General features: G+C 47.8%; 1 protein-coding gene and 1 non-coding gene across 4 annotated transcripts; both read right to left on the bottom strand.

The window, feature by feature from the left end:
* Window positions 1-32,895: 32,895 nt before the first annotated feature.
* On the bottom strand, window positions 32,896-71,178 carry ENO1 (enolase 1). Of its 3 annotated transcripts, none has more exons than XM_060259451.1 (12): window positions 71,113-71,178; window positions 62,366-62,459; window positions 56,747-56,842; window positions 54,179-54,237; window positions 52,310-52,379; window positions 51,790-51,923; window positions 50,492-50,714; window positions 43,831-44,028; window positions 42,082-42,283; window positions 40,041-40,149; window positions 37,822-37,880; window positions 32,896-33,484 (listed from the first exon to the last, which is right to left on the bottom strand). In XM_060259451.1, the coding sequence occupies exons 2-12, from the start codon at window positions 62,448-62,450 to the stop codon at window positions 33,415-33,417; spliced, it is 1,305 nt and encodes a 434-aa protein (XP_060115434.1). In that variant the 5' UTR covers window positions 62,451-62,459; window positions 71,113-71,178; the 3' UTR covers window positions 32,896-33,414. The 3 variants fall into 3 exon arrangements, with proteins under 3 accessions (XP_060115434.1, XP_060115433.1, XP_060115435.1); XM_060259450.1 differs by lacking the exon at window positions 54,179-54,237 and adding an exon at window positions 53,843-53,901; XM_060259452.1 differs by lacking the exons at window positions 32,896-33,484; window positions 54,179-54,237 and adding an exon at window positions 53,843-53,901 and having other exon boundaries at window positions 37,818-37,880.
* TRNAA-UGC (transfer RNA alanine (anticodon UGC)) lies at window positions 59,141-59,212 on the bottom strand. Its single transcript has one exon. It is a non-coding gene; the product is annotated as a tRNA-Ala (tRNA).
* Window positions 71,179-71,434: the final 256 nt, after the last annotated feature.

The raw sequence follows: 71,434 nt of genomic DNA, 5'->3' as shown, positions 1-71,434 counted from the left end.
AGGTAGTCCCCTGTGCAAGCACCAGTTGTTTTCGACTCTGGGGTGACGTTGCTTTCACGTTTTCACAGCAGACTTTTTACAGGGTGGTTTGCCACTGCCTTCCCTAGTCAACTACACTTTCCCCCCAGCAAGCTGGGTACTATTTTACCGACCTTGGTAAAGGATGGAAGACTAAGTCAACCTGGAGCCAGCTACCTGAACCAGCTTCTGCTGGGATTGAACTCAGGTCGTGAGCAGAGGGCTCCAACTGCAATACTGCAGCTTTACCGCTCTGCACCACGGGGCTCTTACAATATAAATAAAACATTATAAAAACTGCGATAAAAACAACTATTATAAAGCCCACGAAATTCACAATTTTTCCTTTCCAGCTTGTTATTTAATTATAAGCGTCCCTTCCACAGCTCAACACTTCTTGAAATTGTTCATCTCAACATTTCCACCCAAAACCATTATTATTTATTTTTAAACAAGGAGTCACTGTAAAGACAAACAGGCACAATTTTTAATATGCTGTCGAAGGCACAATTTTGATGCAACAGCACCATACTGCTATGAATGTTTTCAGCACAGGTAATGCAGGTGATCTGTGCTTTACAGATGCCTTGGTAATGATTAACACGAGGCGCATATGTGCCTTGCGAGACTGAGATCTGTCAACACTCAGGAAAGAGAATGGTGCAAGCCGCCATCTGGCACAGAGCAATGGGGTCAAAGCCAGAGAGCCCAAGGTTACCAAAACAACGAAGAGCAATCCAAGCACAGTTCAAGAAGGAGAAGGGGTCACTGCCAGGAAGTCAGGGGTCACCTCCACACTGAGAGATAATCCAGAGTCACAAGAAATAGGCATGGAAGGGTAAGCAAAACCACCAGGTCCAGGGAGAGCAGGGGCAGAGACTGGCAGGAAGCTGGCAGAGTGATGGGCAGAGAGATGTAAAACTTCCACAATTTCTGAAAGGATGGGGGGGGGGGGAGAGATTGTTTTTTTTCCTGAGGGAAAAATGGAAATACATTCAAAACCTAAGTTTCTCATCAAATCTAAACTTATTTTTACCAAACACATTATGGCTTATTAATTGTTGCCAAATTACACACATTTTAAAAAGTAAACATATCCTTGACAATATGCTGTATATGTCTGCAAAATACATAAGGGAGTATTTGATAATGCTGTATCAGAGGTGTCAAACTCATTTGGTACAAGGGCCAGACCTGACGTAAATGTCTTTTTGTCAGGCTGGGCGATGTGCGTCATATAATGTTATGCCAAGTATGGGAGATATAAATTCTATAAAGGACACAGCAAACCCAATTAACGATACTATTCTTTACTCAAAACACAAGCATGCTTAAAACATTAGCACTCTTACCGTATTTCCTTACCCTAGCTCCCTGCTGCTGCCCTCCCACCTCCACCGCCCATTACACATTAGCACTGGGACAGTATACAGGGGCATAATGCACAGCCTCTGTCATCTGGCATTAAAGGCAATGGCCAGTCGCTCACAGGCTGGATAAGAGCTCTAGATGGGCCAGTTCCAGCCAGCAGGCCATGTATTTGACACCCCTGCATAGACTGTCCCACATTAAAATTTTCAGGTTACACATTTAAAGACATTTCAAACATTCCAAGAGACAAAATATGGAATTGGAGTCTTTTTGGGGGGAGGGGGTTGCTCCCCAACATTTTCTATCTGATTGGAAATTGGAAACAGTCAGAGAAGGGGAGGATTCTGATTTTTCTCCAGGCCTTCAAATCTCTAGAATTTAGATATTAACATCCTAATAGTAGCGTGTCAGGATGTTCCTCAGCTCAACTGGAGTCAGTTTTGCATCTGTTGTTTTTGTACCCTTGCCCTTCCTCCAAAAAACCTCAGGGTAATGTAGACAAGATTTTCCTAATTTTATGCCAAGCCGTATTAGAGAACCCTCCCCATTCTGAACACCTGAGAGCAACCAAGTAAAAGTGAAGGGCTACAATCCACATTAGTACAACTTGCTATCTCCAGGAGGTGGGGGGAGAGAAAAGGCCACTAAGTGTGTCACAAAAATATTTCCTGGATTAGTCAATGACTGCTCCACTCGTGCACCCAGAATCTAAACCATCTTTATAGTTTCAACAATGTTCAAAGATTGGAAGAAGTTTTCTCAGCAACAAAACACATGGCCAAGCAAATCCAGGAGGAAAATGGAAGGACCCAAAGGGACATAAACCCACAGCCTAATGTCCACAAGGCAGATATAGATAGATGATAGATAGATAGATAGATAGATAGATAGATAGATAGATAGATAGATAGATAGATAGATAGATAGATAGATAGATAGATAGATAGATAGATAGATAGATAGATAGATAGATAGATAGATAGATAGATAGATAGATAGATAGATAGATAGATAGATAGATAGATAGATATGCATGCCCAGGAATTAAAAACTCCTGAATAAAACAGGCAATTGCTCTCAGCATCATTAGGCAAAGAAAGACTGCTCCTAAATGCCATAGATAAGTAAACCCAACTAATACAAGAAGACTCAACACTCCACCACGCTGGGACTGAATTGCTCTGGCTTCCAAATGCCATAGCTGAGACCATCAAAACAGGGGAGGAAGCAGCCAGACACTACACCCAGACCCAACTCAAATATGCACAGCACCTTGGTCCAAATCCAGCACATCTGACCCAATCACCCCCAAGCCATGCAATGTGCATGCTAACCCTATTCCAAACTCCCCACTGTACCCAGAAAACCCAGGGACACTACTGTTGTGGTGAAATCACTAAACAGTGGAGAGGCATGGAATATCAGTGCAACATGGCCATAGCTCATCTGCAGAAAACTGGCTTTGCGTACAGAAAGTCCAGAATTCCCTGTTGTTCCTGTTCAAGATTATCAGGCAGATGAGGTTGGGAAAGGTATTTCTTTCTTTGCCTGAGGTCGTGAAGAGCCATCATTGGTAGAACCATCGAATCACAGAGTTGGAAGACACCTCCAGGGTCATCTAGTCCAACCCCCTGCACAATGCAGGAAATTCACAAATACCCCTTCCCATACACCCCTAGTAACACCTGCTCCATACCTAGAAGATGGCAAAAAAAAAAAAAAACCCCTTCCAGGTCAATATATATATATCCCTGGCCAAAGTGGCCTGGAGAAAAACAGCTGCCTGACCCCAAACTGGCAAACAGCATTTCCCTGAGCATGCAAAAAAGGGCCACTTAGAAGAGTAAAAGCAGAAGGCACTCAGCTGAACGGACCAATGTCCTGAGTCTCTACAAGCTATCAGGGAAAGCAACATCTATTGCACCCAGGTGTACACCATGGAGCCAAGCGTGCAGAGCACTCTTGAGCAGGCACATCCTACAAAGGCAGCCAACTGCACCGGAAAATCTAGTTCCCTCTCCAGTGAAAAGGCAGTGCTTACACTTGAGTTGCTCAAAGCAAGGCAGCATCTGAGTACTAAAGCTGCTCTGAACCCATCAGCCTACATTCCACTGCCACCTCCTGATCTTCTTCAATCACCAAGCAAACTGAAAAATCTAGTTAAATGCAAAGATGAGACATTTTGATTGAAAACTGCAGATCAAAGTCATAACGATTAAAAGGGGGAAAGAAAGACATTGGGCATAAAGAGGAACAACAGGAAGAAATGCAAGTGTCAAAGCTGCAAAGACAATGATGCAAGGGAAAATACCTTACTTTAAAAAAAAATGAGAGCTGGAATATAAAAGAGTTACATAGAAGCAAGGAGAAACACTATTTTAAAGTCTAAAAAGAAAGGGCTGAAGCACTTCTGGAATATGAGGAACACCAATACAAAGTATTCATTTCTAAGGGAGGGTCTTTTAAAGCAGCTTGAGTGAACTGACATTCCAATTCACTTTTGTAGTCTCTAGCTCAAAACTGGCTGACTAACCATCCAAAAAACAAACAAATATGCATCCTTGATTGCAGTAACTCAGAGAATCAATTTAAAGAGTTTGCTTGCTCAGATAAGGGCCATTTTGGTGTGTGCCTATATCTGAAATAACGGCTGCACCACTTTACAGCAGAGTCAACAGATGATAGGCATTGCTGCTGGAGGAAGAGAAGGGGCATTCCAGAACCCAAGAGTCAATATTCACTTGGGCTGACCTCTCTTTCCCTGCTCTGTGGTACCTCTTCAACTAACCAATCCCCATTCTCTGTTGACACCTATCAGAACCGGCTATGCCCAGCAGGGTGGGGGCATTTGTTTTAAAATAAAGCATCCAAGACATCACATTACTTTCATTGTGAGTCCTTTAGGGACAGAAATACCTGCATTTGGGGAAACTGCCAGAAACTCCTGAGAGCAGAATCCATATAGTCAATCGCAGTAGGGTTTGTTTTCTTTTTTTTTTAAGGGCCAGGTTTTAATGAATACTTATTAAAACCAAAGGTGGCGGGGAGGCACATTTACGTTTACTGACATCCACACAGGAGAGAATGCTTATATAATGTTTTGAGGTTTTTTTAAAGCAGTAACCCATGAGGAATTTGTAGGGGAGTGGAAAACCCATCCACCACTCTTTCCCCTCTTTCTTTTTTCAGTCCTCCTCCCTGGGCAATGCAGCCTCCACCATGCCCTGCATGACAACTACTTCCCTCCTTCCACGTTTCCCCTTCTGCCACTACCACTCGCTCTCACTCAGTCACCACCACCGCCTCCCTTCACAGCTCCCTCTCCTCTCCCCCAACACCCACTCCCTGCAGCTACACCCACTTGCCACATTGTTTATGGAGCTGCTAGGGAATCCTCAAAATGGTGGCTGAGAGCTCTGAACTGACTTCGCAAGACCTCATTTTGGCCTATAAATTGTGATTGAGTTTCAGAGGTTTATAACCCCCTCCCCCTTTTTAATATATTTTCCTGCTAACCTGGGTTAGTAACAAACAGCCCCTTCATCTGCATATGATTCCAATGTGCTAATTTTTAAATACACACTTTGGTACCGTGTTCAAAATTAGATGAGATAGTTGTCCTTTCCCTGCTTTCAACATACTGCCCATTTATATGCAACCCGAGACAAATTCAGACTTCTGCTCAAACAGAGGTTTGCCTCCAACAGGTATTTATAGCAATGAAGCTTCCTCTTGTACCCTCCTCCCTTTGGTCCTTCTGTTACAGGCAGAGAATGACTGAAAGCTTCTGGGTTTGGGAAGCCTCGAATCAAGGCCCCAATTTGCCATGATATCGAAAAGCAGGCACCTGAGTAAACTGGAATTCTAAATCTCAACCGAATCCCGTTTTATAATTCTTAGCAATAAGTCTTTGACATGTTACAGATCTAGCCCCTTGCAAAGTCTCGTTCTAAGTTAAGCATAAGCATAGGCATTCATACTTTGAAGGTACATTCCCTGGGCATGACTGTAAAACTTTGCAATGGACAGGTAAGAACCATCTTATATCAAAAACCTACTGATGTCTAAACATACCTGCGTGCTCCCAGCTACCATCTGGCACATATTAAAAAAGAGTTTGCAGCCAAGCACTACATGACAATCACATCTGAGGCAGTCCTACAGGAAGTGACTCTCACCTTGATCATTTACAAACTCCTCTCTATCCCCTTTGGTAACTTTCTGTGTAAGAACGAGGGAAGTTGTTTCCTTTCTTTCTGTTGTATCTGAGGAAGCAAGTTCTGACTGACAAAAGATCGCATTCAAATGTTGTTACAGCTTTAAAATGCCATTAGAATGCTGTTTGCTTTTACGGTCGAAATGGCCTGCCTGAGAAGGTCAGGAAGGCTTCCACATTTCTGTCATGCCATAAAACAGAATTATTGAGGAAGGCATTCCTATAAAGAGAGTAAGGCTGTAGTATAATGTAATGGAGGTGGCGTTTTATAAAGAAAACAGTTTCCTGCATTCCTTATTATACATACTACTTTTGCTGCATATTTTTCTCTGTTTGTAATTCCTTCCTCCCCCCCGCCCCCCGCCTTTCTATGTCGTATCACGTCTGGGGGGGGGTTTGCATTTTTTCTAATTTTTGTGATCCTGGTCCTTATTCTTTCCTGTCGGCTCAAGGTGGCCATGCCCTGTTGTGTTGTTTGTTGGCTGTCTCATGCTATTTGACTGCATTCTCTTATACTCTATAATCCATCTTGAGTGTCAGTGATAACGGTGGACTATAAATAAAATACTTTTGCTAGAAGATCTGAAAGATAGTTTTAAGCCCAAGTACCCTTTCCTCTAACCCAGAAAATCCAGGGGTGGAGAGAGACTCCAGTGAAACAAAGCTGACAGCTCGTCACTGATGCGAGAGGCACCATCTTCACTAGAATCAAGCCGCTACGATAAAAGCATGCAGTCTGATAGGGGCTCTCCAATTCAGAGCAAATATTAGCCTTGAATTAGGCCCACTGCTTTTGTACCTGCTTGTTGACCAGTTCAAAGAATGCTATTAAAAGAGCTCTGGATTCTGGCTAAACCAGTTTCTAATGCAGTTTGTTTTAAAAACAAAGGACGGCTCTTCCCCCTCCACACACACAGTCACGCACCCACAGGCATTTTTAATCACACTACACAAGGAAGCAAAACTTCCATAAGTCCTTTGTAAACTCCCATCTATTAAAAAAGAAAAGAAAAGATTCTTAATCACTATGTCTTGGTATTCTTAGTTTTTGAACTCCCAATGTTTCTTGAAAGGAACTAAATCCTTTCTCCCCCTGATCACAACAATTAATGTTTTGGAATATAACAAATCGTAGCTGGCTACTTCTCAGTGACAAAACTACAAATCAAGGGAATGCATCAACATAACCTACCAGAAGGGAGTCGAACATGAAAAATACTTTCGGAGGGCAGCCAGGTAGAAGAGTCCAGTAGCACCTTAAGACCAACAAGAGTTTCGGGGGATAAACTTTCAAAGAGTCAAAGCTCCCTTGATCAGACACAGAAAAGTAGAAATGGAGATCTGAGTCCTTTTATCCTAGTCCCAACTCACAAAGTGGGATGGGTGTTGTAAAGAAGGCTTGCAAAGGATGCAATGGGAAAGAATCCAGGTTGTCGAGGAAATACACAGAGAAAAGAGACCTTCAGTCTACGAGCCATTAAAGTTATTATCCAAGCAGATAACAAGTTAAAGATCTTTTGTGTTATGTTGTTGTTCTCCCTCCCCTCCCCCCCCCCCACTTTACGAGGATAATCATCAACTGTGTTCCAGGCATTTCAAAGCAAAAACGCCAGGTGTTTTCCATAACTCTCTTCCCCGAAAGAACTCACAACTAATTTGATACAATCTCATAACACTAAATCAGTTCCATTTCCTAAAGCCTGAAAAACAGATGAGTCACATAGGTCACCTCTACAGGAAGAAAGCAACAAAGCATGTCATCAAAATTATACTTGAAAGTCAGTTTCCTTCTCCCAACTTCCACCACCAAAAAGGGGGGTGGGTGGGAGGGAGGAATCTGTTTTAAGTCAAACAGCAAACTTGCACACAATGAAGGGCTGAATCCATTAGGAGGAGATCTCAATGGTGTAGTAGCAAAGCACAACTTTTGCCTTTAGAAGACTACAAGTTCCTTCCGCAACATCGCCAATTAAAAAGGCTCTTTATTAACAGGCGCAGGAAAAACTGCCGCCCGAGTCCTTGGAGAGCTACAGAGGGCAATCTTGGCCGCGATGGGCCAAGTATCCAAATCAGCAGAAGGCTTCTTCATGGATCGAGAGTTTCTCAGCTCAGACAGCAGGCCGGGCATTACCTGCGCTTCTCAACACAGAGAGCAAGGCTGCATTCAAACATGCTTTTCAGTCCTTCTCACGACGTTGGCATGTACCGGAGGCGGGGAGACAGTTTAAGAGTACATGCTTGCAACAGATTTTTCTTTACTCAACCGAAGGCCACGCACAAAGACAGCCAGTGTGGTGTAATGGTTAAGAGTGTTGGATTCGATTCCAATGTTCCTTTTTGGTTTTGTCCCCAATGTTTAAACTTTTTACATCCCGTATATTCTCATTTGCAATTGTTACGGCATTAAAGGTTTGGCACTGGTATTGGTGACTCTGGGAGACCCAAGTTCAAATCCCTACTTATGCCAGGGAAGCTTGCCGGATGCCCTTGGGCCAATCACACTCTCACAGCCTAACCTACCTCACAGAGCTGCCGTCAGGATAAAAGGGAGGAGTGCGGAATGATGTAAGCGGCTTTGGGATATACACAAAATAACTTACAAACACATCTCAACCTCCTTGAGCTTTGTCAAGCTCAAGTGATTCTTAGCATTAGAAGTGAGAGTTTAAAGAGCACTGTTTTCCGTCATACTCCAATACTTTGGTCACCAAATGAGAAGGGAGCACTCCCCGGAGAAGATCCTGACGCTGGGAAAGATAGAAGGCAAAAGAGGAAGGGGACGGCAAAAGATGAGATGGCTGGACAGCATTACTGATGTAACTAACACAAATTTGAACAGACTTCGGAGGATGATGGAAGACAGGAGGGCCTGGCGTGACTTTGTCCATGGGGTCGCAAAGAGTCAGACTCAACTTTGCGACTGAACAACAACAACAAAAGTATTCCGTCATGTCCACGCAAACTCCATCAAAGCCAATGTTACTGTTTTGCCATTATATGCTACTTTACTGCAGGAAATATGCCAACTAACAAACCCATCTGTTACTTCTCCTTCCTCTTTCAGAAAAGTTATTTCCCCACTTCCCAGGTGTCTCTCTCACCTCTTGGCCACAACGACTCCTCTTGAAAACAGGTGGCAAACATTTCCTCAGCAGAATCCTCTGTATCAGTGCAACCTTTTACTGGTTGCTAGGAGTCCCACAATGTGTACAATGACAATCTGCACACAATCCAGCAATCCTACCCGATGAGCAATTGCAGAAATAGTCAATTACAGAAGAAGGGTTGTAACACTGGCAGAAACAAGAAAGCCACTGGATCCTGTACGAACTGGGCCACACTTCCAGAAGCAAAAATGGCAGGGGGCAAGCTACAGAGAAGGGGCTGGTGGCTCTTATTGGTCCCCAAAAGTGGTCTTATTTCTCAAAAAGGAACCCTCTCTCTCCATTATGCACCTCCGCTGCTTTCTCCTATGTCAGCTAAGGCACAAGATGCTTTTTAAATTGCTCTCACACTGTGTGAACAGCGACAGAGACTTTGGCAGAGCCCTAACAGCATTAGGTACCTCAGCTGCTCCTTCCCATTTGCTTATCTTTTTTTCTTTCATGCAGTGGAGGTGCAAAGAGAGAACAGAGCTCTGCCAAAACCTCTGTTGTTATTAATGCAGAGGAGCTGAGAGCTGAAGGACCCTTTGCCTCCATCCCTGCTTGCATGGGAATGTATCAGGACAAGGAGACAAGGGAGCACACATTTCCCCTCCAAAGTACACATCTTCTCCCACGGCAGGGGGAACCTCTCCTCCTCTTCCCAAGCCTGGACCTCAACAGGAGAATGGCCAAGGGCTTGCTCCTGACCTCATGCTGAGTTTCAGAAGCCACCCAAGTGCTTTCAAAGCTCAAGGTAACATTAGAGAGGTGTGGCTTGCTGGTGGCAACCAGAAAACCTACAACCCAGGCCAACCAAGAATTACGCCACCCTCCCCTCCTGGTGTGAAGCCCGCATTACTAACCTTTCAACTCTCGCTCAAACCAAAATAAGGTTCTTGTTAACACATATATACAAACACCAAACTGCTATTACCAGGGCTAGAAGGGTTTACTCATTTTATTGCAAATCACTTAAGCGAAGTACCCAGTCTCTTCTTTTTGGAGGCGGGGGCAGAAATCATGTCACAGAGATCCAAGTCAACTTGCGATTGCATTCATCAATTTGGAGTCCCAAAGGAGAAGGGCAAACTGAATTATGTTCCCTAAAGCACCATGACACAAATGTTAGCACAAATGGCCATATGCATCTGTAATAAGTGGGGCCTTTGTGCAAGGGATGCAGAATTAAGCCCAAATCAATTTAAGCTGTGCTACTGCACGTGCTTCCCCGCACCATTCTCTTCGTATTCAAGCTCATGGTCTGCTCAGGCACGCTTTAATTTCCTCTTATCACCTATGAACATCCAGTGGCACTTTCAAATCTGCACACAGCACAAACAGCTTGCGACAGCCATTAGCCCAACTTCTACTCGCCAAGTATGTCACTGCAGACCGCCCCCCCCCAAAAAAGAATATGTACCTTATGCCTCTCCGTATATAACTACAATGAGCAGAGGCCACATCAGGCCCGCAGTATATTTTGAGATCCCAAGAACAGCAACCCCCAAAAGGCAATTAAGAATTTATAAAACGTACAAGGTCTGCCCTCAAGCCATCAGCTGCATTCACACTGCAGCACAAAGCCCACAGTGTTTGGAGCAGCACAGAAAAAGTGGGATGGCAGTCAGAAGAAACGCATATCTCCCTGGGGAGGCATGCCACACATAGCTGAGAGTATTGTACTTACCTTAATAATTACAGTTTATTACGCCCTTCTCTCAAGGAGCTCAGGGTGGCAGACACTGTCCCCACACACATGCACACATACACTATACTAAACTAGGATTTACTCTTGGCCAAGTACCTTAACCTGCATTTTTTCCCACAGCATGTAATCCAGCAATATAAGTTTTGACAGCTCAGAGGATGTCCACCTAAGTATGGGAGATCAATACTGACAACACCAAAACACTTAGTGAGAGAGCTTCCATTTCCTACAAAGAGGTGCTATAATGAAACTACGACCACTAAACTGCCCCTGAACCAAGATAAAGATGGGTCTGTGTCTGGAAAGAGAGCAGCGGAGAGAAATTCTGAGACACTGAAAGTGGCACCATAAACGTAACAGTGTCAGGTGCTCAGCCACATCCCATGTGGAGTACTTTCTTTGAAGTGAAGAATAATCTTTTAGACTAAATGGGCCATTTTCCACTGAATGCCCATTCACACGGCAGACCTTCCCAGCCTGTCATCCCTGCATCCCTACGGGACTGCCTTTCCCCACGTATCTCCCAGCGGGTACTATGGATTGGTTCACAAAATCTTTTTGCTACCCCTGACCTAAAGGAGGCTAGGTCAGCAACAATGGGAGCGAGGACCTTCTCAGTCTCAGCTCCATGCTGGTAGAATGAGCTCCCTGAGGATCATTCTTCAGTTCCACAGGGCCTGTAAGACGGTGCTCTTCCATGAAGCCTTTAACAGCTAAATAGATTAAAATAGATTAAAATCAGAGACTGCTGCCTGGTACGATCTGACTAGCTTCCTGAAGCACAGACCTGGACCGTATCTTCCATCTAGAGTGCCTCAACATTCGGTCCCACCTCCACCTGGTGCATTGGACAGGACAATTATGAGTTAAATCTTCCAAAGAGCTGAATCAGGAAGAGCTGAATTACCGTAGTCTACTCGCCATTAGTAATGTACAGATAGCACTTAGTGTTTTATATTGTTATAGTTGGGTTTTTAATATTGATGTCTGCCAATTGGCCTGTAAGCTGCCCTGAGTCCGCTTCATTAGGGAAGAAGAAGACTGCAGATTTATACCCTGCTCTTCTCTCTGAATCAGACTCAGAGCGACTTACAATCTCCTATATCTTCTCCCCACACAACAGACACCCTGTGAGGTGGGTGGGGCTGAGAGGGCTCTCAAAGAAGCTGCCCTTTCAACAACAACTCCTGCAATAGCTAAGGCTAACCCAAGGCCATTCTAGCAGCTGCAAGTGGAGGAGTGGGGAATTAAACCTGGTTCTTCCAGATAAGAGTCCACATACTTAACCACTGCACCAAACTGGCTCTCTGAAGGTGGGGTGTAAACTATCTAAAATAAATTAGGGTCCCCTACTCCCCAGAACCAAAATTTCATGGAGATCAGTGCACTGCAGCGGGATGAGGGAGGCAGTAAAGTTTCATGCTGCCGTTGGAAAATTTCAACTGGATCCAACCTGAATTCTATAGCTGCTCACCTCGCTGAAAAACAAAAGGTTTATCATCAGTTTGTTAGCCATATAAAGTTAGCCCTGCTTTCTGCTCCCCATGGCTTTTTGCGATAAGCAGAATTTCAAAACAGCTAAACAGCAGCACCTCCTCCACTCAGCTCTTTTTCATGAAGAGCCATGAACTGCACCAAAATTCATGAAAGCTTGTTGTGGTTCTTCAGTTTGCGAACACTGCTGTGCGAGCCACGAATCAACCACATTTTGTGACAAACTTCAGTTCATCAGCCGGTTCGTGCCCATCCCTACAGAAGACATACCTTGGCTGGCAAAGCTGAGCCTCTGCAGTGAAGTAGAAAAGCCAACAGACATACAGGACAGATTAATCTAAATCTGCAGAAGGCTTGTCGAAGCTAGCCACTGCACCACCCACTACAAGTTTCAGGGTTTTGTTTTTTTTTTAAAAGGCACTCAACACATATTTGCATAAATTCCTCCACTGATCTGTTTCTTGGTCAAAGTGCCTCATAGACTGGCAACTCTACCAGTTAAGCAGCCATCTAAAAAGCAAGAAAGAGAAGCAAGCACAAAAAAAAAAAGAGGGGGGGGGGACTCAAAGCCAAGTGAATCTGGTTACTAGAGCAGCACAGACGGAATTTCATTACAAGGAGATTAGCTAATATTTGTCATAAACTGCCAAGGGCCTGAGAAGCAACAACATGCAGTTGAAGAAGTGCCAAGAATGTTCAGAAGTTAAGTAGTATGATGGGACATAAAAGCTAGCTAAGCAGAAGACCATTTTTTTTCCATCCTCAAGTTTTCTGCAGACAGGGGGAGGGAAGAAGATGCACCAGTGATCAACTGCCCAGTTTCTGCTGGACCACCTTTCGTGCCAGGTGGAACCTGGAATTCCTGCAAGGATTCTGGGACTAGAGGAACCTTGGCCTAATCCAGCAAGAGCACACACTCACTAACTCTGTCTTAACTGTGGCAAGATCCTATAAACACAGGACCATATGTAATCTAGTAAAAAGACTACACCTTCACAATGACAGCCAATCCCTGCTATAGGTAAAAAGGTAAAGGTAGTCCCTTGTGCAAGCACCAGTCGTTTTCGACTCTGGGGTGACATTGCTTTTACAATGTTTTCACAGCAGACTTTTTACGGGGTGGTTTGCCATCGCCTTCCCCAGTCATCTACACTTTCCCCCCAGCAAGCTGGGTACTCATTTTACCGACCTCGGAAGGATGGAAGGCTGAGTCAACTTTGAGCTGTAGGTAGACCTATGCAAATCTGTGTACTAATTGAGAAGTCATCCTTTCCTGGCTCACAAGGATCTGATGGTTCAGTTTCCCTTTGTGGTTCTTCAGAAATTGCTTTGGATCTGAACATCAGAATACCCAAATTCATGTTCACCATGGGGTCCCACCAGGTAACCCTGGACAAAGAACTATTTCTCTGCCCACCTTTCTTTGGAGGGCTAGTGGGATAAAATGAAGCAAGGACAGCTACCCCAAATCTTTATGGTAGGGTAGAAGAATCAACCATACTGCAAGTCAACACTGTCATCTGAATAGGAGAACACACTTCACAAACTCCAAGAATTCAAATCTGGCACATTTCATTGAAAAAAGGACAAAAACCTGTTTGCTCCACAGCGTTACAACCCAGAAGACTGGCTGAAGTTTCAAGTCTACTGTACATATCCCTTTAACAGGTCACCGCCTTGTCTTCTGTAAAATGTCAATAATTACTTCGCAGAGGGAAAATAAATGAAGAAGATAAGAGCACCGGCACAGTCAGAAGTACTATATAAATAAGAACAGTGGTTATTTACAACTTGTGCAAACCTCTATACCATTCTAATCTCACAATCATCCCTACACACGAACTCACCTGTCTGCACATACATGGTGGCTCAATCTCATCATCCCACAACCTTATAATTAGCCCCTTACAGCATGTCACTGTTAGCTCACAACTTCCTTCTCCATCCCTCTTCCACCAAGAGAGACCACTGTAACAATATCTAATTTTTTTAAAAAAAACTTTGTTACCAAAAATTACTTCCTTGCCCTGGCCTGAAGAGTTCTAGGTACTAGGGGAGAGAGTGTACTCCATGAGCCAGATGCCCAGAGTCGGCTATTTGCACAAACAAAAGCAACAACAGAAGATAAACTTAGGAAAGGGAAATGGAATGAAAAGGAAATACGTAGTGAATTATGTTCTGTTTGATTTTCTCCTCCTTCTTCATTTCAGATGGCCTGTCTATTTGGCTATCCAGACCAAATGGCCAAGCCACACTGTTGTATCATGTGACCGCAGCCACGATCCCCTCATCTGATGAAGTGTGCTTAGAGAGCACTCGAAAGCTTACGTTCTCAATAAAACTTGGTTGTTCTTGAAGGTAAAACTTTACTCCTGCTTTGTTCAGCTGCTTCAGACCAACACAGCTGCCCTCTTGGATCTCTCTACCCTAGTAAAGACAAAGGTTATGGGTAATGCTTCCCAGTTTATGGAGGGGAGGGGGAGAGGACTGTGTGTCTGTAAGCAAAGCATGGCCTCAAGTGTGGAAGTGAACAATGAGATCACACTCTGGGCATTGTGTGTATATCTCCCTCTCTTTCCTTCCATCACCACCAGCTAACCGATTAGCAAAACTGTTCTCCACCCACTCACAACAGGTCATTAAAAAAAAATCCTGTCCACAATCCTGGCAAATAAATTACAGGGCAAACTCCAATAGGAAAAGTTGTTCACTTTTTATCAACAGATTTCTTGATAACTTCAGATATATTCTACTATCTGTCCCAGCCTTCAAGTTCCCCACATCTTACAAAAACTACATATGCATAAAGGCACAATAATTTACCTTGTAATATATATTTAGCACCTAACAGAGCACACAGCTCACATTATATTAAGACAGAGAGGCAGCAATAAGAGTAACAGTTCTAACTCTCCAAATTGGTTAAATGCATATTAACAGCAGTGAATCATTTGTTTATTACACAACATGCCAATTCTTATGGGTTTTCTAAAATTCAAAAACTCAGAGATGCAAATATAAAACTAAAGAGACCAGTTTTTTAAAATTCTCAGCTATCAGTGACCCACAATCCCTTCCAATCCACATTTCCAGAAAAATCCCCCCTCCACTATGTTGAATCAGCTTTACTAGCTACAATTTACCAGTAGGACTTTCTTTAGAGTAAATATGCACAGGCTCACACTGTTAGTTTCCTTTTATGTCAGCTAAATAGATTAAAAACTAAACAAAAAACCACTCTTAATGTCACACAGCCAACCCTTCACAAGCGAGGAATCAGCTAAACCAGTCAGTACATTAAAAGTAACAGCAAGGCTGTGTTTAAAAATAAACCAAACTGAACCACATGCTCGAATGAATGAATGAATCATATTGTTTTCTTACTGCCAGCTTCTACGAAAGTTATAGTTTTCCAGGAGTTAAACCTGTGATTTCTCTTCTTCTTTTTTGACTCCCAACTTTCCCCCCTATTATCTTCCCAACCATTAAGAAAGAGAGAGGGGGAGAGAAGGAAAAGGGCAAAAAGAAAAAGCACACATAACATATCCCACAGACGTATAGACATTTCACACTATAATCTTCTTTAACGCTGATGAGGACAAGTATTTTTAAGCGCATTTCCCCTTAATGTGATCTCTGAAACAGAGCTCTCCACACAATTCATTCACAAAAGAGCATCAAAGTTAAAGCTTTTACCGATCCACCTTTCCTTATCTAGAGGATTCTTTCACAAGCTTCTAACACAGAGAGAGGGATTATTTGCTCCCAGGTAAAACAGTTCACATGCAGGTTGTCTTAAAGGAGAAAATTGGGAGGAGGGGCGCTACTTAGGTAAGTCTGAAGCCTTCCCCTACTCCAGATGAAGAGTTTCTCCTTGCCCCTTCACCCCAAAAGCCAATTATCTCCAAAACAACCTTCTAAAGTGGTCTCAGGTATACAATACTGCACTATATTTGCCCTCCACCCCCATCCCAAAAACCCTGTAAGTCAGGGGTGGCCAACGGTAGCTCTCCAGATGTTTTTTGCCTACAACTCCCATCAGCCCCAGCCATTGGCCATGCTGGCTGGGGCTGATGGGAGTTGTAGGCAAAAAAACATCTGGAGAGCTACCATTGGCCACCCCTGCTCTAAGTCATATATCTAGCCAGAGGTCAACAGTATCAGAAGGGGCAGACAACACAATGTAACAAACTGACATTTTAACTTTTGGGGGGGGGGAATGCATCCAAAGGACCTCTTTGGATTTATTCAAGAAGCATCAGAGGAAATGCCGATTTTAATTCATAACAAAAGCATGATTTCCTCCAAAGGTTCCACAGAATGGGGAGGGGCCACCGAACACCAAATTTAAGAGATCTGCACATGCTCATAACCGCAGCCCATAGAAACAAACAAACAAAAAGCCTCAATTTCCTGCCCCCCCCCTCCTCTTTTTGTTTTTGTGAAGCCACCAGACCGGATGTTTAAAGGGTCCCTTTCCCCTCCCCGACTCAGAGAAAATACAGAAAACCCTCTTGACATCCCCCACCACCCCTTCCTAAAGAAACCAACAGAAAAATGGGGGAACACCCCCCCCCAAAAAAAAACACCCCAAAAAACCAGGAATAACTCACAAAAGCAATCCAAGCCAACAACGTCCTTACCTTCCCCTGACGAATTACACCATCAGTCTGGTGGTTTGTCTGATGATAGAGGGAGGTGGGGAAATCCCAAAGGAGGTCTTTAAAAGGGGGGGGGCGAGGAGGAGAGAAAGAGACTATAGAAAGGAGGGTGTCTAAAATATATGTATTAACGACTAATGGAGGGGGGGAACAGAAGGAAAAAGAGCTCCAAGCAAGATAGGGAGACAGAGATAGGAGTGGGGGAGGGGCTTCTATTATGAATGAAAGCGACTGGGGGGGGGAAGGGGGGAAATGACCAAAATTGGCTCAGTAGGATGGTTTGATGCTCACGGGGCAAGGTTTCCAAGCATTTCAATACGGGGAAGCATTTAACCAAAAAAAGAGAGAGAGAGGAGGGGAGGTAAGAGTGGGAGCTTCTTGGGGGAGGAGACAATGTGCTCAGGGAAAGAGAAAGAGGGAGAAAGATTCAGGAGGAGGCAGGCACTGGAGGCTGAGGGGGAGAGCTGTAAAGGGGTTGGGTGAGCATCAAAGGAGGGGAGGGATAACCCAGCCAGAATTCGATGCACTCCCTCCTCTTTCTCTCTGTTGGGAGCTATGTATGCAAAAGGGGGTGAGGGAGACAGAGCCAGCAGCAGGAGTGGTGGTGATGATGGTGGTGGTGATAATAATAATAAGCAGCCACAGCTCCTGCTTCTCCTTCGCCTTCTTCCTCCTCCTGCTCCTCCTCCTCCTCCTCACACAACCAGAGACACCCAGCAACCACCCCCCAGACAGGCCAATGTCGCCACATGCCAACATCGCGCTTCCTCATTGGCTCCAGACCCGGTGCGGGCGAGGGGGAGAGACCTCATGACCCCGGCATAGGCGCCGGAGCCAATCAGGGAGGAGGACAGAAGTGTGAGGCTTTTTTTTTTTTTCCCTTTCCCCTCCCTCTCCCCCTTCTTCAAAAGGAGGGTGATGAGAAAGAGGCAGGGAAGGGAGGCGGGCTGTGATTGGGCGGGAGGAGGAGGCGCGAGGGGGAGGGGGCGGAGGGTCGTCATGGCCGCGCCGTCCTCGCGCCCGCGGCGGCGGTTGGCGCGCTCGGCTCCTGAGGGGAAACGTTGGGCGGGCGGGAGGGAGGGGGAGGGGCGCCTCACGAGCCAACATGGCCCCCTCCCCCCTCATGCATATATATCGATTTCCCTCAGAGGCTTCGTTTCCTGCAGTTTACATCAGCATTTCTTTGTATCCCAACAGAAAATAAAAATAATAATCCTATTCATAAGACACTGATAGGCACATCAGTCAAGGCTGTCTCCAATACGTTAAATTAGGGTTGCCAGGTCTGGGTTGGGGGTGGAGCCTGGGAAGGGCGGGGTTTGGGGAGGGGCCTCAGCATGGGACAATGGCATAGGCTCCACCCTCCCAAGCAGCCATTTTCTCCAGGGGAGCTGATCTCTGCCAGCTGGAGATCAGTTGTAAAAGTGGGAGATCTCCAGGCCCTGCCTGGAGGCTGGCAACCCTAAAACTAGACTGTGGTACAGGTTAAAATTAGGGTTGCCGGGTCTGGGTTGGGAAATACCTGGAGACTTTGGGGGTGGAGCCTGGGAAGGGTGGGGTTTGGGGAGGGGCCTCCGCATGGGACAATGGCATAGGCTCCACCCTCCCAAGCAGCCATTTTCTCCAGGGGAGCTGATCTCTGCCTGCTGGAGATCAGTTGGAAAAGTGGGAGATCTCCAGGCCCCGCCTGGAGGCTGGCAACCCTAAAACTAGACTGTGGTACGGGTTAAAATTAGGGTTGCCAGGTCTGGGTTGGGAAATACCTGGAGACTTTGGGGGTGGAGCCTGGGAAGGGCGGGGTTTGGGGAGGGGCCTCCGCATGGGACAATGGCAAAGGCTCCACCCTCCCAAGCAGCCATTTTCTCCAGGGGAGGTGATCTCTGCCAGCTGGAGATCAGTTGTAAAAGTGGGAGATCTCCAGGCCCCACCTGGAGGCTGGCAACCCTAAAACTAGACTGTGGTACAGGTTAAAATTAGGGTTGCCAGGTCTGGGTTGGGAAATACCTGGAGACTTTGGGGGTGGAGCCTGGAAAGGGTGGGGTTTGGGGAGGGGCCTCCGCATGGGACAATGGCATAGGCTCCACCCTCCCAAGCAGCCATTTTTTCCACGGGAGCTGATCTCTGCCAGCTGGAGATCAGTTGAAAAAGTGGAAGATCTCCAGGCCCCACCTGGAGGCTGGCAACCCTAAAACTAGACTGTGGTACAGGTTAAAATTAGGATTGCCAAGTCTGGGTTGGGAAATACCTGGAGACTTTGAGGGTGGAACCTGAAGAGGGCGGAGCTTGGGGTGGGGAGGGGCCTCAGTAGGGTACAATGCTTTAGAGTCCACCCTTCAAAGCAGCCATTTTCTCCAGGGGAACCAGCTGGAGATCACTTGTAAAAGTGGGAGATCTCCAGGCCTCACTTGGAGGCTGGCAACCCTATTTCACCATAAAAGAGTTAAGCCTCTCCCCCTCAGTCCCAAGAAAGGTGGATTTTTGCTCTGTTGGCACTGGTCCAGCAGATTTGAAGGCACCAGTGGACTCTTTGTGGGTTCTGCCGATGGCCCACGTCACGGGAGGGTGTTTTTACAGGGATGCCAGCCTCCAAGTGGGACCTGGGGATTCCCTTGGAATCACAGTTCATCTCCAAAATAGTAAAGAGCTCAGTAGCACCTTTAAGACTAACAAATTTTATTGTAGCATAAGCTTTTGAGAAGCATCTGATGAAGAGACCTGTCTTTCTCAAAAGCTTATGCTACAACAAAATTGTTAGTCTTAAAGGAGCTACTGGACTCTTTACTATTTTGCAGCAACAGACTAACATGGCTAACTCCTCTGGATCTATGACCATGAAAAGCAGTTCATCTCCAGACTGCACAGATCAATTCCCCTGGAGAAAATAGCTGCTTTGGAGGGTGGGTTCTTGTCCCCCATTGACCTGCCTGTCCTCCCTGGGCTCCACCCCCAAATCTCCAGGTGTGTCCTGACCTGGAACTGACAACCCAGCCCCACCATCTCCCTCCAGGGGAGACCTGGCAATCCTACCATGCACAACAGAACATTACTTATCTTAATAAATAGGACAACGTTTGAGTCCAATGGCACCTTTAAGACCAAGAAAGTTTTATTCTAGGTTAAGTTTGCATGCATATAAAAGCTTATACCCAGTATTAACTTTTGTTGGTCTTAGAGAGCCAGCATGGTGTAGTAGTTAAGTGCACACACTCTAATCTGGGAGAACCAGATTTGATTCCCTACTCCTCCACCTGTGCCTGCTGGTATGACCTTGGGTCAGTCATAAGTCTCTCAAAGCTATTGCTCTCAAGAGCAATTCTCAGCCCCGCCTACCTCACATAAGGTCTGTTTTGGGGAGGGGAGGGGAAGGGAAATAAGAATGTAAGATGCTCTGAGACTTTAGTGAAGGGCAGGATATAAATCCAGTCTCCTTCTCCTCATCATCCTCTTCTTAAAGGTGCCACTGGACTCCAACTTTGTTCAGACCAACACAGCTACCCACCTGAACTGATCTTAATAAATAATACCCATTCATTAAGAGTGTGATGGCCATGCAGCATTCATAAAACAAAACCACACACACACCCATTAAGATCATTTCAAGCCCACCCTGCAATTGTGAGAGATTCACTCCAATGTATTAATGAGTATGCTTTATTTTGATGCATGTGTACACACCCCCAAATTAAAATCATTTCCCTGGCACCTGATAATTGTGAGATGTGTGTCTGGGTAAATACACACATACACAATTATTGAGAACATTTTTGACAACTGGTCATTGTGGAATGTTCGCTAATACAAAAAGCATACACACCCTATTATATTTATTCGAATATAGACACATGCATATATATATATATATTGTTATATATATATTGTTCATTTATGCTGCCTTATAAGAACATTTCCACTTCACACCTGATAATGGTGGAATGCTCACTAATACAAAAAGCATGTGTGTATCTCTACACACCCTGTTGTTTACTAGAATTTCTATAAATACACCGGTGAATATGTATAGTGTCCATTTTGTACAATTTATATGTTGCCTTATAAGAACATTTCCACCTCACACCTGATATCCGTGGATGTTCACTAATACAAAAAGCATGTGAATATTTATACACATCCTATTATCTTCACAAGGGGCGGATGCCATGGGCAGCCTCAGAATCCGCTAGACAGCAGCTAGTCCTTAAACCCACAAAGGACTACAAGAGGCAGAGCAAAGTATGCATTCTCTCTTTCTTGCAGCGCTTCAGCCCCTTTTTCATGGATGTGTATATATCTCAAAATTGGAGGGATGGCCCCCAAAGCACAAGATATATCCATGTATCTCAGGAACCGGACTTTTCCCTACCACGACAGTGAGTCAAGTTCCAAAAGCTTTTGCTACTGAAGAAGGCACAGGTCACACACGAGTTTTGACAAGGGAACAAGTGACTTCACACAGACTTTTAAGATCTTGTTTAAGCTGCCGCCACCACCTGTACGAAGGGCCAACACACCCTTACACAAGCGCAGTCAGTATCTGCAAGGTGTGCAGATCACCAGCATACAAACAAAACACGCATCACTGCTTGAAAGCACAGTTCAAACGAGGCGCTGGCTGCATGCAGAGCTGCGTGGGGGATTTCTTTTCCTCTCCAACTGTCAGGGCCACATTGGGCATAACATTTCTACTTTTCCAGAAGTAACGTGTCAGTCCTACTGAGGAGCCCCAATTCAGCTCTGAGGGGCTTACTCTTAAACAATCACACAAAGGTCTGGGCTGCTTGTGTTGTAAAGTAAGCCGGTTAGGTTGAGGTTAAAATGAGCCGAAAGGAGAATGGGAATCGGTCGTCATGCATATTGACGTGTAAAATGCACCGAAACTGATTATGCTGAGAGGTAAGTCTGCACGAGGGTCGTCATCTCTGGGTTCAAAAGTACCAAGAGATTTGAGGGTGCAGCCCTGGGAAGAGGGGGGTTTAGGGAGGGGTGGGACCCTGGTAGGGTATAATCCCATCCCACCCACCACCCAAAGCAGCCGTTTAGTCCAGGAGTAGTGGAATGATTTTTAATAAAATAAATAATAAACAAGCCATGTTGTCTGAAGTCAACCGCAGAATCAGCTACCTGAGAAAGTGGGGAGCTTTCTTGAAGCAGCAGCTGGACAGTCTTGAAGCAGCAGCTAGACAAACGCTTGTTAGGGGAGGGGCCAAACTCGCTTAATGTCAGAGCCACATAGAATAAATGTCAGGCGTTTGAGAGCCACGAGGAAGGGAGGGAGGCAAATGGATGTGAGGCAGAAGGGAAGGAGAGGTAGAAAGAACTTGCTTCGGTGTAGTGGTGAAGTGTGCGGACTCTTATCTGGGAGAACCGGGTTTGATTCCCCACTCCTCCACTTGCACCTGCTGGAATGGCCTTGGCTCAGCCATAGCTCTGGCAGAGGTTGTCCTTGAAAGGGCAGCTGCTGTGAGAGCCCTCTCAGTCCCACTCACCTCACAGGGTGTTTGTTGTGGGGGAGGAAGGTAAAGGAGATTGTGAGCCGCTCTGAGACTCTGAGTGGAGGGCAGAATATAAATCCAATATCTTCATCTACCTCACAGGGTGTCTGTTGTGGGGTAGGAAGGTAAAGGAGATTGTGAGCCGCTCTGAGACTCTTCGGAGTGGAGGGCAGGATATAAATCCAATATCTTCATCTACCTCACAGGGTGTCTGTTGTGGGGGAGGAAGGTAAAGGAGATTGTGAGCCGCTCTGAGACTCTTCGGAGTGGAGGGCAGGATATAAATCCAATATCTTCATCTACCTCACAGGGTGTCTGTTGTGGGGGAGGAAGGTAAAGGAGATTGTGAGCCGCTCTGAGACTCTTCGGAGTGGAGGGCAGGATATAAATCCAATATCTTCATCTACCTCGCAGGGTGTCTGTTGTGGGGGAGGAAGGTAAAGGAGATTGTGAGCCGCTCTGAGACTCTTCGGAGTGGAGGGCAGGATATAAATCCAATATCTTCATCTACCTCACAGGGTGTCTGTTGTGGGGGAGGAAGGTAAAGGAGATTGTGAGCCGCTCTGAGACTCTTCGGAGTGGAGGGCAGGATATAAATCCAATATCTTCATCTACTTCGCAGGGTGTCTGTTGTGGGGGAGGAAGGTAAAGGAGATTGTGAGCCGCTCTGAGACTCTTCGGAGTGGAGGGCAGGATATAAATCCAATATCTTCATCTACCTCACAGGGTGTCTGTTGTGGGGGAGGAAGGTAAAGGAGATTGTGAGCCGCTCTGAGACTCTTCGGAGTGGAGGGCAGGATATAAATCCAATATCTTCATCTACCTCACAGGGTGTCTGTTGTGGGGGAGGAAGGTAAAGGAGATTGTGAGCCGCTCTGAGACTCTTCGAAGTGGAGGGCGGGATATAAATCCAATATCTTCTATCTTCTTTAAATGCATTTTCCTAGCTGCCGGCTGGCTTGGCTCGGAAAAGTGATTTAAAGAGAGAAATGCCTTCTCCAATCCAGCTGATGGGGTGGTGGGGGCTTGGAGAACCATACACTATGTGTGAAAGAGCCACATGTGGCTCCCAAGCTGCAGTTTGGCAAACCTTGCTCTAGGTTGATCCTGAATTGAGCAAGGGGCTGGATGAGATGGCCTGTCGGGGATTCTATGATTCTGTGAGATCAGGTGTAATTCCAAGACTTCTCCAGCCCCTACCTAGAGGGTGGCAACCCAGCTCTGCACATGGCTCAAGTCAAGATTGGTAATCTCCACCGGAGAGCATAGAATTTGAAGCACCCCTAGGCATTTCTATATGGCGCAGACAGTAAGCAAAAAGCCTTCATTTAAGCTGTCGCTTTGTCACATCCCTCACTGAATTCTACATGCGCCTGCGCGCCACACGCACGCTCAAGAAGGCCACGCTACCGAGTCGCACAGCCATTTCTGTTCCCCGTTCTATAGGCCCAAGAAGGAAAATCAAAGCAACCCGTTCGTCGCATCCAATTAAAAAGAAGACCATCCAAAATGCACTCTGCAATCAGGAAACTGCAAGTCAGCTTCCGATCGTGATGGATGAGTCACAGCCTTCCCTCCGCACGGCAGTGGCAGTAAAAGCAGCATGGCAGGCTAATTAAACAGGCAAATGTCAATATGGTGATTAGCTTACCGTATAATATTCTGATTGGCTTTCGTCAGATGACCTTCCTCCACTCCCTTGCCATTTGGATTGGGACACCCTTTTCCCCACCCCACTCCTTTCATTACGGCGTCTTGTTTGGGACTTGATAGCAACATGCTTGCTGACACACATAGATTTCAGCCCCCCCTGCCCCCCCCCCCAAGCTGCGGGTGTCTGTATCCAACCACCACCTCCCCCAGGGGCTCTTTAGACAATCAGTGCATCCTGAAATAACGGCCCTCAAACGCATCGCACCCTGTGATATATCTGCACAATGAATCTGTGGTCCAACTGAGTTTAGTCAGCAGCCAACGAGAAAACCGGCAGCGCTCGACTCGCCCCCCACTTTTGCGTTGCCACTGCCTTGTCTGGCAGGCAAGCCAAAATCAAACCAGTAAATATCTCCCGCCCCACCCCCAACATGGAAACGCCAAGCACGGTTGAAGCTTTTGTGGTTGGAAATTCCAGCACATCGTGGAGTTGATCAAAACCCAGGAGCTCTGCCACAGGGGAAATGTGGCAACTTGAGTCCAAGGTTGGTAATTATTGTTTTCGGGGTGTATGGGTAGTGCCTGGTGAAACGTCACGTACTACAATGCCAAGACCACGGCCAAACAGCCCAGGAAATCCACAACGAATTTTCCAATTCCAAAAACCTTTATTGGCATTGACATCAGGGCTTTTGCGGTAGAAAAAGCCCAGCAGGGACTCATTTGTGTATTAGGCCACACCCCCTTGATGTCACCATTGTATAACATAGGGCTTTTTGTAGGAAAAGCCCAGCAGGAATTCATTAGCATATTAGGCCACACCCTCTGACACCAAGCCAGCCAGAACGGCGTTCCTGTGCATTCCTGCTCAAAAAAAGCCCTGATTAACATAATCTACAACTAATGAACTCCGCCCATGAAAGTCTTCGACAACGTAAGAAGCGTTTATATTATATTCAAAGGTACAGTCAACAAAAAAGGTAGAGAGGGAAGACATTTTGCTGTCTGCAGCTTTGAGTATAAACACTTGCGCCGAATGGACAAACGCTCCATGCATCTGAGGAAGTGAGGTCTGACTCACCCAAAAATTGGGTTGGAATCAGTGTTGTTAGTTGCTAGGGTGCCCCGGGCTCCTTGACTTATTTTGCTGCCACAATCTGGCAGCAACCCACCTGGTTTCCTTATGCATTTCAGCTGTCAATCTTATCTTTTGTTCTAGCCTTCCTCCAGAGTGTTCGGGGTTGCCTCTTCCTCCTCCCACACACGTTATTCCCACACCGTGAGATAGCTAAGACAGAGCACTCAGCTCAAGGTTTCCTCATGATCTTTCATGGATAAGCAGGGATTTGAATCCAGGTCTCGCTGAAGTCCCACATTCAGCACTCTTCCCTAGAGCACAGATCCAAGCAGTTGCTTTGCATGTGCCAACTGACAGGTGATGTTTCAGCACTATGCCGATTCATGAAAGAGGTCAGGATAATTAAAAAGGAACAGCTGTCCTTCCCATAGTCCCGGGAGTTAGCAAAGCCTTTCTCTGGGTCACAAGAGGATACAAAGCAGAAGTCCCCAAACTGCAAAGGACACAGACAGAGAGGTCAGGAACGGATGGACTTTCCACAAGAGCTTCCTGCTCCACGCAGAGCGGTAGACAGTATTCTGTGAGAAGCAGAAGGTTGTGGTGGCCAAAACCACAATGCTAACGCTGGCTGTTCTGCAGAGAGCTTCTGGCCACAACAGCTGCTTCCCTCCTGACTTCCTTCCGCGTCTAGCTGGTTTTGGGAGATCCCCACTCTGACCTCTTTGTAACACCCATTTGTAGTCGGCATCCCAGGATTCTATGCTAAGCCCATCTTCCATTATATTTTAATATATTCTTTTTTTTTCTGATGGCAGACTTATAGTGTATGTAATATGTTAAAAAGTAAATAAGGTGGGCAGGAACATCTCTGAGAAAAACATGTCCTCAGTTTAACCCAGAATTGCAAGCAATAGAGCAATTAACAGTCAACATTTATTACCTCATTCTTCCATTCTGACATGTTACGGTTTGATGCGTTTCCCGTGCAAATGCTATCCAGACCAAATGTTCTTTGTTTGTTAATTTCACTATTTTGCCATTGGATTCTAAATTTGCACCACTTTGCATTCTTAATCAGAAGATGAAGATGAAGATATTGGATTTATATCCCGTCCTCCACTCCGAAGAGTCTCAGAGCGGCTCACAATCTCCTTGACCTTCCTCCCCCACAACAGACACCCTGTGAGGTAGATGAAGATATTGGATTTATATCCCGCCCTCCACTCCGAAGAGTCTCAGAGCGGCTCACAATTTCCTTTACCTTCCTCCCCCACAACAGACACCCTGTGAGGTAGATGAAGATATTGGATTTATATCCCGCCCTCCACTCCGAAGAGTCTCAGAGCGGCTCACAATTTCCTTTACCTTCCTCCCCCACAACAGACACCCTGTGAGGTGGGTAGGGCTGAGAGGGCTCTCACAGCAGCTGCCCTTTCAAGGACAACCTCTGCCAGAGCTATGGCTGACCCAAGGCCATGCTAGCAGGTGCAAGTGGAGGAGTGGCGAATCAAACCCGGTCCGCACACTTAACCACTACACCAAACTGGCTCTCCGGTGCCATATGTAGCTCTGCTCACTGTACCCCATTCCGTTGTCTGATGAAGTCTGCATGCATACCAAAGCTTACATTCTGAACAAAATTCTGTTGGTCTTCAAGGTGCTATTGGACTCCTACTTTGTTCTGCAGGATTCTTAAACACACAGAAGTGGACAGGTGATTGCTAGTGATTGCAGAATGTGGGTATGTTTCCTCAAATTCAAAAGGGCTCCCAACTCCGATTCTTCGTTTTTACACTTTTAAGCAGGAGAAACACTTAAAAGCTCCGGCACAGCTGTAGTTCCTTATGTAGCATCGAAGTGCATTGTACTTCACAGGATTTAAAAACTAGCCTCTGCCCCCAAAGTGTTTGCAATCAAACAAATACAAGGGAGATTACAAGAGAAGGTTGGGAATCATAGAGCCGGAAGGGGCCTCCAGGGTCATCTAGTCCAACCCCTTGCACAATGCGGGACATTCACAGACACCTCCCTCCACACACACCCAGCAACCCCTACTCCACGCCCAGAAGATGGCAAAAAACCTCCAGGATCCCTGACCAAACTAGCCTGGAGAAAAATTGCTGCCTGACTCCAAAATGGCAAACAGCATTCCCCTGAGAGTGTAAGAAGGGGTCATGAGAACGAAGCACCGATGCAGCCCTTCCTGCCCTCCTTCTCAAGTTCACAGGAGCAGCATTGCATCAACAGAAGAATGTGCATTGACTCCAGTTGTCGGCATTCCAGGTTAACTCAGTGTAATGGCAAATAAGGTACTGTGGTATATCTTGAGAATCTTTGTGGAAAGATTTCAAAGGAGATGGGAGAAGCAGCCAAGCCTGAGTAAGCAGCAGACCTTTTATCTGACTGAGGGCGGTGAAGCAAGAGGAGAGAAGGGCAAGGAGCATACAGGGATAGGAAAACAGAGAGATAAGATCGAAATATTGGAATAAAGCTCTCTTAAGGTGGCACCTCCCTAATTACACACCTATAGATCAAACACAAGTTTCTGTACAGGCTCTCTGTCTCCGATTCTCACAACTTATGTTGGCTCTCTATATGAAGCAAAAAAACCCAAACAGTTGACTTATGAACATACCACCCTGATTTCCCACCATATATCAACAATGCAGATTGATTTGAAATTGCTGATACACATTTTGCACAATCATTTCTGCTAGGCAATAGGGAAGGGCTAAAAGTTATGCAAGACACCCCACCCTCGATTGCCAGGAACCGTGCTGCAAGACTCCGCCGGCTCTCACCCAGCCTACCCTCAAGGTTATCTCTGCCGACTGCCTTAAGGACTAGCTACTCGTTGCATCAAAATGGACCGCTGAGAGACATTCAGGATCCTGATTTCTGCACGCAAGAGTCTTGACTTGCAAGTTTACATACGCTGGCAGGTTCTGCTTAACAAAGGAAGATTTACAACTACGCTTTGACGATTAGATCTCAGAACCATGTCATTTTTCTGGAGTGAAAAACACCGCTGTTCTTAAGAGGGAAATGCCAGGTATTGAAAAATGTACTTTGTGGCTCAGTGAGATCTTTTAAAAAGTTGTTTGTTTCAGCGGAAGATGTTTGAGCCTTTTTGTTTGCTGTCTTTATTCACACCATCTACTTCCTAACTATGACTAGAACAGTAAGGACTGTTATGTCCCTCACAGTCCACACGGGGGCACCAACACATTCCTCACCAACACAAATTGTAGTCACTGGGAAGAGATGTCACAACAAGCCACTTTGAACAACCAACCTGGGAAACAACACCCAGTGCTGAAACATCGTATGCAGTGTGTGAAGGATTCAAGACCTCTGTTTACTAAAGAATTCCATACGCAATTTTCTTTAAAAACTATTCAACTTTGATGCAACTTCATAAAGCAGCCGTAGCAAAATTTCATGCTGAATTAATATATTGCCTTATCGATTGTGCTGAACTCTGGAGCAATCTGATTTTAAGCAACCAGCTGGCCTGAACATGATATTTATGTGACTAAGAGTTATGAAAGAGAGTTTTTGCTACCGCCAGTGACTTGTTGGGAGAAGTTATTTTGTTTGTTGTGCATGCACACCTTTCTACTTTCTACAGAAATGTCGCACATCCTTGTTTCATATCAGGGTCTTTTGGCTCTGCTCATTTCTACAGCCATGTCCGCATAGCTTTAGCAATTACAGGAATTTTTGTAACATTGGTCAACTGTCTTTCTGCCTTACAGGACTCTTACAAGGCTGATAACAATGTAAATAAAACTATTTAAAAAAGGATTCAAAATTTCCAAATTAGGGCTGCCAATAAACTAACTAAATTAATCAAAAGCAGTTCTAAATTACACTACCTTCAACCGCCTCCTGAAGAGAGCCAGGCTGCTGTAATGGTTAATGTCAGACTAGGATTCTGGGAGAAACAGGTTCATATCCTCACTCTGCCATGGAAGCTTGCTTGGTGACCATGGGCCAGTCACATACTCTCATGCTAACCTGCCTCACAGGGATGTGAGAATAAAATGAGAACGATGTAAGTTGCTTTGGGAGAAATGTGGGATATAAGGAAAGCAAATAAATAAGACTGAAAGTGAGGGGGCCAGACACACCTCCCTGAGGAGACTGTTCCATAACTGTGGGGCTGCCACCAAAAAGGCCTTTGGGAGGGACAGTGCCTAAGTGGCAGAGTATCTGCTTGGAAAGCAGAAGGCCCCAGGTTCAATCCCCGGCATCTCCAACTAAAAAGGGTCCAGGCAAAGGGTCCAGCTTGGGATCCTGGAAAGCTGCTGCCAGTCTGAGTAGAGAATACTGACTTTGATGGACCCAGGGTCTGATTCAGCATAAGGCAGCTTCGTATGTTCTTTTGTGTACTCATCAAATGAGCTTTGGTTGATGGAACAATAAGATTAGCTTCTGTGTGTGATCTTAATTCCCAGGCAGGAAAATATGGTGAAAGATGGTCCTTAGGATATTCCAGTCCCACACCAAATCAGGCTTTAAAGGACGAAAGCAACATCTTGAATTGCGCTCCAGAGCCAGTTTGGTGTAGTGGTTAAGTGCACGGACTCTTATCTGGGAGAACCGGGTATGATTCCCCACTCCTCCACTTGCACCTGCTGGAATGGCCTTGGGTCAGCCGTAGCTCTGGCAGAGTTGTCCTTGAAAGGGCAGCTGCTGGGAGAGTTCTCTCAGCCCCACCCACTTTACAGGGTGTCTGTTGTGGGGGGAGAAGATAAAGGAGACTGTGAGCTGCTCGGAGTCTCTGATTCAGAGAGAAGGGCGGGGTATAAATCTGCAGTCGTCTTCTTCGGAACCGGATTGCCGGTGCAACAGCTGCATTGGGGGTTATGTGCTTCCAGCAGCTGGCCCCAACTAGCAATCTGAATTGCAGCATTTTGCACTAGCTGTAGCTTTGGAGCACTCACAAATAAACAAAGCAGGCCACAAAAGTTTACACTGGTCCTAAAGCTGGTAGTCTTGAAGGGGCCTCTCGCCGATTAACAGGAGGCACCACTCTGGAATCGGCTAAGGGCAGTGAAGCCAAATGGAGACTCCTACCCAAGAGCCCTCCTGCACCTCAGTGGCTGCTCAGAGGCACAGCTGCTCTGCCACAACACAACCAGCCAAAAGAGGGCTGCAGCAGACCCGCTGCCGTTACAGCACAGTTGCTCTGAGGAAACACGTAACAGCGCCAAGCGGCACTCTCAGTAAACAGCTTGCAAGCAATGGGTATTTTAAATGTGCTGAAACTGAAAGGCTAGTAAAAACAGTCATTAAAGCAAATCAAGGAGGTGGTTTGTCTGCTTTCCTCCCTCTCCCTGTAAAAGCAGCCACCGGGGATAAAATAAAAGCTGCACGAGGCAGAGGCTGCTGGAAGCCATCCCTCCCTCTCCCCTCCCCACCCCCTCAAGCAATTTTCTCACAAGCTAAGGGGCTGCTATTTGTCAAGGGCTATAAAAAAAAAAATTAAATACAACTCTTAAAAAAAAAAAACCAACCAGCCACTACCGCAGCCATCAGCGAGCAACAGGATCCAAGCTACCAAACCGGGTGGGGGGGGGAGAGAGAATTCCAAGTCAGCCGTGTAGACTTGCCGGAATTTTAAACAATGAACACAACCTGTGAGCAAAGGATTCGGTGAACGTGATACTGGATTTATATCCTGCCCTATACAATGACTCTCAGAGCAGTCACAATCTCCTCTACCTCCCCCACCGCAACAAACACCCTGAGAGAGCTTTTACAGCAGCTGCCCTTTCAAGGACAACTCCTGTGAAAGCTATGGCTGACCCAAGGCCATTCCAGCAGGTGCAAGTGGAGAAGTGGGGAATCAAACCCAGTTCTCCCAGGTAAGAGGCCACGCACTTCACCACTACACCAAATTGGCAGTATGAGAAGTCATGTTGGATCAGGTCAATGGCCCATCCAGTCCAACACTCCATGTCACAGTGGACAAAAAACCCCAAGTGCCATCAGATCCCACCAGTGGGGCCAGGACACTAGAAGCCCTTCCATTGTTGCCCCCCACAAGCACCAAGAAGAGCATCACTGCCCCAGGGAGTTCCATCAATACGCTGTGGCTAATAGCCACTGATGGACTTCTGCTCCATGTTCATCCAGTCTCCTTTTTACGCAGTGAGGACACAAATCTTCCCCGTGCATCTGTGCATGAAGCCAAGGAGACGAACATGTATGAAGCTGTGTTATATTGAATTAGACCACCTGGCCATCAAAGTCAGTCTTGTCTACTCAGACTGGCAGCTGCTCTCCAGGGTCTCAGGTGGAGATATTTCCCCATCACCCGCTATCCAATCCTTTTCAACTGGAGCTGCGGGGGATTAAATCTGGGATCCTCATGAGCCAAACAGAGGCTCTACCACTGTGCCATGGGTCACTCCCCAAACACATACATGGACGCATAAAGCTGCCTTTTGGTGTAGTTAGATCCAAGTAGGCAGCTGTGTTGGTCTGAAGTAGTAGAACAAAATAGGAGTCAATTTCACCTTTAAAACCAACTTAGTTTTATTCAGAACGTAAGCTTTCGTGTGCATGCAGTCCGGTTCCGAAGATTGCAGATTTATACCCCACCCTTCTCTCTGAATCAAAGACTCAGAGCAGTTTACAATCTCCAATCTTCCCCGCCCCCAACAGAAACCCTGTGAGGTGGGTGGGGCTAAGAGGGCTCTCATAGCAGCTGCCCTTTCAAGGACAACTCCTGCCAGAGCTATGGCTGCCCCAAGGCCATGCCAGCAGCTGCAAGTGGAGGAGTGGGGAATCAAACACGCTTCTCCCAGGTAAGAGTCCGCACACTTAATTAACCACTATACCAAATTATAGTTTTGTACGGGAGATTTCTGAATAGTCCCTACCCTTAAACAGGGTTGATACATTCTTTCATGATCTACTAGAATGCTTTTTTTAAGATTATGAAGGATTACCACATTAAGCCTTTATTCAACCAACCGTCCCGCCACTCTCCAGAAACCCTGGCCTTTTCCCAGGGATGATCCTAAGATCACTCTAGCAATCACAAAATTAGGTGGGCAAGAACTAGGAAATGAATGTCCTATTGTTTTACCTAGGCTTTCAGCAACAGCAATTAACAGGTAAATTATTACCTTTTACTGCTGTTCAGACCAAATGGGTCTTCCAATTCATTATACTATTTTGCCGTTTGACCCTATCAGTTTACACTCTTAACCCACCAATTACATGCATTTCAGCCCACTGTACCCTATCCCCTCACCTGAAGAAGTCTGCCTGCACACGAAAGCTTACATTCTGAATAAAACTTGGTTGGTCTCAACGGTGCCACTTGACTCCTACTTTGTTCTACTGCTTCAGACCAACACGACTGCCCACCTGGATCTAATCACAAGGTTTGTTTCAGTCCTTGCATCAAAGAAAAACATCTGCTGCTGCTCTAAGATCTGCGGAACAATGAGCTTCTAAGAGTACAAAAGGAAAAAGAAAGCTGCCTTATAGCGACTCAGGCCCTTGGTCCATCAAGGTCAGTATTGTCTACTCAGACTGGCAGCTGCTCTCCGGAGTCTCAGGCAGAGGTCTTTCCCATCAACTGGAGATGCCAAATGAACCTGGGACCTTCAGCATGCCAAATAGAGGCTCTACCACTGAGCCAGTCACTCCCTATGAAGGGCTCCCTCAAATCTGTAGTAAGAAAGTCTGTGGCCCCTGCCAAGCAACGTACACTGGAGTGTCTGAGACTAGGAATACGGAAATTGCTGGTTCAGGTGACCACTCCAGCCTCAGCCCCTGGTTCAAGTCCTGGCCTACCTTTCAGGGCCGCTGTACAGATTACTGAGGTCACACATGTTAATTTTGAACACTCCAATCATATCTCCTCACATCATCCCATTATTTGGTGAGCAAGCCGAAGCATGTTGAGGGGAGAGCATCCACCATTTTGGCTTCCGTCTTCTGACTGGGCTTCACACGCTTGGTACCTCAGGGACAAGGAAAAGACAATTTCCCTCAACCCCACCATTCCAAAAAGAACTCCAAGCCAACACAAAGAGGTTTCTCTTTTTTTTTATTTACCTCACATGAGAACTAATGTTTTCGGTCTGCAGGTACCTCAGGCTGCACTGCAAGTGACAGGGCCTCACACACTAACGGGGGAGGGGGGGGGAGAAGGAGAGTGCCCCCCTCCCCTCAGGCATGGGAGAAAGAGGGTAGCAGCCTTACAGAGCTGTGGTCCAGCAACACCTGGGATTCTCTCCCTCCTCCTGGGTACCATCATGAAACCCTCTGCAGGGGCGGCGCGATGGGGGCGAGAGAGCTGGGTCTGTCCGCAAAACCACAAAGCAGCCAAGCGCTTTGAAAAGCCGCAGGGTGGAACTCGAAAGGAGCGGTGGGGGGGGGGGGAGAGGTGAGGAAGACAGGCACCAAGTTGTCAACTAGCGAGGGGACCTGCAAATGGGTCTCGATCCATCCGCTGCCCTTCTTGTCTAGCGGTGGGGGGGGCGTCTCTAATTAGGTGACTAGTGCTTTCAACTGCAACCGCTGAAGGGGGGAGGGGTGCCTCATCTGAGAGCATTAGTTGACACGGGGGTTCCTGAAGTTCCTGCCGGCAAAACGGGCCTTGCTCCCCAGTTCCTCTTCAATCCTAAAAAGAAAAGGGAAGAGCAAAAGAAGAGTTTGAGGGAGGGGGCGTCTCTCTCCCATGCTGCTGCTACAAACCTCCGAGAAGCAAGCACATGAGGAGTCAATGGGCCAGAGGGTCAGGACAGACCAAGGAAGTGTTTCCTCATACCACCTACCAGGGTTCCCTCTAAGCTGAGTTAGCGTGAGCCTCCAGCTCACACATTTTTGTCTTACCTCAGGAAGGATGACCCCAGAGCACACTAATCGATGCAGCAGCTCACAAGACTCTGATTGTTAGACGGAACATTGCCATCTACCCACCCTTTGGATCCCAACGGATGCAATTGTGGCCCTAGCTTCAAGTCAACTCAGGATGGTGGCTCAGTGGTAGAGCCTTTGCTCGGGAAGCAGAAGGTCCCAGGTTCAATCCCCGGCATCTCTAACTAAAAAGGGTCCAAGCAAACAGGTGTGAAAAACCTCAGCTTGAGACCCTGGAGAGCAGGGGAGGGATGGTGGCTCAGTGGTAGAGCATCTGCTTGGGAAGCAGAAGGTCCCAGGTGCAATCCCCGGCATCTCCAACTAAAAAGGGTCCAGGCAAATATGTAGGTGTGAAAAACCTCAGCTTGAGACCCTGGAGAGCAGGGGAGGGATGGTGGCTCAGTGGTAGAGCATCTGCTTGGGAAGCAGAAGGTCCCAGGTGCAATCCCCGGCATCTCCAACTAAAAAGGGTCCAGGCAAATATGTAGGTGTGAAAAACCTCAGCTCGAGACCCTGGAGAGCAGGGGAGGGATGGTGGCTCAGTGGTAGAGCATCTGCTTGGGAAGCAGAAGGTCCCAGGTGCAATCCCCGGCATCTCCAACTAAAAAGGGTCCAGGCAAATATGTAGGTGTGAAAAACCTCAGCTTGAGACCCTGGAGAGCAGGGGAGGGATGGTGGCTCAGTGGTAGAGCATCTGCTTGGGAAGCAGAAGGTCCCAGGTGCAATCCCCGGCATCTCCAACTAAAAAGGGTCCAGGCAAATATGTAGGTGTGAAAAACCTCAGCTTGAGACCCTGGAGAGCCACTGCCAATCTGAGTAGACAATACTGACTTTGATGGACTCGGGGTCTGATTCAGTAGAAGGCACCTTCATACGTTCGTATGTTCAAATTATTGGCATAAAGCCTCTAGCTTCAATGACTTCTAGGCAATGTATGGATCAGAAGGGGAAATGAAGGAGATTAGATTTATACCCCACCCTTCACTACCAGAAGGAGCCTCAGAGTGGCTTACAATCTCCTTTCCCTTCCCCTCCCTGCAACAGACACCCTTGTGAGGCAGCTGGGGCTGAGAGAGCTCTGACAAACCACTCGAGAGGAACAGTTCTGTGAGAACTTGTGACTTGACTCAAGGTCACACCAGCAGGCGCATGTGGAGAAGTGGGGGGGGGATCAAACCCGGTCCCTCTCAGACTAGAGTCCATGTGCTTCACCACTGCACCAAATTGGGCCTCAGCAGCTGAACAAAATTTGCACTCTGCATGGATCTGCCTCTGGAGAGTTTTGGAAAACTTCAGCTGGTCCAGAATGCTGCAGCCAGGATGTTGACTGGAGTGGGGGCATCGGGACCATATTCTTCCAGGCTTGGTCCAGTTAGAGGGGCTCCCAATTTAACCGAGGACCTGCCTACCTGAGGGACCGTCTCTCCCCATATGAGCCCCAAAGAGCACTGAGGTCAGCAGGGAAGAACACGCTGACTATCCCTGGGCCAAAGGAGGCAAAATTACAGAGTACACGGGCACGGGCCTTCTCTGTTATAGCCCCGTGCCTTTGGAATCAACTTCCGGAGGAGGTACAGGCCCTGCGGAATTTGGACCAATTCCGCAGGGCCTGTAAGACCATCCTTTTCAAGCAGGCTTTTGTAGACGTTGATAGGATGGCTGTTTAATCCACCGATGGTTTATCTAGTGACCCCTGCCATAATATAAGTGTACAGAATAACATCAGGAAGATCACCGCCGTTTAAATTATGGAATGACCCAGACATTCGAACTGGTTTTAGATTGTTGTTTTAAATTAATGTATAATTTCAACGTTGTTTTAAATCACCTTATATTGTATATTCTATATTGTATAATTTTATTGAACTGTTGTTAGCCGCCCTGAGCCTGCCTAGGCGGGGAGGGCGGGATATAAATAAAATTTATTATTATTATTATAACGCCAAAGCTCTCTATGGCTTGGGACCGACATGCCTGAAAGACCACCTAACCCTTTAAGAACCTGCTCAGCCACGATGGTCATCTTCGGAGGGCCTGCTTCAGGTGTCCCCCCCACACACACACACACCTTCTGAGATCAGGGAGGGGGGAACCTGGGAGAGGGCCTTCTCCATTGTGGCACGAAAGCTTCGGAACTCCCTCCCCTGGGAGACTGGTCTGTCCTGCTCTGCTACAGCAGGGGTGGCAAAACTGCAATTTGGGGGCCACGTGTGGCTCTTTCACACATTCTGTGTGGCTCTCAAAGCCCCCCCCTGCCCCATTGGCCAGCTTGGAGAAGCCTTTCTCTCTTTAAATCACTTCTCCAAGTCAAGCCAACCGGTGGCTTGGCAAACGTATTTTAAAGTTAAATTTGTTTTCTTTCCACCTCCCCATCCCTATTTCCTTCCTTCCTTCCAACATCTGATGTTCATGTCTCGTGGGTCAAACATCGGACATGTATTCTATGTGGCTCTTTTGTTAAGCATGTTTGGCCACCCCTGTGCTACAGTCTTCTCGCAGCGGGTGACAACTTTTGTTTGGCATTCCTTCAATGACCCTGCCTTCTGAACCAATGTTTCAATGTTCTGTATGTATTTTATCTGTTTCATGTGTATTTTAGCGCCTGTGGTCCAGTGGTCACAGTGCTGGAGTGCCCCAGGTTCAAATTCATGAAGAAGATGAAGATGATATTGGATTTATATCCCGCCCTCTACTCCGAAGAGTCTCAGAGCGGCTCACAATCTCCTTTACCTTCCTCCCCCACAACAGACACCCTGTGAGGTGGGTGGTGCTGAAAGAGCTCCCACAAGCAGCTGCCCTTTCAAGGATAACCTCTGCCAGAGCTATGGCTGACCCAAGGCCATTCCAGCAGGCGCAAGTGGAGGAGGGGGGAATCAAACCCAGTTCTCCCAGATAAGAGTCCGCACACTTAACCACTACACCAAACTGGCTCAGTGAGTAACCCAGGCCCATTCTCTCTCTGCCTAACCCACCTGCCAGGATTGTTGTGGGGCTGGAATGAAGGAAAGGGACAACCGTGAACTCCTTGGAAGGGGGGGATGGGTTGACGGGGCAGACACATAAGCTTGGTTTTGCCCCCTTTTTCCTAAGCAGAACTGCCCACTAAAGGTTTGTATGACCATCTGTCCTCTCTTACTCCACTTTGAGATGATGATATTGGATTTATATCCCGCCCGATACTCAATCTCAGCAGTCACAATCTCCTTTACCTCCTCCCCCCCCCACAGACACAGACACACTGTGAGGTGGGTGGGGCCGAGAGAGCTCTTTCAGCAGCTGCCCTTTCAAGGACAGTCTCAGAGTGGCCCACAATCTCCTTTATCTTCCTCCCCCACAACTGATACCCTGTGAGGCGAGTGGGACTGCGAGAGCTCTCCCAGAAGCTGCCCTTTCAAGGACACCTCTGTGAGAGCTATGGCTGACCCAAGGCCATTCCAGCAGCTGCAAGTGGAGGAGGGGGGAATCCAACCTGGTTCTCCCAGATAAGAGTCCGTGCCCTTAACCACTACACCAAACTGGCTCTCTAGGTCAGGGAGGAGAAGCCTTTAAGGGTGGGGTGGTGGGGAGACAGTTCCTTTATGATTCACAGCTGGCCAGCCAGCACTGTGCAAGCCCAACATATCTTCAAAGAAAGGGGTGAGGAGGGGGTGCCGGGCAGATGCTTTTTAACATGTGCTGTAACTGTAAGAGCCCCATGGCGCAGAGTGGTAAAGCTGCAGTACTGCAGTCCGAACTCTCTGCTCACGACCCGAGTTCGATCCCAGTGGCAGCTGGGTTCAGGTAGCCGGCTCGAGGTTGACTCAGCCTTCCATCCTTCCGAGGTCGGTAAAATGAGTACCCAGCTTGCTGGTGGGAAAGTGTAGATGACTGGGGAAGGCAATGGCAAACCACCCGTAAAAAGTCTGCCGTGAAAACGTTGTGAAAGCAACGTCACCTCAGAGCTGGAAACGACTGGTGCTTACACAGGAAACTACCTTTACCTTTTTTTTTAAACTGTAGAGGGGAAATCCTCTCCCCCACCCCAGGGGCCCATCACCACCCAGCTGAAGGATAAATCATCAGCTAACTACCTCAGTCTTCATGTGGGAACTCAACCCTTACCTCAGAAGCTGGTTGTATTTGGCTAGACGCTCAGATCGGCAAGGCGCACCAGTCTTGATCTGGAAAGAGAAGCAAACCCCTCAGTCACAAGAAGCACCAGGAGAAAGGAGTGAGGAATGCTTGCAAGCAAACCCCATCTTTGCCACAAGCACATACAGCATTAAAAAGGATTAGACGGATTTGTAGCCTCTTATCAGCGGCAAGTAGCCATGGTGGCTAAAGGGAACCTCCACATTCAGAGGCAGTCAACCTCTGAATACCAGCATTGAATACTTCAACCTCTCTGCCCTGTTGCTGGCCCTTCAGAGGAACTGGCTGGCCACTGTGAGATAGGATGCTGGACTGGATGGAACCCTCACTGGTCTGATCCAGCAGGGCTCTTCTGATGTTCTTCTCAGGGGAAGGCCTCAGCCTCTCTGCCCTGCTGTTGGCCCTCCAGAGGGACTGGCTGACCACTGGTCTGATCCAGCAGGGCTCTTCTGATGTTCTTACGTCTTGTGCTAGCATAATACTTTGCATATAAACCTGCACATGCACATCAAACAAGGCTCTGCACTGCAAATCCCAGCCTTTGGAGAAAAAGCTGGTGATACTTTTCATGTGGGGACACTCCTTACATGGACTTCTGATAACTTTTTACTTTTGAGGATGACATCTTCTCCCAGGAAATTCCTGGAGAACAAGCAGCCTCCATAATTTGACCAGCTTACTGCCATCTGTGTTGTATCAACTGTAAAATAAATCTGTTTTTGCTTTCTTTACAGTAAGGATTCTTTACTACAGAGCCACTTCCCAGGGCTGTTCTGAGGATAATGACGACATGTAAGTGGTGCTCTGAAAATACCAAGCGCAAACAAGCACTGTAAAAGAAGTGTAAAGCAGTGCCTTCTCGCACCAAATCCTTCTCTGTGGTGGGCCCTACATTTATTTTAGCTATTTTGATCCTGCTCTACCCCCACGAACTGTCTCCAAGGTGAACATAACATAAGAACATAAGAGAAGCCCTGTTGGATCAGGCCAATGGCCCATCCAGTCCAGCATTCTGTGTCACATAAGAACATAAGAGAAGCCATGTTGGATCAGGCCAATGGCCCATCCAGTCCAACACTCTGTGTCACATAAGAACATAAGAGAAGCCCTGTTGGATCAGGCCAATGGCCCATCCAGTCCAGCACTCTGTGTCGCATAAGAACATAAGAGAAGCCATGTTGGATCAGGCCAATGGCCCATCCAGTCCAACACTCTGTCACACAGTGGCCAATATATATATATGTGTGTGTGTGTGTGTGTATACACACACACATATATACATACACACACACAAACATATATACATATATATATATATATACACACACATACACACACACACTGTGGCTAACAGCAACAGGAGGTGGTGGTGGCTACAAGCATAGCCAGCTTCAAGATATATATATATGTTTTTGGCCCCTGTGTGACACAAAGTGTTGGACTGGATGGGCCACTGGCCTGATCCAACATGGCTTCTCTTATGTTCTTATGTGACAGAGTGCTGGACTGGATGGGCCATTGGCCTGATCCAACATGGCTTCTCTTACGTTCTTATGTGACAAAGAGTGTTGGACTGGATGGGCCACTGGCCTGATCCAACATGGCTTCTCTTATGTTCTTATGTGATGCAGAGTGTTGGACTGGATGGGCCATTGGTCTGATCCAACATGGTTTCTCTTATGTTCTTAATAGCCACTGAAGGACCTCTGCTCCATATTTTTATCCAATCCCCTCTTGAAGCTGGCTATGCTTGTAGCCACCACCACCTCCTGTGGCAGTGAATTCCACATGTTAATCACCCTTTGGGTGAAGAAGGACTTCCTTTTATCCTTTTTAACCTGACTGCTCAGCAATTTCACTGAATGCCCACGAGTTCTTGAAACAGTGTTAAGAGAAGCCTCCACATATTGGCTTTACGCAACTATGTTGGAACAGGCCAATGGCCCATCCAGTCCAGCACTATCACACAGTGGCCAAAAAAACCCAGGTGCCATCAGGAGGTTCACCAGTGGGGCCCGGACACTAGAAGCCCTCCCACTGTCTTCCCCCCACCCCCACAGCACTAAGAATACAGAGCATCACTTGCTGCAGACAGAGAGTTCCATCTGTACCTTGTGCCTAAATAGCCACTGATGGACCCTGTCTACCAGAAAACAAAAAGGAACCTGCCCAGCAAGAAAAGCACCCACCTGCCCAGTGCAGAGTCCAACCACCAGGTCTGCAATGAAGGTGTCTTCGGTCTCTCCGGAGCGATGACTCACCATCACGCCCCAGCCGTTGGATTGGGCAAGCTTGCAGCTGAAGCAAGAAGAGAAACGAGAGGAAGTCAAGAGTTGTGCGCCTGATTTCAAGAAAGCAGCCAAGCCCCAGAATAGGCAGCCACTGCATGTAGGAAGTCAGTTCCAAGCACTGTGTTTGGAAAGGATATGAAAAATTCTGGTCACAGCCATCTGACCTGGCGGTAGAAAGTGTAGTTAGGTCACAGCCAAGTTATGGAGACCCTGCAGGGTTTTAAAAGCAAGGGATTTCACAGCCTCTGCCTGCCTCCACATAGTGACCCTGCACTTCCGCCTCCTTGGTGGCCTCCCATCCAAGTACTGGTCAGGCTCGCCCCTGCTGGCTTCGCTTCCCAGAGCTGACAGAACTGAACTAGCCTGGACAAGCTAGCCTCGCCAGCAGTAGCCCATTCATACATATGAAGCTGCCTTCTACTGAATCAGGCCCTCGGTCCACCAAAGTCAGTCTTGTCTTCTCAGACTGGCAGCGGCTCTCCAGGGTCTCAAGCTGAGGTTTTTCACGCCTATTTGCCTGGACCCTTTTCTGTTGGAGATGCCGGGGATTGATCCTGGGACCTTCTGCTTACCAAGCAGATGCTCTACCACTGAGCCACCGTCCCTTCCCCACAATGTTGCGGAACCTGCAGTGCGCCACAACACTGCACTCGCTCACTGACCAAAATGCACATGGGAACCAAACACCAAGAACCAGTTTGGTGAAGTGTGCAGACTCTTATCTGGGAGAACCGGGTTTGATTCCCCACTCCTCCACTTGCACCTGCTAGCATGGCCTTGGGGCAGCCATGGCTCTGGCAGAGGTTGTCCTTGAAAGGGCAGCTGCTGTGAGAGCCCTCTCAGCCCCACCCACCTCACAGGGTGTCTGTTGTGGGGGGGAGAAGGTAAAGGAGATTGTGAGCCGCTCTGAGACTCCTGAGTGGAGGGCGGGATATAAATCCAATATCTTCATCTACCTCACAGGGTGTCTGTCGTGGGGGGGGGGGGGAAGGGAAAGGAGATTGTGAGCCACTCTGAGACTCTTCAGAGTAATTAAACATAATTAAAACGTTCTGAGCTACTAAAATTGTATTGGGGAGGGACGGTGGCTCAGTGGCAGAGCATCTGCTTGAGAAGCAGTAGGTCCCAGGTTCAATCCCCGGCATCTCCAACAAAAAGGGTCCAGGCAAGTAGGCATGAAAAACCTCAGCTGGAGACCCTGGAGAGCCGCTGCCAGTCTGAGTAGACAATGCTGACTTCGATGGACCCGGGGTCTGGTTCAGTACAAGGCAGCTTCGTATGTTCGTATCGCTCATAGATCACTCAAAAAATGGTTGGGGTTTTTTTTGTCTTTGAAGTTAACTTGCAAGCATTACACCAACTTCCTCCTGAGAACTTTTGGCTGCCTAAGGTCACTCCAGCAGGTGCAGGTGGAGCAGTGGGGAATCAAACCTGGTTCTCTCACATTAGAGTCCGCGCACTTAACCACTACTCCAAATTGGCTCCAAGACGACATTGGATTTATATTCTGCCCTCCACTCAGAGTCGTCACAATCTCCTATATCTTCTCCCCCCCACAACAGACACCTTGTGAGGAGGGTGGAGCTGAGAGGGCTCTCACAGCAGCTGCCCTTTCAAGGACAACCTCTGTCAGAGCTGTGGCTGACCCAAGGCCATTCCAGCAGCTGCATGTGGAGGAGTGGGGAATCAAACCCGGTTCTCCCAGATAAGAGTCCGCACACTTAACCGCTGCACCAAACTGGCTCTCAAAAAACTTCTCTCAAAACAACATCCATCGATGCTTTTTGGTGCAACACCATGAAGGTGTCTCGTCTTCGCCCAGAGCCTCTTATGACCAAAGATAACCAGGACTCCGATCACCCGGCTGCAGCAACCCAATGCCACATTCCCGACCCCCCCACCCCCTGCCGTTTCCCCTCCCTTCCTCAGGGAGACTTACGCCTGGAGAGCCTCCGTGACGGAACCGATCTGGTTCACTTTGAGCAGCAGGCAATTGCAAGACTTCTCTTCCACGGCTTTGGCGATGCGCTTGGGGTTGGTCACCGTCAGATCGTCCCCAACCACTTGGATGCCCACGCAGGCCGTGAACTTCTTCCAAGAGTTCCAGTCGTCCTGGTCAAAGGGGTCTTCGATGGAAACCACTAATAAACCGGGAATGAAGTAGAAACCGTGACTAGGGACGCTGGCTGGGTGTACCAGAATGGCATAACTTTTTCTACCTAGCTCGGTATTTTCTGACTGGCAAAGGCATGTCAAGGTCTCAGGAAGAGAAGAATCTTTCCTGACACCATCTAAGGAGTTCATTCAACTGAAGATGCTGCGGACCAGTGTTCCCTCTGAGTTAGCGTGAGCTAGCTCACAGATTTTAGTCCCCAGCTCACACATTTTTGTCTTAGCTCAGGAAGGATGATCCCAGAGCACAATAACTCATCCAGTAGCTCACAACTTTAATACCGGTAGCTCACAAAGTAGAACTTTTGCTCACAAGACTCTGCAGCTTAAAGGGAACATTGCTGAGGACACACCCTTCAAAGTAAGTACTCTACCGGCAAGCTACAGCCCCTTTATGGCCCACCAACGAACTGAATTAGAACCACGGTTTTGATTGGGGACTTGGGGTACAGGCAGGCTTCTTGCAGCCACCTTGCTGGAACTAAGCAGGTCTGGATGGGAGACATACTGGGAATACCATAGAAGCCACTCCATGAGGAGGATAGGTCTATCAGTGGCCACAAGCCACAGTAACTAAAGGGAACCTTTATATCCAAAGTCTGTAAAGCTCAGAATCCCAGAGCCAGGAGGCAACATCGACAAAGGCCTCGGCCTCTCTGCCCTGTTGTTGACCCTCCAGAGGAACTGGTTTGTCCCTGTGTGAGACAGGATACTGAACTAGATGGACCCTCCCTGGTCTGATCCAGCAGGGCTCTTCTGATGTTCTTATGAAGGCCTCGGCCTCTATGCCCTGTTGCTGGCTGTCCAGAGGAACTGGCTGGCCACTGTGTGAAACAGGATGCTGGACTAGACGGACCACTGGACTAATCCAGCAGGGCTCTTCTGATGTTTCTATGAAAAATGCCAGGTATATGCAATACAAGAACTCCAACTAATTATTTCTGTTTCTCCCAGATTTGGTTTACAAGACAGCCCTTTCAGGAGTGCACTGCTACAGATAGCAGCGGCCAGTATGCAGAGAAGAATGCTCCCTTCCTCAAGAATTCCCCGCTGTCAATGATATCTTCACACCCGACACTCTACATCAGGAGTGGCCAAACTGAGGCTCAGGAGCTACATGTGGCTCTTCCACAGATACTGTGTGGCTCTTGAAGTCCACTGCCCAGTTGACTGGCTTGGAGAAGGCATTTCACTCTTTAAATCACTTCTCTTAAGCCAAGCCAGCTGGTGCCTTAGACAATACCTTTAAAGTTGCTTTCTTTCCACCTCTCCCTGCCTCATCTGTTTTCCTTCCTTCCGGCTCTCAAACGTCTAACATTCACTTCTTGTGGCTCTCAAACATCCGACGTTTATTTTATGCGGCTCTTAAGCAAGTTGCACCACCCATTCTCTACAGTAAAGGCAGCAGCAACGGAAGACTGCACAGTGGCAAGCGGTCTTTATACCGCAGTCACGTGCAGAAGGCCAAAAAACTTTACAGCCACGCACTCACACAAACCCCCCCCTCTGCACTCACCTGGGTAGCTCTTGACAAAGCCTTTGTAGATATCAGCCAGCTGGTCAGGAGTGATGTATCTGCTGGCATCATCGGGGGACTTGAAGTCCAGGTCGTACTTGCCGTCACGATAGAATTCGGAAGCTGCCACATCCATCCCAATCACTATCTTGTCAGTGTACCCAGCCTTGCTGATGGCCAGCTTGAGCAGCTCCAGAGCTAGGAAGAAAGAAGGGGGAAATGGAGCTGCCACCAGGGAGACCTCCTTGGAATACCAGCAGTCGGGAGGGCAGAGGCAGGCTTTTGTTCAGTCACCTCCCTGAGTATCCTCCAGGCCCCCAGTAGGGGTCAGTCCCCAGAGGTTGCCATGACTTGCAGTGCATGCACGCACACAAACGCCTTTGTGTTATTTTGATTGACAGTTTACTTTTTCATAGAATCATAGAGTTGGAAGGGACCTCTAGGGTCATCTAGTCCAACCTCCTGCACAATGCAGGAAACTCACAAACACCTCCCCCTAAACTCACAGGATCTGCATTTGTTGTCAGAAGGCCATCTAGCCTCTGTTTAAAAACCTCCAAGGAAGGAGAGCCCACCCCTCCCCAGGAAGCCTGTTCCACTGAGGAACCACTCTAAACTCACAAATACCTCCCCCTAAATTCACAGGATCAGCACTGCTGTCAGATGGCCATCTAGCTTCTGTTTAAAAAACCTCCAAGGAAGGAGAGCCCACCACCTTCTGAGGAAGCCTGTTCCACTGAGGAACCGCTCTGGCAGGAAGTTCTTCCTGATGTTGAGCTGGAAACTCTTCTGATTTAATTTCAACCCATTGGTTGAAAAACATATGAACCTGCCTTATACTGAATCAGACCCTTGGTCCATCAACGTCAGTATTGTCTACTCAGACTGGCAGCGGCTCTCCAGGGTCTCAAGCTGAGGCTTTTCACGCCTATTTGCCTGGACCCTTTTTTGGAGATGCCAGGGATTGAACCTGGAACCTTCTGCTTCCCAAGCAGATGCTCTACCACTGAGCCACCATCCCTCCCCACTCTCCAGGGGTGGCCAACGGTAGCTCTCCAGGTGTTTTTTTTTTTGCTTACAACTCCCATCAGCCCCAGCCAGCATGGCCAATGGCTGGGGATGATGGGAGTTGTAGGCAAAAAACATCTGGAGAGCTACCGTTGGCCACCCCTGGTCTGGACAATAAGCGTGGCTTTTTTGTGTGTGAGGTGAAAGCAGGAAGATGAAATGCTTTATCAAAAAGAACATACGAAGGAAGACGGCTGGGGCTTTCTGAATTTAAGCCAGCGTTCAGAGAATGGAGGCAACCCCCAGCTGTCCTGTCCTGGATTCATGGCTAAGGGGGGGAAATGAAAGCAGCGGGAAGTGCTCTTTCTGAGGCTGAGAGTGAAGTCGCTTCTTCTTCCATCCCATGAGCTCATACCCCGGCAGGAGGGGGATGCATCACAGGGCTGCCAAAACCTCACCGGTTGAATCAAAACCTCACCGGTTGAATTATCACTCACACACAAAAAGTGTGCAAGCAAACATTTCATGCACAGTTCATAGTAAGTCCATACAGCAAAATAACAGAACGAACACCTGCACGACACTCCCCCAGACCGTTTTCTAAAGTCACGTCTCAGAGGCACTGCCTTCAGCCGCTTCTTGCGGTTCGGAATCTGGGTGGAGACAGGGGCGTCGTTCTGCGCGACTTCTCACAAAGAGATCACAAGGCCGTATTCCCCGGATTTCCCACGTTGGTTTCACACCCTTCGTCAATCTCTTCTCAATGCTGTTTTGACCGGAGCCACAGTACAAAGAAATCAATCACGGATCTACGCGTGCCCGCTCAAGTCTCTGCTACTGGCTCTCCTCGTCTGAGCGTTCATTCCATTGTTTTGCTGTATGGACTTATTATAAACCGTGCAGTAAATGTTTGCTTACACACTTTTTGTGTGTGAGCGATAATTCAAGCGGTGAGGTTTTGAAGGATATATTGCGCTTAATACACCGGTACCTGTGCTATCGTATAGCGTCCAGGTGGTGGCTGGAGAGCTCCTGGATTTACAACTGACCTCCAAGCGACAGATCAGTTCACCTGGAGGAATGGTCACTTTGGAAGGTGAAGGTGATGCCGTTATACCCCAATGAGGTCCCTCCCTTCCCCAATCCCCATCCTCCCCAAATACTGCAAACTGGAGTGTCACAGAATCACAAAGTTGGAAAGAACCTCTGGGATCATCCAGGCCAACCCCATGCCCAATGCCCAGGGAGGGACAGTGGCTCAGTGGCAGAGCATCTGCTTGGTAAGCAGAAGATCCCAGGATCAATCCCTGGCATCTCCAACTAAAAAGGGTCCAGGCAAATAGGCATGAAAAACCTCAGCTTGAGACCCTGGAGAGCAACTGCCAGTCTGAGTAGACTTTGATGGACCGAGGGTCTGATTCAGGATAAGGCAGCTTCATATGTTCATTGCTTGCCTCATCTAATAATTTAAATTTGTATTGTTTGGAGAGGGACGGTGGCTCAGTGGCAGAGCATCTGCTTGGGAAGCAGAAGACCTCAGGTTCAATCCCTGGCATCTCCACTAAAAAAGGGTCCAGGCAAATAGGTGTGAAAAACCTCAGCTTGAGACCCTGGAGAGCCGCTGCCAGTCTGAGTAGACAAGACTGACTTTGATGGACCGAGGAGGGTCTGACTCAGTAGAAGGCAGCTTCATATGTTCATGTTCAAATGGCAAAAAAACCCCTCCAGAATCCCTAGCTGAACTGGCCTAAGGAACAACTGCTTCCTGACCAGTGTTCCCCCTCTAAACTGAATGAGTGTGAGCTAGCTCAGTTTTTTTAGCCTCCGGCTCACACGGTTGTGTCTTAGCTCAGAAAAAACGGCACTGGAGCAAACTGATTTATGCAGCAGCTCACAACTTGAATGACAGTAGCTCACAAAGTAGAATTTTTGCTCCAAAGACTCCACAGCTTAGTTCCTGACCCCAAACTGGCGATCAGCATTTACCTGGACACATAAGGGCCCATGAGTCCCCTAGAGATTGCAGGAGAAAGACAACAAGTCCCTTCGGCTTGCTCACAGCTTGCCAAGACAGTGGGCAGGTCTCAAAAGCAAGAGACAGGAGAGGGAATCTCCGCAGCCCCTCCCAGGGCTGCTTTCCTCATTCTTCCCAGTAACTAGAAGCTATTTCAGACAGAGACCATCTGGCTGCAAGAACATCGACACAAACACACACACACACCCCTTGGTTGGGCAAGGCAGGAAAGGCAACAGGAGCGTGAGGCCAGGGGCCCGGCCATTTTTACAGTAGCTAAGAGCTTGGCTGGGTGGTGTTAAAAATAACTCATAAGTGGCCATCAGCAGAATCCCACATTGCTCGAAAGCAATTCAGCCTCCCTATCTTCTGCACCCTCAGCTGCTGAAGCAGCTCAAGCCCCGCCCCCACCCCCCTGCTGCAGATGGGAGGAGCCGACGCCATTCCATTCCTCTGGGCAGTTCTGGGCAACAGCTGCTCCCGTCTGCCTTAGGATGCTAAGGAAATCATACCATACCATACCATAGACCCTTATTGGCATTAATACAAGAATACAGTATACTTTAAAACCAACAGTGGCACTATAGAATATAATAAAACCTTAAAAAAACAGCAAAAGTTAAATGACATAAAATAGCAGTAGGCTATGCATGAGTAAAAGCCTCTCTGATTTGGATCGCAACCTGTAAAAAGCAAGCAACGTGAGTAGTGACAAAATTGTGTTTCCCATGGAGTAAAAAACGAACCTTGGCATTGTCAGAAAGGTCTTTATGGTCAGAAAGCAGTGCATCTAGATATCTTGCACGTGGACTGCTATAAAAAGGGCAGTCCAAAAGAACATGAGGGACCGTTTCGATGACTCCTTGACTACAAGGGCATCGTCTAAGAATGCGGGGGATTTTGTGGTATCTTCCGAAAAGGATGGCCCATGGTAATGCATTAAATCTAGCCAGTATGAATGCTCTTCTTTGGTGAGGATCAGTTAAAAAGAGGAAATAGGGAGCTAAAAGCCCAGGAATCTGGGATAAACCCAGATAGCTTGGGGAGCAAGTTTTCCAAGCTGCCTCAGTTAGACGTTGCAACTGGATATCTAGTAGTCTACGTTTGATGGATTGAAATACCGCAGAAGCAGAGGATAGATAAAATGCATCCAAGGAAATTCCTATGGATGTGATTTTCTTTTTGATTAGGGTCAACCATTTGGATGCATGATGGTCCATCAGCATCAAAAAGGTGAAAGAATTCTGATCAGAGTTAAATAAAAAGCGCAGCCAAAACTTAAAGGTCAAAAGCTAGGCGCGAGTTTCCAGTAGCAACAGTCCAGTTTCCATGCAAATTGCAGCATAAGGAACACAGTTGGGTAGTCCCAGAATTTTCCTCAAAAAGAAGGATTGTAGGCCTTCAGTGGTGTGATCAAAGGCACTGATCCATATAGGGGCACCATATAAAAGTTGGGGGCTAGATTTCGCATTAAAAGCTCTTAGGGCCAAAGGGACATATCGGTTCCCTTTCAGATAAAAGAAACGGGCAATAGCCAAGGCACTAGTTCTTGCCACTGTTAGAGCGCACTTGCGATGGGTTGCCCAGCTCCCATTATAGGAAAAATTAATCCCCAGATATTTGGTAGTTTTGACCTGTTCAATAGGGTTTCCCTGGAATGACCATGATTGTTGCTTCCAAGATTTAGAGAAAACTAAAATCTTTGTTTTCCCATAATTCAGGGATAACTCGTTGTTATTGAGATAGGTCATAACTTGGTATAATAGACGCCTCAATCCAATTTGGGAACATGACAATAAGACGGAATCATCCGCATATAAAAGGATGGGAACGTGACGGTGAGCAATTTTAGGGGCCTGCCCATCGATTGCATATAAAACAGGGACTAGATCATTTTAAAAAAGATTAAAAAGTGCTGGGGCAAGGATACAGCCCTGCTTCACACCCTTACAAATTGGAATTTCCGAAGTTAGAACTAAGGAAATCCAGGAAGGGAAGAGTCTCCCTGCAGAAGACACAGTGGTCCTTGAGAGGCAGTTTGGTGTAGTGCAGGGGTGGCCAACAGTAGCTCTCCAGATGTTTTTTGCCCACAACTCCCATCAACCCCAGCCATTGGCCATGCTGGCTGGAGCTGATGGGGGTTGTAGGGGGGGAACATCTGGAGAGCTACCGTTGCCCACCCCTGGTGTAGTGGTTAAGTGTGCAGACTCTATCTGGGAGAACCGGGTTTGATTCCCCACTCCTCCCCTTGCAGCTGCTGGAACGGCCTTGGGTCAGCCATAGTGGTGAAGTGAGTGGACTCTTATCTGGGAGAACCAGGTTTGATTCCCCACTCCTCCACTTTCCCCTGCTGGAACGGCCTTGAGGCAACCATAGCTATCGCAAGAGTTGTTCTTGAAAAGGCAGCTGCTGCAAGAGCTCTCTCAGCCCCACCCCCACCTCACAGGGTGTCTGTTGTGGGGGAGGAAGGTAAAGGAGATTGTCAGCCGCTCTGAGACGGAGATTGAGAGTATAGGGCAGGATATAAATCCAATATCATCATCTTCTTCCACATGCTTCAGGCTTGGAAGGAGACGCAAACCCCGTCTCATCCCGCTTTCAGTGCAGTGCTTTCTACTTATGCACTCTCATTTTCTCTGCTAACATATATCTAAGGCTTGTTTCAGACTTCTTTAACTGTAGTCCTATTACATTGCTTATTAGATACCTCAGCCTATTGACTGCACCGACTTGCACAGTGTAATCTGCCTGCAGCCTCAGTGACAAAGCCGTTTATAAATAATGTCACTTGCAGAACTGGCACTGGCCTATTATCTGTAGCAGGTGGAAAGGAGTCAGTGCCCGGCTTGATTCTGAAGCACTCCTGTGCAGTGTTCCCTCTAAGCTGAATTCATGTGAGCTAGCTCACAGTTTTTTAGCCTCTGGCTCACACACTTTTGTCTTAGCTGAGCCTGCTCAGGGAGTATGGCCCCAGAGCACACTAATTCATGCAGGAGCTCACAATTTTAATGCCAGTAGCTCACAAAGTGGAATTTCAGCTCACAAAACTGCACAGCTTAGAAGGAGCCTTGCCTCCTGTGAAGGAAACTGAACATGGATGTGATCTGTAACAATTTATGTAGGCTACAGAAGAATCTTGAGAGTCCCTTGGACTGCAAGAAGATCCATTCAGTCAGTCCTAAGGGAAATCAACCCTGACTGCTCCCTGAAAGGTCAGATGCTGAAGCCGAAGCTCAAATACTTTGGCCACCAAATGAGAAGGGAGCACTCCCTGGAGAAGACCCTGATGCTGGGAAAGACAGAAGGCGAAAGAAGGAGAAGGCAAAAGAGGAGATGGCTGGACAGCGTTACTGATGTGACTAACGCGAATTTGAGCGGACTTCGGAGGATGGTGGAAGACAGGAGGGCCTGGCGTGACTTGGTCCATGGGGTCGCAAAGAGTTGGACTCGACTGTGCGACTGAACAAATAGAACGAAAAATCTCTCCTGTGCATGATTTCCACCCCCCACCCATCCCCAAGTCTTGTGGCCAATACAGGCATACCCAAATCCTTCCTGTGGGGATGCTACATACAAATTCACACTGCTAACAGAGAACCCATTAACTCATCGCCCTCCTCTGCCTTGATCTGCTCTTACCTTCCTTGTTCTCCAAGATGTTGGGAGCAAAACCACCTTCATCGCCCACGTTGGTGGCATCCTTCCCGTACTTCTCCTTGATCACATTCTTCAGGTTGTGGTACACCTCGGCACCGATGCGCATGGCCTCCTTGAAGTTCTCGGCCCCCACAGGGAGGATCATGAACTCCTGCATGGCCAGCTTGTTCCCAGCGTGGGAGCCCCCGTTGATGACGTTGAAGGCCTGGGACAGGGGGAAAGAGAACACCCAAGGTGGGTTAGCGAGCTCTAGGAATGAATGCAACAGTCTCCTCTGCAGTGCCATGGGCCAAGCGGAGATGTGAACCTGATCTCTCCTCCATCTTATACACTAACAACTGCATCTGCTCCAGTGCTGTTGTTTAAAACAAGGGTGTCAAACATGTGACCTGGGGGTCGAATCAGGCCCCCAAGCAACTGGCTCTTTGCTTCCTTCTCCCTCTCTCTCTCGCTTCGTTCTGCATCGCTGCTTTTTGCAAGGCTTGCTCAATTCCACAGGAGCTACAGAGCAATATTTTCTCCATTGATTGAGGCTCCTCCCCCTCCTGGTCCCCTGGGGAAGGAGGGAAAGAGCCGAAGTTTCCTTTGCCTAGTTCCCCAGGTCCCATGGGAGAAATACAGCTGGGCCCGACGAAGTCTCATTTATGTCAGATTCAACCCTCGTAACAAATGAGTTCGACACCCCTGGTTTAAAATATGTTTATGCCACCTCTCTACCCACTTGGGGTCTACAATCAGGATCTAAAATGTCTGAGCAATTCAAAATATAGTTGAAACGATTTGATTAAAAACCCAAACACTAGAAGGAGGGCAAGTAATTGTTACTGTGGGAATACCAGGCAAAACCAAAGAAGTCTTCACCCACTGGTGAAAGGCCCCAATAGAGGGAGACAGATGTATCTCTCACAGAGGAAGTTCCAACGTTTTGGTGCCATGACCAAGAAGGCCCTTCAGATGGCAGACACAACCAATGCAGGGTCTCTGAAAATGACCACAGTGTATGCATAGGTTCATATGTAAGGAGACAGTCCTTGAACTATTAAAGGTTCCATGGAAAGTAAATACCTTCAGCAGTTACATGCAAGGAAAGTGCATCCCACTGTGTTTGTTTCATTCACATTAGAGGCATTAAAACGGCATACGCCCAGCATAGTTGTAGCCTGGAATGGTACTGCCTATCCTACACACTGGGACCAACTCTTTCTACTTACTGCCTTCCTGTTTCTACTGCATGCCTAGACCAGAGGCCTCATCCCCAACACAGAACAAAGAAAACTTACAGGGACTGGCAGAATGACTTCCTGGTTCCCAGCCAAGTCAGCAATGTGGCGGTACAGGGGGACGCCCTTCTCTGCAGCACCAGCTTTGCAGACGGCCAAGGAGACACCCAGAATGGCATTAGCACCAAACTTGGCTGAAATGCAAAAAGGGAGAAAAGACACTTTTGCCTGCTTTGTTCACAGAAGAGGCATTCTCAACATTGTTCTCACTGGAGACGGAATGCTTCTTCCAGCGTGCAGCACCTAATGAAACCAACGACGAAGGAAGGACTCTTCCTGTCTTGAAAATGTTTCATTCATAAGCCTCTTTGGGCAGACTCAGTCAAAATGCACCCCACTGGTCAGCTGAGAGAGGGGTCTAACATCTTTGGACAGACAAGAATTCCATCTAGGCAATGTGGCCGGGGGAAGGGGGAGAAGCTTTATTTTCAAGAGGAGCTCCAACCCACTGATACGAGATCCTCTTTATCCACACCGAACCCCCGGACAAAGATTTGCAGCCCAGAGACTTGGGACTCACACTTGTTCTCTGACCCATCCATCTCCAGCATCAGCTTGTCAATCTTCTCCTGCTCTATGACGCTTATGTTCTGCAGAGGGGGAAAGAAGAGGGATCAGGGGCGGGGAAGGCGCCACACCGTGTGAAGATCCAAGTCCATCTCCCGAGCTCATCCTGGCCTGGAGCCACTCACCTCCGTCTCAGCCCTGGTTCTTTTTTCAGGACTTGACGAAGCCTGCTCAGCTAAATGGGACTGCCCGAGCTGGGTTTCTTTACTCTGACCCCCACGGATCCAGTTACCGGAGGTAACATCAAACATACTGACCATGCAGCTGTGCCTGGCTGGAGGCAGGAAGCCTGAAGTAATGAGGTATCCTTAGAATATTTTGTAACTCACTAAGCATAGTGCTCCTACTTCAACACCTTTATTTATTTATTTTATATCTCGCTTTCCCCACCGAAGCAGGCTCAGGGCAGCTCACAACATAAAATCATTACAAACAGTTAAAAGACTATAAGTTATAAAAGATTATAAATAAGTGCTACCTGAAATGCTTAGAAAGCATAGGAGACTACCTGGATTGGATGCCCACTACTAAAACAGCAGCACTCTCCAAAAGCAGATGCTTTTTCCACTAATGAATGAGAAGTTTAAATATTTAGCCTCATCTAAATTAAACATTTATAGGCCCCTGGGAAGGTTGCAACCTGGCCTTGGAGGAGGGACCCTAACCTACTCCTCCTTCTTGAGCACCTGGCCCTTAGGTAAACTCTCACCAGCATATCCAGCTAGCAGGAAGGGTACAGGAAGCTAATAACAGAGCAAGATGGCCACATTGAGCCAAATCAAAAGCCCCTTAGAGAGACTTTGTGGGGGGGGGGGGGAAGATATAGGAGATTGTAAGCGCTCGGAGTCTTTGGTTCAGTGAGAAGAGCGAGGTATAAATCTGCACTTTTCTTCGTTTAAAAAGGTAGTCTCAGGTAACACAGCAAAAGTCAGAAGCGCTTGCAAAAACTGCAGATGGCAGGCAGCATTTTGGAAGAGGCGTTCCCTTTCTGCCTTGTACGGAAGGGAATGCCTCTACCCAAACAGTGCATCAGCATCATTTAAACTAGCAATACCCAAAATGGCACCTAAGCAACTCCCCATCAAAGTTATTTATTCTGTCATGCAACTAACAGAATAGATTTGCTTAATCAGGCAACGGAGAGAGTGAGTTTTGGCAACCTTGAGTGCCAGAATCCAACTAAGAAAAGCTTTTAGAGTCTTTCCCGACTCAGCTTAGGAATCAGCCAAGAACTTCCCCTCTCTGCTGCTACATTCATGCATCTTCTTACCCTTTCCACGACACTCAGGAATGCACACACGCACAAAAGGTGGTTATCCACAGCTGTTGCCCATGCACCACAAAAACAAGCTATTCCCGGATGGTACACCATGTGCTGCTTTTTCAGGTTTTTCCCGGAGACACAGAGCAAAGCGCACAACTAGTTAAAAGCTCCTGCCCGCTACGGTTGTGTGGAAGTGGTTAGTCAAATAAGGAAGGCTCCTACCTTGTTAACCAGTGCAGGTGCAATTGTTTTATTGACGTGCTCAACAGCCTTTGAGACACCTGGAAGGAACAAGCAAATCAATCACTGATCCAATCCACCAAAGGCAACAGCAGGCATTAGTAGAGGATCACTTGGGACAGCTACGAGAACTCCAGCAACCGCCTCTAGCCCCAAAGCCTGAGGATTGTTTTAAGTGAACCCAAAATCATGTCATGGGGGGAGAGAAACAGTCATCGTCTAAGAATGCCTGCTGGGAGGTTAGTCGGAAAGACCATGCACAGGGAAGGCACCCGCCTGAAGGGCTGGGCTGCACCACAAACGCGCATCCTGAGTTACCTGAGTACACAATGCTGGTGCCAGGAATTCGTTTACATATTTAACAGCTCGGGAGACACCTGACGAAAACCAAGAGGCCGAGGGAAGAGAGAAGAAAAAGGAGAGATGAATGCCCACGAGAGACCACAAAAGCAGACCGTGCAAGTGAGGAAAAAGGGGTACAGGCATGGAAACATACAGCAAAAGGAATCAAGAGCATCTTCGAGTAAAACCGGCAATGCGATAAAAAGCAGAAAGGAGTACAAGTAGGTGCACAGGGGCCAGTGTCCTGACAGTCAGGGAGGGCTAACACGCTAGACATCAGGCCAAACTAAAGATTCACGCTGACAGAGGCGCAGAAGTCAAGCGAGGGTTGGATGTTCCCAACCTACAGGCAAATTACAGTGTAGAATTGTCTGTCTGCTTTTCTTCACCATCCTCAGCACTCAGCCGCTCCGCCCCTGGAAGTGGAGTAGTGGTCAGAGCTCTGGTTTGTCAGTTCGGATGCTGCGCCAAACCCCAGCTGGCATGCAAGTCCCGGTTTACAAACCCACTTCAGTTTCAATCCTTAGTTTCCTGGAGGATTGCAAACCATTTTTAAAAGGAAGCTCAACTGTGGTTTGGTGCGCTGTCTGAACTGGGCCTGTGCCTCAAACATAAGCCGTATGGGGTCAATGGTGGTGGGAATGTTCCTACTTGATTCCTCTGTAGTCAGAGGAGGGCAGAGAGAGAGCAGGAAGGACTCATTCTCGGCCATTTTCAAACCCTCGGCTCATAACACTTAACAGCGTTGGAATTGGCAATGAGACACGGAAATAACATGGGGGAACTTTACACTGTAGATCTGAACAGTTTATATTCTGATGCTTCTAAGCGCTCCAGGCTGGAAATTAAGAGGAACAGAATTCTCATCAGCCACACGCAGTCTATTTCCCAAGATGCCTCGGGAACAAATTAAATTGCTTTATGCGGAGTTAGGGTATTGGTCTTTCTAGCCCACTGGCGGCAGTTCTGAGGAATTGGCAAGGACCTCCTGCAACCTCGCCGTCATCAAAGATCGTGTTTTGACTGAAGGCTGGTCTTGGAACACTCTTCATGCAAGCCAGGCGTTCCAGCACTAAGCTTTAGTTTTGATGATCAGAATAAAAAACCCCAAGCCAACTGCAAGCACGGAACCCAGGGAGCCAGCCAACATCCCCCCTTGGACAGCAGACAGGAGAGAGGGACACACAGTCGGGAGATCAGCAGCACATCAGCACTTGTCTACAAGAACGACAGACAGAAGGGTCAAGATACCCAACCAGGACTTGATGGAAGCCTACAGTGATATCCTGTTTGACCATGGTTGGTTCCCCTCAAAAGTTAACTGCTGAATGCCTGGACCCTGCTTAAGCCCTGGCCTCAGTCTTGGATGCGAAACCGTGCTTTGAAATGAGCGTGCAAACTGTGCACTAACTACCCTCCAAGGAGAACGAGCTTAAGGCAATCGCCATGCCTCTCTGGTTGCAAGCATACAAGCAGGCATTTTCGGCATCTCCCTGTTCAAGCTCAATCGGGGCCGGAGCTTAGCTGAGCAAGCTGAAATCGTGGTTTTGTCACGCACAGAATATTAACAAGGGTTTAGAGGAAAAAAACAAATCAAGGCCATATTGGGCCTCAGCTCAAGCAAACTTTCCCGGTCCACTTCATCTATGGAAGCTCTTTTCCGTCTTGCGCCAAGAGTGCAAGTTCACCAACTCTGTGGTTTTCAAGCTCTCGTTCCCTGCTCTGCCGACTGGCTACCGGAACCCTGCAGTTTGCCACTCACCCTGAAAATACAGCATTCCATCTCGGGGCCATTCCTCACCAAACCTACCGCTTAAGCTATCCTACCGCAGCACTCGGTTTAGAGAGAAGATGCCCAGTCTAAAAGAAAACCGTGAGGACACCAAAGTTGACCACGCTTGCTTGAATCTAACCCATCAAATTCAAATCTTATCTTGCCGTCCACTAACTCCGCAACAAAATGTTAGCAGGCTTGCAGAAAGAAAACTGCGGCAAACGTAAAGCCAAACTATATTCTATTCTCCTCTCTCAACGACCACAGTGCTTGTAATACCAAGAGTGAACAGTTCAAAGCACTTATATAGAGTATCATTTAAAACCCTTACAACACCCCTGGCAAGGTAGACCATGCTGCGGGTGGGAAGGGCTGGAGCTGAAGGAGACAGACTCGCCCAAGGACAAATGAGCTCCCTGTTAGCGAGTGAGCTCATGGCAGATGCCAGAATCAAACCAGGGTAGTCATAACACTAAAATAGCTCACTTCATAGTAACGTGAAACTCCCAATCCTTTAGCTTTGCCTCCAATTCCCTTCTTATTAGAAAAGCAACACCCCTCCCTTGTTCCCTCTCCTCTCCATTCCGCGATTGGTACAACTAGTGCCAAAGGCTTCTTCCTTCTTGCCCGCTGGTGACCACAGATGCCAAAGAGCAAAGCAGTGCAGGGCAGAGTGTTTGAAGAAGAGCAGAGCAGCCAGCCTGAGCAGACAAGAACAGGAGATGCTGCCCGCCCGCCCCCCCCCCCCCCCCGCCACGGAAGAACACTACCTTTGCCCAGGAAGCGTGTCTTGTCATTGTCCCGCAGTTCCAAAGCTTCGTAGATTCCGGTGGAAGCACCGCTGGGAACCGCGGCTCTGAAGAGACCTGAGCCAAAACAAGAATGAAGGTGTTAGCGCTGCAAAAATGGGCAGGGGGAAAAGAGTCCACCAAGGAGGATCCTACACCTTACGACTCGCTCTTGCGCTGCTTGATATTTTGGCCCTGATGCATAAGGATACTGTGAGCTCTCTCTCTTGTGAATGAAGAACTCCTGCCCAGAGGCCTGGCAAACACCTGGCATGTAGCAGAAAAGAGGTGACTCAAGTGGCAGAACAGACTGCACCTCTGCCAACAACAAGGGAAAGGATTGCATTTTTCCAAGTTCTCTTACATTGATAATTCCTTACATGTAGAAAAGCACCACAGTGTGAAAAGGGATTGGCTATAAACTTTCTGTGTTAATTTTTTTTTTATTTGCAAGGCATCTGTGCAGAGGAGAGCAGTAGAACTGTGACATTCTTATCCACAACCTTATGTGTTACCTCCACCCCCACCCCCCCACAGCCTGCCTCTCTCCCCCCTCCTCCCAATTTCACTGCACCAGGCCTCTGAGCTGCCTCCAGGGGACGCATGGAAGCTCTTTAAACGCCTGGGGCAGGGAACAGTGGCTCTCCAGATGGTTTTTTTGCCTACAACTCCCATCAGCCCCAGCCAGCATGGACAATGGCTGGGGCTGATGGGAGTTGTAGGCAAAAGAACATCTGGAGAGCCACTGTTCCCTACCCCCGGTCTGGGCCAAAGCTTACTAGCCCTTCCATCTGCACGCACCTGCGTTAGTAATTTGTGCCACACTCACACTGAGACCACGCGTGTGCCACAGATTACAACATGCAGGTAGGCAGAGTCTTCTTCCACCTGCATGTATACACGCCAGAGAACACACATCTGACCAATATGCCACAATATGGTTCTTCCAGGTGCCCCAGGATTCTTCAGCAAGGACAAGGTATTTGCCCCTGAGAAGCTCTTGCATGCAGAAGTCCTCAGGGGAAACAACCAGACCGTCATGGGAGACAGAGATCGGATTTATACCCTGCCCTTCACTCGGAGTCTCAGAGTGGCTTACAATCTCCTTTCCCTTCCTCTCCCCACAACAAACATCCTGTGAGGTCTGTGGGGCTAAGAGAGAGGTCTGAGAGAATTGTGACTGACCCAAGATCACCCAAGCTGGCTGCATGAGGAGGAGGAGGAGTGGAGAATCAAACCCAGTCCTCCAGATTAGAGTCCACTGCTCTTAACCACTACACCAAGCTGGCTCTCAGGATTCTCACTCGTCTGAGGGTCGGCTCTCATTAGACCAGAGCTCTTCATTGTGGTCCAGTGCCCACTCTCCCCCTGTGCACAGCCAGTCCGGCGCCTCATTAGCAGAACACGACATCAAGCAAAGTCAGTCGTTGCCCTGTTAGCTCACAGCTCTTTATGCCTGCTCACTGGGCCGGCCCAAGCCGGTTCTTGTTCCACACAAAGGAAAGGTCCTATCTTATAAGCAAGTGACAAAAGGACGGTGGCCAGAGAGAGGGGAAGGAAAAAGCTCCCAAAGCACGGGAGGCTCGTCAGAGGTCCTGCAAGAGGGCAGCTCCAATTATAGCAGAGCTGCTGTCTGGTCCTGTCATGCAGCCAAATGAGATGGTTTCCCTTCCCCGGTTCTGCTGCTTGGCAGGGCAGGAAAGAACCTTGGCACAGAGGAAGGGAGATACAGCAGCTTCCTAAATAATGTGAAGCACAGTAGCTTGGAGGGGGGAAGAGGGAGAACATAGGGGAATTCTTACTCTGCAAACCAACCCTGGCTTCCAATGGAAGCACAGACTGAACACACCAAGTGATGCAGAAACCATGGCTTATTCACTGAAGAACTTTCCCATCCTATGCTGCGGGTCCTTCAAGTTCATACTGCAGCTCCCAAATCCAAACTCAGACTGGAATTAGCAAACACATGGTCTCCTCAAACACAGGCCCAGTGTTTGAGATGGTAATGGCTTCAGCTGAAACAGCCCACTGCCATTTTCCCCATGCAAACAGAAACCCCTCTGCACACAGAAAGCTAATACATCACCAACTCCTCTTGTAAACGGGCTAGCTTTCTTTGAGAAGGGAAATAACACATTTCTCCCACTAGAAACCATTGTGGGGGTCCGAAACCTACCACACACATTCAAGAAACAAATCCACCCCCAATTGCTAATTCCTAGGAACAAAGCCAGAGCACATATATGAAGCTCTCTTCTACTGAATTAAGACTATCAAATCCCTCAAGGTCAGTCTTGGCTACTCAGACTGGTCATGACTCTCCAGGGGTCTCAGGCTGAGGTCTTTCGCATCACCTCCTGCCTGGGAATGGTTAACTGGAGATGCCGGGAATTGAACCTGGGACCATCTGCATGCAAAGCAGAAGCTCTTCCACTGAGCCACAGCCCCTCCCCAGAATGCCACCTTGTAATACAGATCTTCCCCGTGCAAGTCTGCCCCAGATATTAATGTTTGTCCTGCAACCTTTGGAATGAGACTTGCACTTTTTTTGCATCCAAGAATTGCCCAGGCCTCTGGAGTCTGCTCCTGGACCTTGGGTACGAACGCTGTTCCTATTACAGACTCGCAAAAGAGACGTATCAGTTTCCAAGAGCATCTTAAGTGTCTCCTCCCAGAGATCTGTTTTGCTCCCTACGCCTGCCACACACACAAGTTCCACCGCACGTGTCCAGATTCTGGCTGCCCGTTTTATCTTCCCTCTTCTTGGGGGTCAAGGGGGAAAGAAGAAGAGAGAAAAGACAATAAAGTGACAATAGAATTACATCCCCCCACCAGTGTTCCCTCAAAGCTGAGTGAGCGTGAGATAGCTCACAGATTTTTAGCCTCCAGGTCACACGTTTTGGTCTTAGCTCAGGAAAAATGGCAAACTAATTTATGCAGTTGCTCACAAAGCAGAATTTTTGCTCACAGGACTCTGCAGCTTAGAGGGAACGTCGGCGTCCACCCACTGCATTTAGCCAAGCCCATTGCAATGGTTCTTCCCCTGCTCTCAAAATCAAAAACCTTGTCAGTCCAGCACCAGAAGTCTTGAGATTAGCCAGACTCCAGCTTGGTACACTTACACTTGGCCGCATCCCAACTCAAACCCTCTTCTCCCCGTCAACTGTAAAAGCAAAGCTGACTCCGTTTAGTCCAGGGTATCAGGTTGCCGGGCCAGGCACTTCCAAGACATTAAGTGAAGAGCAACTGGCTACAATCCATCATGCAGAGCTACAGTAAGACCCCACCTCATGTTCTCAGCAGCCGAGTGTGTTTATTTTTATCCTGAGACTTCAAAATGCTTTTTAGCAAATGACCATGACTTACCTTGAGAGAGACACACTCCTCCATCTATCCCCAGCCTCTCTCATGTCATGCGCTGGTTCATTTATAAAGAACACCACTAAAACAGTGCATGAGATGCCAGATTTCACTGGCAAAAAGCCCGAAACAACCTGGGAGCTACGTACAGCATGAGAGAGCAAGCAGACTTCTATATCCCCACTTCTAATAGGGAAGCTAGCTCGGTGACCCCAATGGGCCTGTCATAAATTCTCAGCCTGGCCTACCTCACAGGATTGTTGTGAGAAAGTGGAGGAGAGGAGAAAGGGCACGTTTGAGTCCCAACGGAGGAGAAAAACGGGATATAAATAACCACTATTTTTATGCATCAAATCGGACCCTCGCTGGAGTTACCACCAGTTTGTGGGATAACAGCAGGTGCAGCTGGAAGCCGTTAGGGCTTGTTCAAAGCTGAGCCATCTTCCTTACCTGGCCTCTGGGATCTCTCCCAGTGGTGACGACTTCTTATTTGCCCACGCATCTTCTGGTCATTCACTAGGACTTTATTCTGCTCATTCTCCCCCCCCCCCCCCCAATGTTGTAAGCCCCTTTCGAAACATGCTAGGTAAGATTGCAAGACTTTCAATCCATCTGGTTGCAGAGACAGCCAGTTACTCTGCACCAGAGGTGGCCAAACTTGCTTAATGTAAGAGCCACATAGCATGTCAGACGTTTGAGAGCTGCAAGACATGAATGTCAAGATGTTTGAGAGCTTGAAGACAGGGAGGGAAGCAAACAGGCGAGGAAGGGAGACGTGGAAAGAAAGCAACCTTCAATGCATTCTCCAAGCTGCTGGCTGGCTTGCCTTAGAGAAGTGATTTAAAGAGGCAAATGCCTTCTCCAAGTTGGCCGATGGGGTGGTGGGGGCTTTGAGAGCCACACAACGTGTGTGGAAGAGCCACATGTGGCTACTGAGCCACAGTTTGGCCACCCCTGCTCTATATTGATGACCTCTCCCCTTGCCCTGGACAGCCAGCGCTAGCAAAGCTGCTCTCAAGTTATTGGAGAATTGCAGAGAACACAGAAGCATCTTCTGCAGAACATACCAGATCCAAAATCCAAGCTTCCACACCACCCCCTCCACAAGCCATGTCACACCCAGAAACTCTGAGGAGTGACTCCTGACAACTCCAGCAATGATGTAGTGCAGGGGTGGCCAAGGGTAGTTCTCCAGATGTTTTCTGCCTACAACTCCCATCAGCCCCAGTCATTGGCCATGCTGGCTGGGGCTGATGGGAGTTGTAGGCAAAAAACATCTGGAGAGCTACTGTTGGCCACCCCTGGTGTAGTGGTCAGAAAGCGAATTAGGATCTGGGAAGTGCAGGTTCCAATCTCTACTCTGCTATGGAAGCTTGCTGGGTGACCTTGGGCCAGTCACACACTCTCAATCTAACCCACCTCACAGAGTGGTTGCAATGATAAAGCGGAGGAGGAGGGAATTATATTAAGCCACTTTGGATCCCAACTGAGGAGAAAGGTGGGAAATAAATGAAGTAAACCAGCTCCTTTCTCCAAAGCCCAATGCCAAGGGACATCGCTCTCCCAAGTCCTCTAATCCCGCCCAAAGACTTGCAGAGGGGAGAGAAGAGAAGCAAAAGAAAGGCTTGCAAAACTTTCCTTTAGAAGACGACTGCACAGTTATACCCTGCCCTCCTCTCTGAATCAGACTCAGAGCGGCTTACATTCTCCTATATCTTCTCCCCCCACAACAGACACTGTGAGGTGGGTGGGGCTGAGAGAGCTCTCACAGAAGCTGCCCTTTCAAGGACAACCTCTGCCAGAGCTATGGCTGACCCAAGGCCATTCCAGCAGGTGCAAGTGGAGGAGTGGGGAATCAAACCCAGTTCTCCCAGATAAGAGTCCACGCACTTAACCACTACACCAAACTGGCTCTCCAAATACTTTAGAATGAGAAACCTTCATTCTTTCATATTGCTCCATCAGATTGGAAGAGCCACCTAGCCTGGAATGCTGTTTCCACTGATGGACAGTCAGATCCGTCTCAAGAAGGCCTCCTCCTGTTACCTCCCACCTAGGAAGACCTCATGCTACCAGCAGTGTCAAAGCACAAGCACACCGAGACTTAAGGAACACTCCAGCAGCCCTGACAGATCATGCTAAGGAGCAGCCTGGTCTGGTGCTTCAATTCCAACAGTGGCCGGTCAGACGTCAGGAAGCCCACAAATGGGGCACGAAGGCCATAGCCCAGAGCTCTCTCACCTTTGCTGGTGTACAGGTCGACCTCAACAGTGGGATTCCCACGTGAGTCCAAGATTTCACGAGCGTGGACCTTTAAAATGGACATGTTGCTTGTCTGCAGGGACAAAAGGCAAGAGAGGGTTGAGCAGAAGTGAAACCAGCAATCCAAGAGCGTGTAAACATGTTTCATGCCTTCCTATCCCAAGCAGGGCAAGTCCTGCAGATGCTATTCCCACGAGGCACACAAAAGCTGGAGTTATAATGTTTGGGAAGCAAGCATAAAGGGTGGGAAATGAGACAGCTAACCCCTAAGGCAGGTTTTAAATAGCCACATGACCTGGAGCACATAAACGCAAAGTCCAGGCAGAAAACTTAAGAAGAAGAAGACTGTAGATTTATACCCTGCTCTTCACTCTGAAGAGAGCCCCGTGGCACAGAGTGTTAACGCTGCAGTACTGAAGTCCTAAGCTCTGCTCCCTGGTGGAAGCTGGGTTTTCGGGTAGCCGGCTCAAAGTTGACTCAGCCTTCCATCCTTCCGAGGTCAGTAAAATGTGTCCCCAGCTTGCTGGGGGGGGAAGTGTAGAAGACTGCGGAAGGTAATGGCAAACCACCCCGTAAAAAGTCTGCCATGGAAACGTTGTGAAAGCAACGTCACCCCAGAGTCGGAAACGACTGGTGCTTGCACAGGGGACCTTTCCTTTTTTCCTTTCCTTCTCTCTGAATCAAGAGTCTTAGTGGCTTACAATCTCCTTTTTATCTTCTTCCCCCACAACAGACACCCTATGAGGTGGGTGGGGCCGAGAGGACTCTCCCATAAGCTGCCCTTTCAAGGACAACTTTTTGTGAGAGCTATGGCTGACCCAAGGCCATTCCAGCAGCTGCAACTGGAGGAGTGGGGAATCAAACCTGGTTCTCCCAGTCGCAGGCCGACAGATCAGGAAAAAAGCCTAAATACCAGTGAGGACTAGAGTAAGCTCACCTGACTTATTGGCAAAGCTGTCCAACAAGACATTTGAAAATTACAGAAATCAAGACTCTTTCTCGCATTTTGTGTGCCGCAGTTGGGTGGGGCATAAATATTAGAGCTACATAAGGCATCGCAACGCAGAGCCCAAGGACCGCACGGTGCCCAAAAATACATTTCCTGCTGCCCGCCAAGTGTTGTTAGAAAAGTGGGTGAGATCAAGTGGAGCTTTTCCCCCAGCAAGGCCACAAGAGACTGGATGGGTGGTGCGAATTTTTAAAATATGCTGCTTCGGCAGCAGCTGCCACCACAACACAAGGGCCTTCCCAATGTGACTTGAAGGTGAGCCGTGGCAGCCATTTTGTAGCCACACCCACCATGCTGTGCCAGAATTCCAAAGGTGCCCACAGGTTCAAAAAGACTGGAGACCCCGAGCTATATAGTATTTTTTTTAAAGGGCACATAATATAAATATAGGGGGGAAAAGACTGGAGACCCCGAGCTATATAGTATTTATTTTAAAAGGGCACAAAATAAATATAGGGATGTACAAATTTTAGATGACAGTCCCCAAAGCTGTTCTTTAAATACCTGTCCTACAACTTTTCAGAAAAAATGCTATTTAAAACCTCCCTGGACAGGGACATATGGCTGTCTGCACATGAGTGATCCTGTCTCTTGACTACGCTCTCGATGACGAATGTTCTGAAGCCATTTGCACCATCATTAAACATGAGGTTTGTGCTGTTATATAAGGCTTGGCAGCAATATTTTAAGAGAGACTGCAGAGAATAAGCAGCAAATGAAGCAGAAGAGGCCAGCACAAGACTAGAGGCCGGGGGGCGTCACGTCCCCCAGACATTCGCTCTTTTAGATATTAAGAAAAGAACACATCAGCAGCCCAGAGGGGGGACCCAGCCTGCTCTCCCCACACCTGAAATCCTCCAGCAACATGACCAACTCTCCCTCTTCGCAGGCCGGTTAGATTTCTCAGTCGGACCAGCATGGTGCTGGCGAAAGCAAAGCCGCACCCAGAATGCTCTGTGACATCACCTTCTATGGCATGTTCAGGTGTGTTTCTGCCAGTTCCAGCTCTAAAACGTTAACATCACAATACACCGTCTGGGGAGCATGTCATTTAGATATACACGCAGCCCTTCTTGCTGAGACTGAGATTACAAAATGCAGAAAGCGGTGTGACCCCACAGCATATGGCATCCAATAAACCAAGCAAAAGCCCTAGGATTACAGATTGAGGAAGCAATCCCTAAATTAGAAATTGATTCGCCCTCTTCTCCCCTTCCGCAAAACCTATGACCGATAACGATTTAGTCTTTTTGCTATCTGACAAGTCCCCCGAATTCACTGCATCTGTGGCTGAGTCTGTTGTGTGTACGGGAGTTAAGGGCTAGAGAATACAATATATAGATGTATTCTGCCTGCCTCCTCTGCATTGTTAATTTCAGTGGGTTCTGGTTGGTGGTAACCTTTTATATTTTTAGGCGTCTAGTTTGAGGACTGTTTACTCCTGTTTTATTGTATTATTATGCCGTTAAAGGTTTGTCTGAATTGATTGAAATTAGAAATTAATCCCACAAAAAAGTTAAGCCAGTTTCTCCTGGGGCAAGCTTATTCACCACTGGAGAGCAGATGCTGCGAATGGCTGAGAAAGAACACGCTATTCTAACTTGCCTCCAAATTTGCTTGCTCTATTTCCTTCACTTAATTTAATTAGCCTTGGAATCTAGATATTGATTGGCAAGTTTTGCTGAAGCCGAACAGGTTTCTGTTCAAGTGAGAAGCTAAGCAGGATCATCGCGGGGAGAGGCCATGGCTTAGTGGCAGAGCATCTGCTTGGTATACAGAAGGTCTCAGGTTCAATCCCCGGCATCTCCAGTTAAAAGGGGGCAAATAATGGACGATGGGAAAGATCTCAGCCTAAGATTCTGGAGAGTGGCTTCCAGTCTGAGCAGATAATACTCACAATAAAGGAGATTGTAAGCCACTCTGGGTTTCTGGTTCAGAGAGAAGGGTGGAGTAGAAATCTGCAGTTTTCTTCTTCTTGAAGGAACAAGAGTCTTACTCAATATAAAGCAATATAAAGGTACAATACAGTATAAGGCAGCTTCATGTGTTCAACTAGAATTGGACTTGTGTGCCATAAAAATAAAATTAAGGTCTGGAGGCTGCTGGAAACCAGTTTTTAAAAACTGAACTGGGTTGCTGGGATGTGGCACCATGATCTACACTGCATGCAAACCCATAAAATCCAGCCTTGCAGCCACAAATCCTCCAGCTCTCCCAGGGTGTTGCAACCCTACAGAGAAAACTGGTTGCTTCGCCAGAGCTTCTGGGCATCATCACAGCCCTCCTAGATCCCAGAAAATACACGTGAACAAGCTGGTGCAAAGAGAATTCACTGTTGACCCCCTGGACCTGCAACCGACCCATTCAAATCACATAAACCAAGAAAATCATGCCACCTCTGCCCATTTTGCAAGCCAGCTGCCAAGCCCTACCTATCCCCAAACTCTGGAATCCAGGCCAAGCCCAACAAAGGCTGCATTCAGTACTAAGTTCACTTTCACATCCCTCCCACCCACACCAGAGTTGCACGAGGCACTGGTCTAACTGCTGCACGAGCTGGCTGTGCACCAATGGTCCGGGAGCAGCAGAGAGCTCCTGTGTTGTAAAAAAAAAAGAAAAAAAGAAAAAGAGGTGTCCATTGGAGTCCTTTTGCTCCCAGGAATACTCACTGCCCGTCCTCCCAGGTGTCTAATGAAGCTGTGCAGATGAAGCCACACCAAGCGTACTCTGGCGTCCTTGAGGAGTGTCCTCACCATCCGGCCCTCCCCTTCCTGCTTACAGCACTGCAGCTATTCAGAACTGAACTGGGATCCCTCTCCTTTTTTAACCCCTTTGCTCCGCCTCCCCAGCTCTCCTCTTCAGCCCTAGGCTCAAGCCCGGGGTGAGGGAGAAGAGAGCTCCAAATGGCACCAAGAACAGGAGCCCATGTGCATCCCCCCCCAAAGTCCAATCCATTAAAAAACAGAGAGGAGGGGGGAACACAGACATAAACAGCACTGTAGCCTGGACTGCATGTATTCCCCAACAGCATGCTGTTGCTGCATTTTGCTGTGAGACAAGGAATTCAATGAGGGCAAGAGCAAACGGAAAGGATTTCAAGGCAAGATTCCGCATGTTCCTCTTCTACACAGCTAGGCTAGCAGAAATATGCACCAACAAGCAATTATTTTTAATACAGAGAGTACATGCAGCTCTCCTCAGAACATTCTCCAAGGGCAAGAAGCTGCCCAATACAAAGACAATTCACTGTGGAATGATAGCGGGAGACCCGGGTTCAAATTCCCCACCCTGTCAAAAAAAGAAAGCTCAACAGGTGCTTAAAAGCACTCTCTCAACATATCAGACCTCACAAGGTTGTTGTAAGGATAAAATAGCGCAACAGAAACCAATGCAACCCACCCTGAGCTCCTTAGAAGGGTGAGCATGTAGCCAGCCGGCCAGGTTTCATTTTTCCCACCCTCTCAAAACACCCAAGCCCAAAAGCCACTCCCACACCCCTGCAGCAGTCAGTTCCAAAAGGCCTCCCTTAATGACCTAGCTCAGGCCTGGCCAAACTTGCTTAATGTAAGAGTCACATAGAATAAACATCAGATGTTTGAGAGCCTCAAGACATGAACGGCAGATGTTTGAGAGCCGCAAGACGTGAAGGAAGGGAGGGAGAAAGGACGGCAAATAGATGGGGGGAGGAAGAGCTGGAAAGAAAGCGACTTTAACTTTAAATGCATTCTCCAAGTTACCAGCTGGCTTGGCTTGCAGAAGTGATTTAAAGAGACAAATGCCTTCTCCAAGACAGCTGATCGGGCAGTGGGGGTTTGGAAAGCCACACAATGTGTGTGAAAGAGCCACAGTGTGGCCACCTGATCTAGCTAAACCACACATTAAGCTACAGTAGGCCAAGGATGATTGCTTTAAAATGAAGGCCCCTCCCTGCCCTAGAGGTGAACTTCTCCATCAGGGATGCTGGCAAGGGAGGAAGCAGAAGTGGTAGAATAGCACCTGGCAGAGAGGTTTGCTCTCTTTGCACAGAGGTATTTGAGGCCTGGGTGTGTCCACAGGTGGGAGCCTTTCAGCTCCTAGCCTGACGGTTCACAGCCTAGAGCTGGGCAGAAAAATCAACTGGTAGAGATCAGAACAAGGGAGGCTTTCCTTTCCCTGGTTTGTTGCTTTATCTTTCCTTTAGCTTTCTCTTTGGGTTTCCCCAATGCTTTGGGTTCCCATGGGGAGGGAGGGGGGAACCGAATAAAAATCTAAAATAGGCTAAATAAATCAATCTGGTATTTGAGTTGAAGCCAGACAGATGGCCAGGAAGGAACACAGCACCTGCCGGCTTACTCTGGAATCTTCATAAAACTGACCAGATCTGGGAAGGCCCCCAATCCACCTCATGCCCTGGTCTGTGATTCAGGAAGAGCTCACAATTTCCTGTCTGCCTCAAGACACTCCATTGCTTCCCTGTGACTCAGCATTTCATGTAACAGAAAGTTTGAAGGGGGAGAAAAATCTGCTCTGGAATGAGGGCAGCTCCTCCTCTTTCCTCTGCCGCATGTCCCCAGGCTACTGACAAAACAAATTTCTCTCTCTCTCTCTGTTAAGATCAAGCGGCATTCTCTCATTTTGATCAAAAATCAGATTGCCCCCCCCCACACACACACATGTTATTTGCCTTCTAGCACTGAAGACGCATCCAAAGATGAAAATTTCATTTTTTAAAAATGCTCATTTCAGCACACAGCTGTCTACCAGCAGGGATGGATATCAACCAGGCTTCCTTTCCCTCCCCCACCTCTCGCCAATCTCTATTTTGGCCTCCTGCCTCCTTTTCTCTGTCTGGACATCTTCTAGGGTTCTCCCATATGCAGCTTGTCCTTAACAACCTCCCCAAACCTTTCTCTTACGCAGGCCCAATTTCTCACTCACTAAGTGGTCAAGCTCAGCCAGGACTATAACACTTCAGCCATCAGCTTTTCATAATGTTCCCTCACACACACACAAAAATCTTCGCACATAAGAAATTTAGCATGTAAGGGAAAGGGTTAGGCTGTATCACTTCTCCCCAGCCACATAACTTTCTATGCACAAGGATATTTTTTATGGAATAGCTTAGTCAAGAGGTCTTGTTTGAACTGGTGAAGGCCAAACAGGCTGACCATCTCAGTGGACAAAATAATTTTTTAAAGACGAAGTTTCCTATCACACTTGCACTCCCTCCAACTTTATCCGATGCATCAATTCCCTCCCTCTTAATTTGGAAACCAGTCCATAGCAAGAGAAATGGAAGTCAATATGCTCTTGCCATTCTCTGAATGCTTGGATACTGGAAATAATTGACCTCCAGGTAATTACATAGAAAGTATATTGAAGACAGCACCATAGAATGTTTTAATTGTAATTGTATTTTATTGGTTTTTAAACTGAAAGTGTAAACGTCTGAACTGACTGTTAGCCCCCCTGAGTCCACTTGCGGAGAGGGCGGGATAGAAATTTAAGGTAAATAAAAATAAATATTTGGCAGATCTATCTTTTTTTGCTCTCAGGCTTGTTACATGCTGATACTTGTATACAAGTATGCTATAATAAAACTGAGGACTAGGAACATATTTATTAGGTTTATATCCCACCCTCCCTTGACAAGCTCAGGGTGGCTAACAGTTAAATAGGAACATATAGGTTGGTCTTTAAGCCTGTTGTAACCCTTCCCATCAGCAAACTGCAGGCCTTCTTCCCCATTCTACGCTGCCAGTACTGACTATATGGAATAGGGTTACCAACTTTGGATTGGGAAATTCAAAGGGGGTCGAGTCAGGGGAAGGCAAAGCTTTGGAAAGGAAGGGAGCTCAGCAGAGCCCCGATGCCATACAGTCCACCTTCCAAAGCTGTAGTCTGGAAATCTGTTGCGAATCCAGGAGAACTCCAGGTTCCACCTGGATGTTGGCAACTCTTCCCCTTCACCCACTTTGGCTTCAACGTAAGACCCAGTGCTCCCTAGCACCACCAAAACTGGCACAGTGCCCACCACAAGGATGAAGGCAGCCTAGATAACAGAGGTGAGAATTTAAAATTAAATATTTGGAAATGAGGAAACAAAGGACGGGCAACTGTTGCAAGAGGGAAAGGTCCAAGCGCAGGTATCCTGCACAACATGCCCCATTAATCATTAAGCAAAAAGCCACCCATTTCACCCTTTTACTAAAGCTCTTGCAAACTGACGTGACTTCCTCTTGCCAGAGAAGGGATCTTTTTCCTGCCGAGGAAGGCGGAAACCATCCCTTGCAGAAACTCTCCTTGTACCAAGGACTTTGCAGCAATCTGCCCACACAACCTCCTACTCAACAGAGCACCAAGGATCTGCAGCAAGGTGGGAGGGGCAGATGGGCCAAGCGTGAATCAGAGTGGATTTTTTTCCCTTGAAGGTTTCACTTCCTTCCTCCTACAGTAGAGCACATGGCTGCCACCTTCTACGTTACCCAGCAACTTGTCACCCTGGTAAATCTATACATGAATCCCTGACGCCGGGTAGGCCCTAAATGGAGGGAAGGCGGCAGCAGGAAGGACATGAGGCAGGCATGAAACCTGTGGCCAACACACTGCTTCCCCCCACCCATGCAGCTGTTCCCGCTCTCTTCTTGGGCTTCTTTCACACAGCAGTTTTGTGGGCCAGTGCATTCAAAGGGGGGGGGGTGTTACAGAATACACACAGCTAGTCCTTGAGAAGGTGTCAATGAACCGAAGGAAGCTCTTAGCATCAGCAAGGCTCCGGATTAATAAAATAAAGATTATCACCCCTCGGTTTTTCCCCTCTTCCTGCTCAGCCATGTCAATCAGAAGCTCAACTGCTCTTTGAGCAGATTTTAGGCTACAGCTACATGGAAGCCGCAATCACAGGGCTTGGCACCTTTGCAGGGAGACCGTGGGGGGCATTTTTCGGAACCGCTCACGGAGTGCAAGGAAAAGCCCTTTTGCTCCACTTCACCCTGGCTTGAGGGAGGCCAAGCGGCACGTACCAAGCGAGCACGCCAAGAATGAAGCTTCCTGCCAGTTGCAGAAGGCGGAAGCGCAGCAAGTCAAGGGACGCCAGCACAGCAGGTCCTTTTAACGGTGCACCGACCGAATTGGCCCGCTAGGCTATAGGGGAGGAAAAGAAGGCGGAGGGGGGGGGGGACTGGGATGGACCAGAAGAGCATCCTGCTTCTTACCCAGCGCTATCAGAGCCCTGTTCTCTCCAGGGTTTTTTTTTGCATCACCAGCCCAGTTTCTTCAGACATCGCATCTCCCCCTCCCCCCAGCGCTTGCACCCCACGGTCTTTCCTTAACTACGCATCCTATAACTCCCCCCCTCCCTTTTCTGGAAAAAGCTTTTAAAAGCCCCTCTTTTCTTGCCCTCCATGCACAGGCCGGCCTTTAAGGCGCTTGGAGGCCACTAGCTCGGAGAACCCTTTGTAGCTAAGGATGCGGAGACCCTAAGGACAGAGGATTTTGAAGATGCAGGAGGGGGAACTGAGTCAGCGCCGCCCTGTCCTCCTTTTCAGGCGAGAGACTCTATTTTGCAGCGTGACGGTGCGCGGTTTATATTTTGCAAGGCGGACTCCACATCCTTTCAGCTTTTTCCCCCTGATAATTTGGCAATTATTATTCCCCCCTCCCCATCACTATGCAACAGGCTTCAGGAAAGAGACACGCTGCTGCACAGAAACTGCCTCCACCTATCCATCCCACTTACCTGAGGTTAACTGAAGGAGTTACAGCACCTGCAAAATATATAAATTGTTTCTTTAAAGGGGGTTAACAGGGACACCACGCTCGGCTCACGCTCCGGAGAGACTGGGGAAGAGATGCCCGGCTCGTGCGAACCTATAGTCCGGTCTATGCAGATGAGGTGCCTCCAGCTCGGCCTCTTATTGGTCACCGCGCCCCTTCGCCTTCCTCTGATTGGCCGGGAGGCGACTCTCGCCAGCTCAGCCTCTTGGCGCGTGCGCTACGTGCCCCGGCTGCCTCTTCTGCTGAGGCGGCTCGCGTGGAAAATCCCCATTTTGCTAAACGCA

The sequence above is a fragment of the Heteronotia binoei genome, chromosome 18 (genome assembly GCF_032191835.1).
Source record: "Heteronotia binoei isolate CCM8104 ecotype False Entrance Well chromosome 18, APGP_CSIRO_Hbin_v1, whole genome shotgun sequence".
NCBI classification, from domain to species: Eukaryota; Metazoa; Chordata; class Lepidosauria; order Squamata; family Gekkonidae; genus Heteronotia; species Heteronotia binoei.
The sequence above is the reverse complement of the archived record's forward strand: the minus strand, read 5'-3'. Positions and strand labels throughout refer to the sequence as shown.

Bases quoted from the DNA above. Each gene is read 5' to 3' on its own strand.
- ENO1 (XM_060259451.1), bottom strand. From the start codon at position 62,450: ATGTCCATTTTAAAGGTCCACGCTCGTGAAATCTTGGACTCACGTGGG. The intron at 56,843-62,365 runs GTGAGAGAGCTC...GTTTTGGCTCAG, and splicing joins CGACCTGTACACCAGCAAAG to GTCTCTTCAGAGCCGCGGTT. The intron at 37,881-40,040 runs GTGGGTGCTTTT...TTCTCTTTCCAG, and splicing joins TTGGACTCTGCACTGGGCAG to ATCAAGACTGGTGCGCCTTG.